General features: G+C 37.7%; 2 protein-coding genes across 3 annotated transcripts; both read left to right on the forward strand.

The window, feature by feature from the left end:
- The first annotated feature begins 512 nt into the window (after window positions 1–512).
- On the forward strand, window positions 513–36915 carry TOPAZ1 (testis and ovary specific TOPAZ 1). Its single transcript, XM_087739595.1, has 17 exons — window positions 513–1680; window positions 3207–5655; window positions 10795–10862; window positions 13260–13390; window positions 15417–15478; window positions 17819–17931; window positions 20197–20282; window positions 21006–21143; window positions 25553–25616; window positions 26762–26913; window positions 27124–27216; window positions 27417–27532; window positions 29013–29079; window positions 30102–30276; window positions 31547–31647; window positions 35721–35886; window positions 36743–36915. Exons 1-17 carry the CDS (start codon window positions 513–515, stop codon window positions 36913–36915), a joined length of 5322 nt encoding a protein of 1773 aa, XP_087595721.1.
- Window positions 36916–46509: 9594 nt separating this feature from the next.
- TCAIM (T cell activation inhibitor, mitochondrial) lies at window positions 46510–69728 on the forward strand. Of its 2 annotated transcripts, none has more exons than XM_087770634.1 (11): window positions 46510–46685; window positions 48935–49010; window positions 52290–52425; window positions 52992–53145; window positions 54348–54594; window positions 56260–56382; window positions 58758–58855; window positions 60582–60673; window positions 62936–63168; window positions 63694–63825; window positions 67274–69728. In XM_087770634.1, the coding sequence occupies exons 2-11, from the start codon at window positions 48982–48984 to the stop codon at window positions 67497–67499; spliced, it is 1470 nt and encodes a 489-aa protein (XP_087626760.1). In that variant the 5' UTR covers window positions 46510–46685; window positions 48935–48981; the 3' UTR covers window positions 67500–69728. The 2 variants fall into 2 exon arrangements, with proteins under 2 accessions (XP_087626760.1, XP_087626766.1); XM_087770640.1 differs by lacking the exon at window positions 46510–46685 and adding an exon at window positions 47186–47438.
- The last annotated feature ends 2138 nt before the right edge of the window (window positions 69729–71866 follow it).

A 71866-nucleotide genomic window follows, 5' to 3' on the forward strand; every position in this document is an offset into this window, starting at 1 on the left:
CCGCCATTACCGCCCGCGGAGGGTGCCCGCCTCTCCCTGCCAGCGGTGGCTTGCGGGCAGGCGGCGCTGGCGGGGCTGAGACGAAGCGTCGAGGGAGGGATCGGTGGACGACAGACGGGGCGAGGGGAGAGCGGGGGTGGCTTAGGCGGCTGCTGTGGTGGCGGGGGTGGCGCGGGAAGCGGCGGCCTGCGTGGCATGGGCGGCCGCGGAGCGGTCCTTGAGGCGGGGAAGGTGTGGGGCTCCTTCCTCCTCCCCCCTCCGCGGTGAGGGGCTGGTCCGGGCTGGGGGGGCGGTGGTGGGGGCTCGCTGGTGGCCGTGGGCTTTCCCCAGGCGGCCTGGGCTTGCTTCCCGTCAGGCTGGGCTCCCCCGGGGTGACCCCTGAGGCGGCAGCCTGAGGGAGGGTGTGCTCCCTTCCTGGTCGGGCCTGTGCCAGCCCTCCGTCTGCCTGGGGTGCTGTTAAAGGTGCACTGGTGAGTGGATTTGGTGGATTTTGTTGCTGTCTCCAGGCTCCTATGATGCCGCAGTTAAGGTCAGGGAAAGTGGTAACTGCCAGCGAGGTGAAGTCGGCTGACGGGATGGTCACCAGCCCAAGCTCTCTGGGGGTCGGGGTAGGACGTGAGCCAGGGAAAGGGTCAGTAGTCAAGCAGAGTCCTCACCTGGCATCAAAGAGAAAACCTGAGCAGCCCTTATCTTCTTGTCTGCAACCCACCGTGCTCCCCAGTGTTGCCTGTGAGGAATTTGCTCCTCTTGTGCCCATGCAGAAGGAGCAAGGTGAGAGTAGCCGGAGACTCCCAGGTAAAAAACAGTGCAGGAGGGCTGCCAGAAGCAACAAGGGTGTAGCTTTGCCAATTTCAGACACTGCTGTATGTGGAGATTGGCAGGCAGCGACCACGGCTGCAGCAGCGTGCGGGGAAGAGACTGTAAGGAGAAGGACAGGACAAGGTCAACAGCTATTTTTCTCAGGAACTACTTTGCAAAATACATTCTCAGCAGGGATTGAAAGGAAAGAACATAGCTCAGAACGACTGAACCTCTCAGGTTTCCAAGAGAGTTCAGGGAGCTCAGGAAAAAAAGGCAAATATTCCTTTATGGAAATAAAATTACAAATCCCATCCTCAGAGGAGGAAATTGAGAGCACAGAGAGACACGGTGTTTTGTGTTTGGCAGAACCAGAGGTGCTGCAACCCAGAAAGGGCACATGTAGTACTGAAATGAAAAGCACTGACTCTATAACAATACCGAAGATGCAAATTCCAGATCTTAAGAAGAATCTGGGGACTCGGGAATCCTTGTCTGAACCAAAACCTCAGGAAGAGGTAGATACACCAGGGAAGTTGGATGGGTGTTCTTTAATTGGATCAAGAAAGCCAGGGACACAGGAGAAAGGAAAGAGATGGTTGAGCAAGAAAGGCAGGACATCTTTGATGAAACCAAAACTACAAGGTCCCAGAGAGATGAGTAGATCTGCCTTGCTGGAGCTGCATACACAGTGTCCAGAGTCCAAGAAAGGAGCTGTGAGTCTGAGGAAGAGGGACAGAGACGCACTGGTGTCACAGCAGCTACAGGGTCTGCATAGCCAAGAACAGCCAACAGCCAGAGGAAAGATGCACAAGCATTGCATGGAAGAAGAGCAGCAGAGCTCAAAGCCTCAGAAAAGAGCACACAGCCTGGGGGAAAGTGGTAAGCACTCGTGCCCCATTGTAGAAGTACAGGTGCAGAATTTGGGTTCCCAGGACAAAGGACTGGTGCTGCAGTAAGATCCCATTAAAAAGTGAAAAAAATAGGGGATTATTTTTCTTTTGCAGATGTGTTTGTGTGGGACAAAGTCATGTGGGCAGGAGCAAGTGGCCTGTACCCTATCTCAAAGTGACTTAGTATGTGGCTGCTAACTTAGCTCAAGAAGTGTAGAGATAAGAGCTAGGGTCTGCTTTACAGTATTGTGAATACCAGTCTTAGAAGAAAACAGCTTTTTAGGAAGATGAAAGGCTTTTCTTGAAAGAGAAAAGCAGTTCTTTAGCACAGAGGAGACCAGATACTGTTGGGGGGGGAGGAAGGGGTATTGGCAGGAACAGGCCCTGAGTAAGAAATTTTTTTCTTTTTTTTCTCCTCAAAAGTGGTCAGTTCACTTATGCGTAGAAGGTCAGGCACAAGCGGGAAAGGAAGCAGTAGTTTCAGCAAAGCTGAAATAAAATATAGTCAATTCTTCATTCATTTGTATATTATTTGGTTATTTTTGAATATGTGCTATCTTGTTTTAGTGCTTGCCTTTATAGGGTGCTGGTTTTTGTTTTCAGAACTTTTTGCTTTTTAGTTGCTATTCTCTGCAAAATCCTAAAAGATGTAGAAGCAAAGATTGTATTTTGGTGCTTTAAGGGAGTGTTGTATCAAACTGGAACAATTTGGAAGAGGATTTTTTAAAGTCTCTTTCTTTCTTTCAGGACAATTGTATAAAAGACATTCCTTTTACTTTCAAAGTGGGTACATTCAAATGACAAATATTTGCTGTAGGTTATTATTAATAAATATTTTATCTAGAAACCATATTCTGAAAAACTGAGGTATTAAAATTGTATCTTTCTTACTTTGAAAACTAAGATCTAAAAAAAAAACCCAACATTCTACTAGTACATTCTTGAGTCCATTCTCCAGATGAAATTTTCAGATGTACAGTTTTTTACATAATCTGTATTTGCTTTTAAATAAAAAGTAGTACTTTATAAAAATGCAAGTCCTGCAGTGTTACTGGATCTTCTTGAACAGTCTGATGCATTTGGTTGGACTATATATCTGAAATAAACTACTATATTCTTGTGAACAAGCTTTCCTAGTACAGAGAATCTACAGCATAAACAAAAGATTTTAAGGCTGAGTGTGCAAACAGCATCTGCATTTTCTTGTGAGACTTGCTCTAATTTGGTTTCCACCTATGTTTTAAATACACAACTTCCAATGTCCTTATGACACCTTAAGGTTCTGTTCATCTTCATGTTTGTTTCTGAAGACAAAGGATTTGTTACTGTAAGTCTGCTAATACTGCTCATTTAAAAAAAAAATTGGTAAAACTTTACAGAAATGTTTTAGCCTTATACAGTGTCATGTTCGTTAGTAGCCTTGAATGTTTCTTGTTCTCTTTATAAAACATTGCAATAGGGTATTCTTTTTCCCTTAGCGTATTCTTTAATGACACTTCTTTGTTTTTTAATCAGCAAAGGAAAAATGGAAAGCAATTGAGCAAGACTCCAGTCCACAGGCTGTGAAGAAGCTTAAGACAAATCAAAACAGGTCAGAAGATTCCAAGGAAAAGGAACCTCACTACGCTAGATCTCCTGCTTTAGGTGGGACTCAAAGCAAGAACTTTCTATGCCATCCTGTAACAAAAAAGTCTGGTGTGCAGTATAAAAAAAGGAAACCCAGAATTGATCAAATCAAGTGCTTGCAAACTTGTAGTGTGTCTACAGCTGAAAAAGTGAGAAATGTACCTGCAAAATGCGATGCTGAACATTGTAGAAATGCCCTAAGCCATTATAACGGCTTGCTCTGTGCAACAGAAAAGAATCCATTTGTGAGATTAGAGGCCTGTAGTTACATCAATACATTTGTGAAGTCTTCAGCTAGTGGAACTACCAGCAGTTATAAATTAAGTGGATTCTTCCATGTAGCCCAGGATAAAAGAAAGCATGTTTTTCCTGATGGTACTGTAGAACAGGGTGATATGAATTGCAGCACTAGTAGAATGCAAAATGAGAGATCATCCATAAAAGGTGGTTTATTGTTTAATAAAGAAAAACCTCAAAATGGAGAACGGTGTTTTTCATGCTGTCAGAGTGAAAACAATAAGTGTTCAAGGGGAAAAAAGTGGAATATTGGTAGAAAGCCTAGAAAAAAGATGAAAATCACTGAGAAATCAGCAGTGCAGAATATTTTCACGGACATGGCTAATGAATGCAGTGAGTGTGAGTTACAAACAGAAGCGGCAGTTGCCATGTCAAGCTCCTTTGCAGTCTTAGGACTAAATCATAAAGAAGTTGCTCTGTCAGCTTCACATGATCATCTTCACATAGGAAAAAATACTCATGAAGCACAAAATATATCAGTCTGGAGAAAGAATAGTACCAAATTACTTGAATTTGAAGATGGCTTTAAGAAGACATCTAAGCCCTCTGTAATGGCTAAAGGAGAAAATTCAAACAGCGTGGCACATCATTCTGCTGCTTCAGGTAGCCTGAGAGTGCTAGCTCAGTTCCATGATGATTCCAATTGTCACAAAAGCAACACAGATGAAAAACTGAAGAAAGTTAATAAGAAAGCGCAGCAGTGTACCTGTCAAAGAACAGTACCTATGACTGGTAAAAATGCGTGGCCTTTGGAGTCTTGTGCCAGGACTTCTGAATGGGTGCATAAAAATCATGGGTCCATCTCAGAAGGAAAAAGACTTCTAAGGGCTGCCTTCAAGGAATGCTCTGATAAAGGCAGTGTTAAAGCTGTAGGAAACAGTGCTGTGACTGGGAATTTGAGACAGGTGGACTTGCATACGTCATCAGCAGAAATTAACAAAGAATCTACGCATAAAATAATGGATCCAAATACCAAATGTCTGGCTTCACTTGAAACACCAGAACCCTCTTCTGTGGATATTTATGAGACTTTGAGAATAAGCAATGAAAATGTGGAATCACCTTTTAATATGGATAGAAGTGCCGCAGCTTTTAGCCATGATGATGTGCAAGAAGTTAAAGCAACCTTGAATTTTACAACAAAACAAAAAGATAAAAATAAAGGAGCTGTGACAAAAAGAAACCTGTCAATGACAGTACAGAATGGTACACCTACAGGTAACACAAACAGAATAAACTTCAGCCGTAAAGCATCGGTAGTGAACCAGACATTTTATGATTTAAAGCTAATGAAAGTATTAAACACTGGAAACCTGACAAAATTCAAAATTCCTTTATGCAGAAACAAACCTGAATCCAGGAAATTGGAATCTGTCCGTTCATTTGAAAGAAAAACCTGTAGTCCACTAGAACTTCTTGACAGCACTAGTGTTTCAAGAAGGCGGAAAACAGGTGAAGAGACTTTTTTGGTAAATTCTGAACCACAGCCTCTTCCTATTGCAAGTGATACTACATCTGTAGCATCCATGAAGAAAAAAGCGGATGAGATCAGCAGTAAGGACTTTCGGCATGATGGCTCTGAAAACCTTTCAAATGAGATGTCTGCGCTCCCTGAACATTTTTCTTTATATCCGTATCCTTTTCTTGACAAACTAGAGTCATCTGTGCCTGATTTCCGTGGTACTGAATATGTACTAAAATCTAATTTTCCTGATCATTCTTGGAATGCAGTTGATCTCCCTGTTGCATTAGAAATAAATGATGATAGCAAATCAAGAGGGAATCTTTCACAACACAAAAGTCAAAATTTTCTAGATATTATTGAAGCTTACAAAGAAGATGTTCTTGTCATTGATGTGATTCAGGATGACCCTGACCTTTTTGGAACCAATAATGGAGAGGAGCTTGCACTTGCAGACTCTGAAAATTGTCCTGTGAAGGTGTCCTATACTAGCATCTGCATTAAAGACAAAAAGCAGGATCTTAAGCCTGAATATCCTGCTATCTCAGAAAACGGAGATTCAGTAGATGATAATTTTAGGTATGCATAGCATTCTTTTTATTACGATAATCCTAAGTACTTTGTTCTCATAACAGTATACTTTGGTTGTAGTGGTCAGGCTTCCTTACAGAATTTCACTAATTTCTGGGTTGATTTTAAGTGTCAAAATTTGATTGAGGTATGAAAGTATGCTGAATGCAAATCAATTAATTCGTTCTTCATAAGAACTAGGATAAACTCTGAGTCAAAGGAAAATGTAGTCCTAAAGAATTGGTTTAGACCAAGTGAAGTGAAATATGAAAGTAGAAACAAAGCTAATTAAAAGCGATATTCTTAATAAATAACTTAATATTTTTAAATATCTGACTTGAGATAGCAGATATCCCTTTGAGGGTAGGTTTTTAGTTGTAAAGCGGTATAATACTTAGAAATATTTTTTACTTTCTAGGTGTAGCTTATTCTTTTGCTGGGTCTGTATGAGTAAACGGTTGTCTCTACAGTAATATTCCATTCTGCCATTCTCCTTCCCTGCTTTTCTTCTATCCCCAGACATGGGAATATTTTTCAAATCTGTAATTTGGCTAACACATTTTAGATGTTTATGATCCTGCATCTTCATTCAGCAACTTCCTGGTGTAAATTATTAGGCATTAATGTTTTTCTGTGTTTTGACATGATCATAAAAGTCACTGAAGGGGGAAGAGAAGTTTAAAGTAGAAAAGAACTTTTGTAAAAGAGGTAGTAGTCCTTCGTGGGATAGATGAACTCGTCAAATGTCTAGTCTGTTTTCTCTCTAAGCTTTGATATTTCTGTTTAATAAATGAGTTTTAAGATTAAATTTTTCATCTTATGAAGAAAAACATAAAGCTTAGACAGAAATAGTACAAGATTTTCCTCTGAAGATTAGTTTTTTTATTGAGAGGGGTGTTTTAATTTTCTTCCTTTGCTCTTTCTGGGTGGCTTTATGTTATCCTTGTTTTAAATAATGTTTTAATTATTTTCAACATCGTACCATCTTATAACTGCATTCATATTTTTTTTAACTCTTTACTCTCCTTATCCTTTCCCCTTCATTAAACCCATGTGCAAAAGAGGAAGGGAATCTTCTTTGAGGTGCTGAACAGGTTTTTAGACATGAGAATATAAAACTTTCAGCTGTTAATAGAATAACACTTCTGCCAAAACAAGCCTCTGAAGAACAGGGCAAGTCTTCAGTAGGAGCATCCAACTTCTTAAGAAGCAGCTAGCCTGTATCATAGTAGATTTATTAGAATGAGTATTCATTTTGTGTACGGTGTATATTACATCTTATATACACTGTATAACGGAATGAGTATGCGCTGTGTATTACCCCAGGGTAATAATGGCTGTTCAGAGATGGTTTCCAACTGACTGTCCAGACAGCTGTTGCACAGAATGGAAGACCAGAACTTCTGAGCCCTTGACACTCATGTATTGGTTATCATAGTAAAGTTTTGCTATTTGTGTAAGTACTAACTGAAAATTTTATTGGATCTTATAAGTACTTTGTAGGGAGGAAGAATATTCCCTTTAATTAGTAATGACATTGAGTTAGAGTAACATCACAGCCATTAGACAGATGAAGTCTGAGCTTGTTTGAAGTCATATTTCAACTTTCTTCCTGGTATCTGCTGAATTTGCTTGCCATCAGCCAAGGAAAATAAAAATGCATGGTTCTTATTTCTTAGAATTTCCCATTAATTTGCTAAAGAAGCCAGCAAAATTGTCTATTTTTGCTTTTTACCTGCCATAATTTAATGCAAAGACCATTAGACGCTGACTAATCGTAGTTGGTAAGTCAGGAACATATTAATGAACTGAATATGAGAATATTAAAATAAGGCAATAGACCTTATCACAGTTTTATCAGGTAGCTTATGATATCACCAGATAATGGCCAGTTCCTACTGTTGTTTTTTATTTTGTTAGTATTTACCAGATACAACTGGGACTTCAACTTCGTTTGGCCCACCAAAAAAAGTGATTATGCTGGTAGAGTTATGCTCGCATCATACTACGTATTTTAAAGTAAAATATTGTTTCTGTTAATGTCCTTTTTTTTTTGTTACAGATATTCTAGAGTATTGTCTATGTTTTCTTGTTTGGCTTCTTTTTTTATGCATACTCGGTTTTGCTTCATTGCAATATTAGTTTGTAACGCCACTTCAATCTGTCCACGTAGAACAGCGAGTCAGAACTGCACTGTTGTAAACCATTGTATAAATATTAGTTTAGATGCATGTTTTGTTTAACATTTGGTTAATGTTAGCCATTACACTCTACATGAATGTAATCTAGGTGATTTTAAGTAGAAGAGCAATATAAGCACTTAATGGCTGCACATGGTGGTTGTTGCCGAATGTTTTCTTTAACTGCATCAATACGTAGCTTTTGTTATGGTTTCCCTTCAGATTAATAAGAGTAGGCAGATGATGATAGAAAGAATCTGAATCTTTGCTAAAACTGTTGTAGTGCATGTATGCGTGGGGATGGACTTCAGTACATTACTTCTTGGGTATTGATATTTTAGTCTGGCATTGGTAGACTAAAAGTTCTTACTGCCCTGTACTTCTGCTAGCAGCAAGTTATTCTGAAAAGTGTAGCTGGGTTCTTAAAAAGCTTTTTAAAATGTGTTGAGTGTTACTTATGAGTTTAATAGCAGTTAAATTGTAATTGTAAAGGAAACGATTGGTGCCTTAATTTGTGGTGTTCTTCCAGCTACAAAAATCTTAGATCTAGCAGCTTGTCAAAATGACAGTTGCTATAATGAAGTAATACTTTTTATTCAAGCTTCATTGTGAAACCAAAGCACTGAAACTGTGTGGAGGATGTATGAGATTGAGTCAGTAACTGACAAGTATTCAGTGGCAACTATTAGCCCCTGTGGATGTGTGACTATTACTGTGGATCCATTTTGTTTGAGCTTTGAATTTAAACACCAGGACATGTTTAGCCAATGACATTTTTCATCTTTGACTATGACCTTAAAAGCCAGAGGGGTATTTTTAGTTATGAAAATTCCAGGATAATAATTTTTGGCTTCCACATTTCAGATAATGAGAGGACATATCCTTCAAAAGCAGAACATACTGGTCACAACAGTGATTGAGGTCCAAAAATTCAAATAAGGCTTGTTTCTTTTTTTTTTTTTTTTTAAGCAAACTGACAAAGCACCCAACAATGAGAGGCACCTAACATCGCTACACATATCTGACTTAAAGTTTCCCAACTATTGTAATTGCGCTTGTGCACGTGCCCAGAACTGATGTCTCTGAATAAGTAGGTTTAAGTAGGACAAGGAGATCTTGTCTCTTAATCCAGGAAGATTCAGAAAAGGCTCTGTGTGTGTATGTCTTGAATGGTTTGATTCAGTTAGCATGCTCTGACCTTTAGGATAAGTAGGACTGGTTATTTCTCTGGTGGTTGCACTTTAAGAAGAGAAGAGGGAGTGCTGGTCACTTCCAGGCATTAGTTGCCACTCATCAAGGAGAGGATTGTGGACCTGCAGACTGAGTGGGGCAGCAAAACTCAGTTTTCACATATACTTCTGTTTGCCATTTTCTGTTGCCTGCCTCTGTGTGACTCCTGACAGTGCAGGTTCTTGAGTCAATCATCTGAGGTATTTATTTCCTCTCATGCAGGGAATCTAGACACTTAACTTTAAGTGGCATCCAGTATGTCTTTTCATCCCAACAAACTAGTACGTTCAGTGGATACCTTTGAAAGCACATCAGCAGCCATTCTTGCTCTTAGGAGACTTCTGCATTTTACTGTTTTCCTCTTGAATAAAAAGTCCAAACTTGAATCCATTTTTCATATGCAAAATAGCAAACTGAACACTGTGGTTTGTGTAACTTGTGCTGTAGAGAGAGGTTTGTTTAAACTTAATCAGCAGCAGCATGCAAGAGCATCCCACATTCTGACATGCTCTAGTCTGTCTCCATTTCTAGATCTCTAAAGTGTGTTGACTTCTGGTTCTGTCTGCGCTCCTAGATTTGTCAGGCTGGTGAGCAAATGCCAAGTACTGTAATAAATGTAGTTTTCTGTATGTGTTTTAGGCACCTTCTTTACAAGAACTTAGCTTCTGTAACTATTTCACACTACACAATTAGCAGAATCTGGTAAAGATTTGGAAGTGGCTTTTGACCTGAACATGAAGACTTCAGTCTCTTGATACTGTTAAATATTTTCAGTTTCAAGCGATGTTTATGGAGATGACAGCTTTCTGGAGCTGTCTGCACTGCAATTTTATGAAAAAGAAAGTCAATTGTTGTTGTAGGCAAAATCACTCAAACTTTGTATTTCACATAAAATGTGGGGGAGAGAGGCAATAAGCCTACAGAGAGCCTGCGTCTAATAAAAATCCCTCTTTTCTCTGCAAACTTGCTGTAACTTATTAAACCCTGCTTCTCAAAATATCTTGTGTATATACATGGATATCTGTGCCTGAATGTATAGTTCCAAGTTACTTCTTGGGGAACTTCTTCCTTTCCACTAGGTTGTTGCAAATGTTCATTGTTCCATTTTACTAGGCAGCTTGCTGTCATTATACTTGGTGTCGTTCACCAGGTACGAGCTTCCAGAAATCTGTGATGACAACATTGTTATTTTATATATTCTATATATAATACTTTAACATTTATTTTTACCTTCTGAGCTTTTCTAAGGAGAAATACTTATTTTTTTCCCAACTTATCTTTAAAATAGGTGAAGTAAGTATCTTTCTGTGAACAAATGTTTGTTACCGTCTTTGAAATTCATTGTTATGCAAATTGTGTTGAATATAAAATTACTATAAATCACATTTTGTAGGAACTGATGAATTGGCTCATTAGCACAGTATTTCCATTATTTGCTATACAGAGAAGATTTCCCTTCTCAGTATTTTAGGTAAAGGTGAAATGAGATAATGAGCTTTTAATGACAAATTTTGGGATTTGAAATGTCTTCATTTTACTTAATGTGTTTAGGTGTATATCTGTGGGGATGGACAAGAAGCCAAAAGAGAGATTTAAGAACAGTCTTAAAAGTGTTGTACGTAAGGATTCTGTCCATAGATAAAAGTATTACTGAGAACTTTAATTTTACGTAACTGGTTAGATTAATTCTGCTTTTGTGCAAAATGGAAATCTTAAATACACTTTTTGTTCAAAACAGACACATTACCATACAAGAATCTGGAATGTCAAATGCTACTGAAAATTCCTGTGATGGGGTGCTAAAAGGTAAGACTCTTTGGAGATTTTTGGAATGCATAATCAAGAGAAGAAAGTAACCACAAAGATGTTCAGTGGCAAAACCTAGGCTCTCTACTTTCTGCATAAAATGAGGACTTGTCAGTTCAGTAATACCTTTTTATTGTAACAGTGATTTGTTTCCTAATGCATATAAAATGGATGTCTTTTGAAATGGTACAGACCTGAGTCTTACAGGGAACATCTACTTCTCTGTAGTACTTGTCTGTTGGTAGTACTGGGTTGGTTGGGTTTTTTTTGGTTGTGCTTTTTTGACATCTCTCTGATACTTCAGGCAAGGAATTCTGTTAGTTGATGAGATGATAGTAAGACAGAGTACTGTGATAGTATTTTGGAGTCTGACTCATAATCTCACTTGGTTGTTCTCTTGTGTTTATCTGCAGACAGAATTTTATAATAGTTTTTTTTCCAGGTTGTACTTTTGTTTTTTGCAGATGCTATGCCCATTCCTCTGACAAACTGTTTTGTTTCTTAAGGATGCTTATTTTTTTCAGAGAAGGATACCTCTGACTTAATGGTTTTTTCTTCCTGTTTTAAGCAGAACAGTCCCAACTAGGCAGCATCTGAATGTGATTTTTTTTGTTTTCTACAGCTTGCATACAGACCTACAATGCGAGGTATGTCTGATGTGGAAGTTTCTCTTAGATAGGTTGGAGGAACAGGATTTGGGCTTTGAACAGAAGCCCATTACTGACACACGGGAGAAGGCACACAGTGCTGAGACTGTTTTGAAGGTTCTCGGTGTTTCCCGTTCTGGTGTCAGTTTGTCAGCTTGCTGTTAATCTGGCGCTCTGGCATTATGTATTGATTTTGCTGCAGGCTTGAAAAATGTCTGTGACAGTACCTCTTGTGCTGTTTTTTCATATTAATGTCTTACGTTCATGTAGAAAGAGTGAGTGGTTTGGGCAGATGTAGCCTCCTGGAGAAAAAGGAGTGAATAGTGACTGTTTGGGGGAGAGAAGGTTTCATGCTTCAGTGATTAGAAGGCAAATAAAAGGTAATGGGAGTTAAGAGCTCGGACACCAAGAAATAGACACAAGTTCCCTGAGGAGGAGTAGGGAGGAAGTACACAGTTAGGCTTCTGGTGATGTGAAGAGCCAGAGAGGCCTGTGCCATGGCATCTGCAGTACTGAGGTGATTGAAACCAAACCTGGGAGCGAGTCCTGTCCTGTTTAGTATCTTCTGCATATTCTTAGACCATTTGTTGTTTTACTTAATGTTCTAACGAAGTTTGAGGCTAGAAGTCTTTGCGTGTTTTTGTGGTGCTCAAAATAAAGAAAAAGGTTTAAGTAGGTCCTTCTTCCTAAATCGGAGAAACTTAGGATCACATCACACTCTTAGATGAATATGCACATGGTAGCTTATGTTTGATGTATGACTTCTTAAAAAGACCTGTACAGAACAAAAGAAAGGTACCTGGGTTTGGTAATTACTGACAATTTATGTATTTATTTTGAAATACATATCACTGCTTTGGTGTCTTATGTAGTGAGGTCATGGCTGCTTGTCTCAGTGGCTTCACAGTCTAAGGGCAACAAATACTACAGTTAAGGTATTCTGGATGACATCAATCCTCTTCATCTTTCAAGTGGAAGTCTTAACGTACATTGTCTTCAAGCAGATGTGTCTTGTACTAATGATCATACAGAGACCAGTGGCTATAAGATAAAAGCCTTTCTGATAATAATCTGATTCTTTCTTCCTGTATCTGGACAACGCAGTGCAGCTGAAATTCATTCATGTGATCCAATGAAATAGTGAATTTCTTTTCTATGCAGAGCTCTTTCTATTGTGCATAAACAGCTGCTTCAGAAAGCTGCAGTCAGGTGTTCTGTTCATTTCCTGTGGCATCTGCAAAAGGTGCTGAAATTTCCTGACACTGAATTCTCATTGAGTTTACTGTATTACAGGAATTTGGAGTTTCTCAGAGTTATCTATATTTAGTTCAGGGTTGCATCATGTCGTTCCGATTAACTTATCCCCTTCTCCAGCAAAGACTAGGTCTTTATTTGCTTAGCAAATTACCATACATATCTTTGGCTGTGTTTTAATAACAAAGCTTAACTGAATTTATTTCTAAAATGCTGAATTCAATGTTATATAAATAAACCTGTTGTACTGTTCTATAGGGACTATTACAGAACATACAGCTTGGATAGAATTTTAATTGCAGCTTCAGTTTAATAATTATTTGAAGTGGTTCGTGCTTTAAAGGTGAAATAATTTTACATATAAATTTCACATTTAGGAAGTCCTAGGAGTTCTTAAATGTCGTTAGTATTAAGGCTTTGTAATATTTAGGAAATAAAAGCTTTGTTGTCTTGTAGCATGGGAAACACATAAAGTAATGTGTTTATACATTTTCAGCTAAAGATATTAAAACCCACAACTCCTCCAGAGGAAGCAGTCCTTTGGGAGGTGTTACTGAGGACTTTCTTGAAGAAGGGCAACTGAGAGAACTAGATGAACTTTTAAAGAGTTTTGACGTGGATGAAAAGGTACTGAGAAATCATGCTTTCTGTCACTAAATAGTTTAAGAAATTATAGTCCATGTAATTGGATAATTTTAATTACTAATGCTGTTTTGTGAACAAAATTTTTAATTTGCTGTAATAAAGAGAATATTAGTGTTTCATAGATTACCGTGCCATTGACAATGTAAGTTTTGCTTGACAGAACTTGTTTTTTTTTACCTTGTCACTACTAATTCATCTTCAAATTTGAAATGAAACAAGATATTGTTATATCAGTTGTTACAGTAATTCTGTATTACCAATTGTATGAAAATTACTGTTCAGTGAACACCTAAGAGTGCTACTGTGCATATATGACATTTTTACATAACATACCTCGTTTTAAAAGTTGGTGTTAAATGCTTCTTAGCACACAGTCTCAGAAGGATGGGGTGGTGTTGGAAAGCTGGGGAGCTGCACAGCCATCATGCATCCAAGGATCATTCTGTGGCTCATTACTTGGGCAGAAGGGCTATTACATTAACATACAAACTTCCTGGCAATTCAGAGGGAATGTTAAGCCATTTTCATGCTCACTGACTTTATCTGACCCTTCTACCCTCTCTGTCCTCCTTCCTCTAGATAATAAGTTTAGGTCTTTTAAGACTTGCTGAAGTTTTTTTACTGTTTACTTCTTTGATAATGGACTGGAATTTACATCTCTGCCACTCAGACATAGCTGCTGATAGCATTTACTGTTTTCCACTACTTCAAGAGTGGATAATGGTTTTAACTGGATAAGTTAAACTGTAAAATTCACATGGCAACTGGTAAGTAATTGATAAGGTAATCAAAGAGTAGGGAATCAGTTTTCCTGGCAAAATCATTATTTAAAAGCAGAATAGAAACACTTTCTTCAGCAAATGGAATTGAGGCTGCTAATATCTGATTCACAAAGTGATCAGCACCATTTTGTTCCCTGACCTCTTAGAGAGGGTAAAAGAGTCTGTCATACAGTATAGGTTACTGGAGGTGTAGTACTTGTTGCAATATTGCCAGGTCAGTCCCAGTTGGGCTACTTCATTGTGTTATGGCTGTATAAAATCAGTGTCCTAATGTTTGCTTTTCTGTGCTGTGTTGGACAGTAAATAAGTACAACTAATTTCACCCAAACCTCAAACTTCACCAAACTTAAGCCACAAAATACATGCTACAGCCTTAAACCTATTCCTATTCCTGTATGTGGATGGAAAACTAGCTGTGCAGACCTGGGGAGGGAGTGGAATGGCAGAACACTTGTTGCAAGTATTCTACTGTTTGGGGTGATTTTGGGGTTTTGGTTTTTTGATGGCTTTTTCAACTAATAATGCTGTGAGAAGGACAAAAACTAACCATGGGGAAAACCCTAAAAATATTTGGGGAACTGGTAAAATGAAGTTTAGAAATCCGATGAGAGCATATCCATCTGTAATTCTTTGGCTATCATAAATTTGTGATATAATGTGAAGTTCAGGTTACTTCATGAATAATGGAAAAAACAAAGCCAGGATTCCCTGACTTTGTCTATATCAGTCCTTTCAGATTCTCACCCGCAAATATGTTAGGTACTGTCTTTTTTCTCCATATCTTTGGGGATTTTTTCCCTATACATGGTGGTGTACAGCTGAGCAAAAGCCTTAGATTTCTCCTCGATACAGCTTTAAATTTTCATTAAACTTGATGGAATGTCTTTTGTGGGTTTCTACAGGTCTGTCAGGTGCAGTTAAAATTGGGCAGTGGGCCTAAAAATTGCTGGGATTATCAGTGGGAGCAAAGAGAAGTGAAGACAATCATGTCACCTTTTTTCCAATTAAAAATGACTGTTTTAAAGATCACAGAGTATAATGGCAGTGTATCCATTTGAAAAGATAGTGTAAGAGTAACCCTACAGTCCAAATTACAGTTTTTACAGTCAAGACTGTATTATCACACCTTCCAATGATCACTAACAGTTTTAAGTCTGTAGTGTAAAGCGTAACAGGCTTAGTAGTGCTTTGCTGTATCTGAAAGTAGACTTTAAATATCTTCACAGTTCAGGTTTGCAGATGGAGTGCCTGATGTTAAACAAGAAAAAAAGGGCGAAGCTGAAAAAAGGTATATATACCATGTCCTTCATGTAACCTGTGATGTTCCCCAGTTACTGTACAAATGAAATGCGATGTTTTTACTGAAACACCATCAGCATTTTAATTCATTTTTTCTACGTTATTGTGACTATGCGATGAAGAAAATAAATATGTAAAATAATATAATTTCATGCAAAGTACAAGACAAGTATAGTCATAGCCTGACAGGACAACAGAGGTTGTTTTGTCCTCTGGCTGGTGACGAAATATATCCACTTTATGCCAGTGTCTCACCTTGGCATCTCAATGTGAGTATAGCATAAGATGCATTTCCAGCCACAATAGCGCTTACCAGAACTTTTAAAAAAAAAAAAAATCAATGAAACTTTCAGGTTTCTTTTGTGCCTCTTGGGACTTTAGAAATTGATGAAAGAATTGAAAGATCTCATTCAAATTCTGGCTGACAAATATTTGAACAGCAGTAGAAAAAGGCGCTTAGAAACATGGCATGTGGAGTTAAGCACGTGCTTTACTGTTCTGCTAGCTTCAAGCTGTGCTTACGGTGTTTATTGTACATATGACTTAAAGTGTCAGACTTAGAAACTTCCATTCAACATCAGCCCAAAAATGAAGGAGAATTAGACTTTGTAGAAAAAGTATATTTAACTGATGGAATACTTAAGTAATTAGAAGAGAAATAACAGATATCAGCGTCATTTTCACAATAATCAAGAAACCTTAGCTGGCATAGAAGAGGGTATTGCTTTTCTCCAGCACCAGTCACATTTCTGTGACAGACTTCAAGTGTACCAGAAGTCCGTTAAATGGAGAATATTGCCTCTTTTCATTAATTCACTAGAGAGCTCCAAGCTCCTCCTCCTGGTAAAACACCCATTTAAATTTACCTTAGTAGCATAAATAGTTTTTTATGCTATAGAATAAGTAGATTAAGCTGAATAAAATGTTTGTGCAAGTGATATTGCATTACTTCACTTCCTTAGTTGAAATGCAGCACTCTCTGCAGTTAGAGAAGAGGCATTTATTCCTTCATTTGGAGTCAAACTATTTTCTCTAGTTTTACTCAAAAATGTTACCATTGCAAAGTTTCATCTAGAAGAAAACATAGTTACTGTTCTTATTTAGCAAACTCCGCTTCTAGTGATGCTGTTACTTAAAAAAAGAAATTGACTGTAGAGCTATATAGTTTACAGTTCCTGGCAAAATTGTGTGTAGTTTCATGTCTAGATTAAAAAGAGAGCTGAGATTGTTACCCTGAAGGTAAGCTGCTATGAAAATCCTATTGTGTCAGATCTGAGGCTGGCATCACAAGGAAGCATAAAAAAAATTTTTACATAGTAACTTGAAAATTCTGAGTAACTAGATCTGTAGGTTTTTTTCCTCTGGAGACTAATAATCCATTGACTAAAATAAAAATAAAGATGGATACTGAAGAATTTGGGTTTATTAGATAGAATTTATTCTTCTCTGCCATAGCATTTTTATTTCAAACTGTATTAAAAACAGCGTGTAATTTAGGAAAGATTTGAATTATCCTGGCCATGAGAAGTATTAAATAGCTAGAATGGTCCCCTCATAGGGGATAGCAAGTCTATTTCTGTCTCCAAACAGCAAGCAGGCTGAAATGTCCTTTGTACGGAACCTAGATTCTTAATTGAAGGCGGGGAGGGGAAGAAGATCTCATGAAAGGGGATTAGTTTTTTCTGTGGCTTTATTTACAAATAAGAAAGAGATCACTAAGTATTTTGCTAGTAATATTTGTAGTTTATTTTGGAAAACATCACATTTTAGTAGTTTAATTATCTGGAATGTACATATATGGGAATAGTTAAGGCAGAACAGTCTTTAATTGGAGTTCTCTTTGAAATCACCTAAATCTTCTGTCAAGTAGAGTCGGTTATTAGGAAAGAACAGTTGGCTCTTCAAATTTAATTTCAAAAGCTTTGTGGATTACTTCCTTGGCAGATATTACATAACAGACTACTGAAAAATAGATGCTTCTTCAGAGGTGACAGAAATCATCTCAGTCTTCCTGTGAGCATAATGAAAAAAAATAGAAGTGGTTCACGGGTGCCTTTTCCACTTACTTATTGAATTTCATATAATTACACTTTAGGACAGAATAATCTCCGCTAAGGTCATAATCAGATTGGACCAGGCAGTGAGAGTAATGAAAGTAAAGTTGGGACTGCTAGCTATTTAAATTTACAGCAAGTTTTTAAGTGTTGTGTAAATTGTTGAAGAAATTCTCATCTTTTATGCCTTAATCCCCCTTTTTAGGTGTTTAGTATATGGGAGAAGCACCTGTTTAATTTGGTTAAACAAATTTTTATTTTTTAATACTCAACAGTGACTGTAAATACAAAGATCTTGTGAACTGTGAATTGCTATCAGGATTGCCATTGCATGCCCCCAAAGTAAATGTCCTCAGTGAAGCTACAGTGATGAAGCCCCGGACAAATGGTATCGTATGCTGTATTGGTAAACCCTCCAGAATTTATTTTTACATGTGTTTTGTTTACATATAAAATCTTAAGGAATTTCCTCGGTTCCTAAAGGCATTGGCTGGAATTTGTTTCAGTTTGCATACATAGAAGCAAAAATGCAAGCTCTCGTGATAGGTTAGTGAGGTTGGTTGGGTTGGGTTTTTTAGCAGAATCCTATTTGGTAGGGTCAAAGAGCAATCATTCTGTCTTGGTATTTATGGCTCTCAGATGATTTAATAGTACAGCAATGCCTGCATTCTTAGTATTTTGACACATTGTGTTTGAGCCATGTTATTGGCAAGTAACTTGTTTTTTTTTATTTGTGGTCAGAGAACGTGACTGCAGATTTTCTTGGTTGGTTATTATCTGTCAGCAAAACTTGGCTAAGGGATTTGCCCACCTTGCCGAAGGTCAGAACTTTGTTGTTTACGCCAATTCAAATGTTTGTGAGGCATTCACTAGACTGAATCAAGGAAATTATCTAGATTTAATAAGCAGCACTTCATTTTGATCTGGTGTATTTCACACCTGGGACAGGTACCTCTTCAGTGTCTCTGCTGCCAGAGAAATCATAATGTAATGGAACTGTAGTCAAAGTTTCCTTCTCTTTTTTCTCTGCACATAACAACTCTGACATTTAGCCTTACATAAATGCATAGTTTTATTTGGTGCACAAGATAGAGAAAAACAGGCATTGATTACTTATGGATAGATAGATAGTGCATTCTGTTTCTTTGCAACAGCTGTTTTGGGAATTAATGTTTTTAGATTTATTGGTTAATATGGATGTTTATAAGCATGGATTTCCTGAGTTGAGATCAGTGGCAGAGGTTCTTGCTTAGTTTCAAATTATACTGCCACTCTGAGCTTGTAGAACGATTTTATCATCGTGTCATTTCACAATATTTTCAGGAAGTGCAAGAAACGTAGATGCTATAAAAAGCAACTGTGAAATATGTCTCTAGACTACAGTAGTTTGAAATTTCTCATGTCTTTGGCCTTAAAAGTGTATACACCTTCTGAAGAGTTCTTCTAAATCTTCCATCTTAAAATCATTTGACATGGTTGCCAAAGCAAGAGTTTCTGTGCTAGGAGAGGGCAAAACAGCCTTTTTGTCCCCAGAACTGTGCAGGCGGGATTGGCTATTTCTCTTTAGTGCCTGCTCGGCAAGGAGAGTACCAACTGTTGAAAGGACCCGGTCAGAAACTCTATGCTGTGGGGACAGCAAGAATCTGGAAGAAAGACTTCTGAGCTCAAGTTCCCAGTGGCATTTTTCTGCAGCTAGTGGTTGACTGTTTTCTCAGTCTTTTTCCTGTCACTAAATTTATCCAATCCTGAATTTACCAAATTGCCCACCATCGCTGCACAAAATTATGCAGCTGTGACAGTACGTAACACTTAGATATTTAATTGTTCTACATTGTATTTCTCCTTCCTATCCTGCGATAGTCCTATTTGTTTAGAAAGACGTGCAGTTTAAGAACCATGTACCTAGTGCAGGTCTCTCGTAGAACATGCATCCTTATTGGACGCTCTTTAGTAACTATAGTTTGTCAGAAAGGGCTAAGCACCCTGCCTTTTGAATACCCCAGTTCTTTCAAGGGGCCAGATGGGAACCCTAGAAAGCAAGGCATTCAAAAGCTCTTATTTCTCTTTAGATATGGATTTGAAAATTTGAACTTTTATCTTCCATTAACATTATTCATTTTTCAGAGAAAGAAATCTGTTATCAATAATAATTAAAGTTCTGAAAACAAATTTCTTGGTTAAGAAACCAGTAACTTACATTGGACTTAAGCTTGATATTGCACTGCTTAAAACATAGAGTTTGAAAGGCTTTATTTCAATTCAGGAAAAATAGTTTAAATTTATGGCTAGTGATGTTGGAATGCAAAAATTACTGATAAAGTGGGTTTTTTTTCCCTTTTGAAATTAAAACTTCTGGATATTTTTATTCCATTTCTTTTCTTATCTCTGTAAGTTAGATTAGAAACCTTGGATAAAGTAGTGAAGTTTTTAATTTAAATGTGCTTACTCTTGAAGTTTGTGTAAAGTCTCACTTTTAGGATAATTAAGAAAACTAACTTAAATTACTGACTTTAGATTGTATTAATCAAATTTTCATTAATCATTGCTGTGACTTGAACTATAAAGCTAAAAGGAAAATAAGATAAATGAGAGTGGTTTCAGTAAGATTTGTTTTATTACATGATCCATTTATTGCCCTCATCCTGATTTTTAGATTACAGATTTTCAGGAAAAAGTCCTTTACTGCCATTGCAAAATTATGGAGATTTTGAGCCATGGAAGATGGAAAAAAATGCAATTGTGAGTTGTTAAATCCTTAATGGTTTCTAATCCTTTGGCACTAATTTCGTTATGGATATTCAGACAATTCTCCATATATCTAGTCAGAAATTATGAATCTATGAATGTTTATGTTTCTGCTCCTCTAAAGATGTTATCACTGAGTAAACGCAATTTCTGAGAACAAAATCAGTGATGAGGGGACAGCTATTCACAGCGGAGCTTTGTTGATTTTTATTTCCAGCTTAACCAAAATCAAATAATGCTTTTTGCTTTATTGTTTTTGTAGAACTGAAAAGCAGACAAGGTTTCACATGTTTTAAGACAGACTGCATTATCCATTATGCTGGGCACTGAAAAAGGGTAAAGGAAATTGATGCCCCGGAATTCTCAGACTGTTATCCAGAGCCATGCAGGAGTTTGTCACCTTTCCTCCTCCTCTCTACCCACTGGCTGTCTCATTTAGCAGCTCTTGCATTCTCTCTGTGGTCTTCAAGACAGAGTTTTGTTGTGTTAGACACTAGCACGACATGACAAGGGATTGATCTTGGTCTGCTTTGAAATGCTGCAAATACAGTATAGAGATGAGGGTTGTTTCAAAGGTTTAATTGTAGATCACATATTTTTTGCCTTTGTTTATAATTTGTAAATATTTTGAAATTCTCATAAAAATGAGGATGTTTGCTTTCAAAAAAATATTATCTGTCTTTTTTTTCTGCTTGTTTTAATTTTATTTTATTTTAGGCTTCTCATTCAGTCCAGCATATCCTCGAGATGATTGAATTGCCCCGTAAATATTGCAGATTTTACTTCATGACTTTACGTGGGTGTGAAAGAGCAAAATGTTGGTTTTGGCATGTTCCTGAGCAAGGGGATGAAAAGGTAAAGAGATTTATTGAAGAAAGGAACAGATTGTAAGTGTGAACACTTTTTAAATGCAAAATGACATCTCCTTTGTTCATTTATATATGGAAAGGGAGTAAATTTCAGAGATTGATGGATCAAAAAAAAGTTCAGAAATTCTTCTTCTCAGTGTCTTCTAAAGTTCTTTTTTAAAACAAGATGGTAGAATTTTGAACTAGTGGATGAAATCAGCAAATCAGAAATCAGCAAAAGAGCAAGAATTAGGCCATACAAATATATAGTAGTAGAATGGGGAGATTCTGAGACATTTCTATCCCAAGCATTGGAGACCTGTAAGCAAACCCAGACTTTGTATGTATTCTTAAAGTCAAAAGCCATCTATGGTATATTACTTTCTGCAACTTTTGTGCGAGAGGGGCATGTTTGTTTAAAGATGCTGTGATCTCCTTAAATGGAGCAACAATTCTCATAATATTTGCAAGGAAAAATACTTCTCCAGTGCTGGGCAAAGTAGATGTGTTTTCAAACCATTTAACAAAGGAAGTATGAGTCTGTAATATTTCCAAGAACTCTGCAAGGCAAACTAATTGTGCTGTCATGTAATAAGATTTTGGAATTGGCTGTATGAAACCAAGACTTAGGTGGTTCTGTAAATCACTTGGAAGCAAACAAAAACATTAAAACAACTAAATGAAGACAAATGCTTAAACTTGTTCTCATCAGGTCTTATAAGATTTATTTCTTATCTGCCATCTTATTGGTGTGAGTACAATTTTCTCTTTGATGTCAAGAAGTAAGAAATTACAGAATGAAAAGGTAAAAAATAACTTGTGGTGAACCTGTTAGACATAAATACTAAAAAAAAAAAAAGGTAGCATCTAAAGGAGCTTATTCATCTCCTTGATATCTTAAATATACTATGTCAGAATTTTTAAAATGCATCAGTGTAATTTGGTTTTATTTTTCTTAATGTTTTCTCTTTTCCTTTTTATGTCTCAAAAAGGAGCTGTTTTTTTTTTCTAATGCTTTGTAACCCCTTTGAAAATTTATATGACAGCTTAAAAATACTAAGATCATTTGAGAGTAATTTTGTATGGGATGTTTTCCCTTTTCCTCAATTGTGAAATGTCTTTGGCAGGCTGCAGTGAATATCAGTAATTTTCAGCTAGTTTGTATGAATTATCATGGTATGAATTATCATGGTTTATAGTGCTTCATTATATACAGGCTCATTAAAGAATTAAATTATTTGCCTAAAACTATTAAAAATCCATTCCATTTGATTTTACTTGTGGTGGAGCACTCCAGCACACTTAGTGTTCTGCCCACCAAATCTAGCCTAACTTTCTTGGTAGTCTGGAAGTATACTTTGGGTTTTGTTTGTTTGTTTATTTATTTATTTTTTAAGAACTGTCCATTTAAAAATTATAATAGGCCAAGCACCTCATGGTGGCACCAAAGTACATAAATGGAATACAGGTAAAGCAGCAACAAAGTCATCTAGGCAAATGCAGGGGAAATAAATCTCTTTAGGAACTGTTATGCAGGCTGGTAATCCACTTGCTTAGTACTGTTTTCAGTGATGATTGTTACCAGAATTTGAAGAGAAATACCTTCTCCCATAATGGATATTCCTTCCTTTTCATTAAGTAACTGGTTGATGCTTTAAGGCATGACATACTAGGATTTAACACTATTCACAGTTGTGGTTGATCACATAACACAGCAGTGATTTAATTCATAAAAACATCATATGTGTTGAAAATCAGCACGCTCGAGCTCAGCAACTTCTACAAGTGACCAGTTTTTATTTCTTTTAAAAGGTGCCTTTAATTTCAAACAGTGACATCTCTTTTGTATTAGGCAAAGTAAACAAAACTGTTAAGACTGTGTTTTAAATACTCCCCGAAGTATTTAAAGGGGGAGGATCTTAACAATGTGTATCAGTATCTGATGGGAGTGTAAAGAAGATGAAGCCGGACTCTTCTCAGTGGTACCCAGTGAAAGGACAAGAGACAGTGGGCATAAATTGAAATTACAGGAAATTCAGTTTGGCTTGAATGACACTTCAGACTGTAGCATAGATAATAATTCCACAGTTAAATAAGTGGTTTGAAAACATGTCTTTATGCAAACTGTATTTCTCTGATTTTATTTTAGCTTTGTGTACCTTGCTCATTAACTTTTTTTGGACTTGTATCTACTAAAGAAACACTTACTTTTTGTGACTTCTTACTCTCTTTTTCCTTGATCCTACGAACCTCTAACTGGAAACAAACAGGATATAAAATAGGAAGGTTTCTATCTTCATTAATGTCTTGCAACTTCAGTGTATGCTTCTGTTGTGTTTTTCTTTTTAATCTGGCTTCCTAAAGAAATGAGACTTAAAGTTGCACTGTCTTTTTATTACTGTCTCTAACCGCCTTTAAATAATTTTTTAACCTTTTGGTCAGTTTTAGCCACATTTAGTATGGAGTGTGTGTCTCAAAGATGCCACAGGGTTCATAAACAGAATCTCTTGTAAAAAGGATCCTGGTTTTGATCTCACTGAGTGAAGGGCTGCAGCATGGGGTTTTCCCCGAGTGCACGCTGACTGGGAGATGCTGAAGGATTTCATAAATTCTGGTGCTTGTTCTGATTCAAGCACCTCTGTTACTGTAGTAGAACTATGTTTTACTGGACAGTCGGTTGCTTGTATAAGATACGCAGCCCTTTGTTATGGTTTTTATTAAATGGTCATGTTAAATGAGTTGTGGAATCAACTGATAGGTGACAGAATAGTGTGATCTACCTTTTGAAAATGGGAATTGTCTCCTTCATGTACCTTCATTCAAAATGTATTATGGTTAACTCAAAATTTAGAGATTCTCACATTTTTACATGGTCTGTAGGTTCAGTTACACCTTTTAAAATTGAAACAACTAAATCAACTGAAGCCTCCTAGAAGGTGTAAATGGATGACACAGTTTCTTTTATGAATGTAATGTAACATGTCCCATGATTAAATACTACTACAACTGGATTTTCCAAGCAATTTCACTAATACTTGGAACAGTCAGAGCTCCAGATGCAATCTTGGCTTTTTTTGGGAGTCAGTCCAAAGCAGGAGGAAAACAGATTCCAAAAGAAAGCAAACTAATTTACATACTGTAAGCATGTGCTAAAGTTTATTTTGGAAATGCCCTCAGCCACCTGGGATTGTAGATTTGGATTGAATGAGTTAACCCATTGCCAAGTGACACGGCATATATATTAATGATCAAAGATTCTACATGATCTTCTGAAAGGTATATCTCAGACTATAGTTCAACAACAGTATGACACTGTTGCAAAATAAAAACAATAAGCTTTATTTATATTCAACATACTTACATGTACAATTTTTGTGTTCTTGAGTTGATTATCTGAACAGGTAATGGTTTTAAAAAAAGAAAGATGTCCTGGCCCCAAGCCAGTATCTTCTGCTTTGATGATAATTCGTTTGCTGTGTAATAAACTCCGTGAGTGGGTCGGTCTAATTTTGAAGTTGCATGTAAAAATAAACCCGACTCAATTCTGTAATAACATAACTACTAATTTAGGGCGTTTTCTGGGTTTTTTTATTTTTCATTATTTCACCAAATAATATTAAATATGACCCATTTACATTGTTGCGCAGGAAGACTGTAAACGTTCCAGAGGTGACAGAGGGTATCTGAAAGGGTGGGTGGTTTTTTTCCTAACTTTGAATTCTAGGATTTAATCTCAGTAGTCTTTATTTCTTCATCTTCAGAGATGGAGCAAAATGTGTAAGTATCACAAAGCTGACAGCTTAAGATGGTAAGACAGGAATGTTCCAATACCAAACAACATATTAAAATATCTAGGTGTGGATTTTTTTTTTTAGTCAAGTGGGTCTGAGGTGAAATGATTCATTAAGTCAAGTTAGTTCTGAGTTTTTTCTTCTGTGTCCTTGAGTGATTCTTCATGACAATCAGTGTTACCAACTTCATTTCTAGATGATTTTTTGACTTAGTTGGTACATTCATGTCATTTTTGTTTATCATGTTTTTGCTTTCACGTTTTTGCTTCCCTGTCTCTGTTTGCATACAGTCTGCCACATTTATACTAATTCCAAAGTAACTGTATTTTCGAATTCCTTTTTTTGTTTGCTATGAGTATATACATCACACATGCATGCAGCTGTGGTCCCAGCAGCTCCTTTCCCAAACATTTCATCTACATTATTATTCTATTGGATTTGCTGTCTTTTTGACCTTTGCCTACAGACCCAATTACCTTCTTATACCATTTGTCAGTATGTATGGGTTAAATAGAAGCAATGTAAAGCTTGTTTCCTTATAGAACTTACGTTTGTTGATAGTTCTTTTGTTTGGCATAAACTGAGGTAACATTTTACTATGGATTAATTTTTCCTCTTTTTCTAGATTTGCATGGAAATACTTAGGACATACATTAGTATCAAAGAATCAGGCCTTCTAAAACGTGCAGGTATGATATAGTAGTAGTTTTTTATGTATCTTTGATACCTCGTTTATTTAAAGTAAATTAAATAGGCTGTCAGGAGAGAAATGGGTGCCACTTCAACAGTGAATAAGAAGTTCTGATTTCGAAGGAATACATCCAATCCATGTGTTTTTTCATGTTCCAACTTCCCATTGAGGCTAGGTATTTAGATATGCAGTTATCTCAGGAGGTTGTTATAAATTTTACTTCCACGGAAAATTAACTTTGCCTGAATGAAACTAGACTTGAGAGTAGAAATGAGTTACTGGGGCAGGGGGTAGGTTTAATAGAACCAAAATTTTCTAAAGGCACTGCTGAACACCCTGGCCCAACATCACAAATCCAAAAACTTTAGAATTAAGGTCTTTAAATGAAGTGCTCTTACAGCACCCAAACAGCTTCAGTTTAGTCCTTTCACATTACCACTTATGCAAACAATCATGATTAACACATTTTAGGGACTGTAGTTGATTCAGATCCATCTGAGCTTTTGAGTTCAGTCAGAAAGGGCTAAATTTTACTCTGCACAGTCATTCCTTTTGTACCTGTCCTGAGCAGTCTTTTAAGTTTTTGAAAGCTTATTAGTGTAGCACAACGTGAACGTGGGATCCAGTTGCACCCTGTCTAGTAATGTTCGCATGCTGAAATACTGAGCGTTGTAATGCAGATAACACTGGGTACCAGCAGGCTACAGTACATGTCTATCAAGGCTAGCACTGGAACGGGTTGTAAGACCATCCACCATGATAACACTGCATGTCCTAGAGCTTCATGTCTGGAAAGGCCTTACTACCTTGATGCGCTTACCAAATCTAACCTGGGTTTGTGCATTTCTCTCATGCTGCACCAAATCAGCTAAGCTTTCTTGAAACCTACAGGGCTTATGGTGTTCGGCTCCATGACAGGAGATATTTCAGAATAGTCAGTCTGGGTCTAGTAAGGTTAGACTGTATTCAGGGTTAGACTGTATTCAGACTGGATCCTGTCACCCATTTTTCTCCATATCTCTGTCCCATAATATCCTGGATAATTAAGGGTTGTTACACTGCATTTAACATTTAAGGAAATAACTTCTTTAAATAGTTAGCATCAGTTCCCCCAAAGTGAAATGAATTTACTTGCTTTTTCAGTCCAAATATTTGTGAAATATTACAGAGAAGTTACTCCTGGTGTGGATTTTGCTTTTCAAGTGCTGAATGATCTTCTGATTTCTTTGCTCAAGAACTGTTTGTTGAGGGAAGTATTTCAGATATTGAATGTAACTGTACAAATCAATACACTGGTAGGTGACTTTGTAATATTTTTAAAATCTTTGATCCATAGTTTCTTAGTTTTTTGAGTACTATGCCATTTGTAGTAATAAGTTTGTTTTTAGTGTGCTACTCAAACCTTGGGGGGAAAAAAGAGCTATTCAAAAGTTCTGTTATAAAAACCCTAAGCTTTCTAATTGAACAGAGTTGCAAAACTGATTGTGCTTTTTTGTCTAAATTAGCCAGCTGTAGATGTTCTTCTGAAAGTTTTTGAGCATGTGGCTTCTTTGAATATAAGAGACGCTGTGCCTACATTAATCAGTACCTTTTGTAAGGTATGAGTTTGATTGTACTACTGCTTCTTGTTGGAATTTCTGAAATACCTTGCCTGTTTTAAAACGCAAACATATCACTTTAATATTATTTCAGTACTATTTTTTGAAAGTTATATTGTGACTAGCTGAATTTGTGGTACGGGTTTCCATTTATCCCTTTTTTTTTTTTTTTTTTTACTTCCCCCTCTTTGATATTACAGCTCATTGATGCTGGTATGTTCCTAGAGTTTGAACATTTTGACTGTATTATTAAGTTCCTTCACCAATTGCAAGTTTCCAGTCAGGAAATAAATATTGTTTTGAACATAAAATCCAGGTATGTCTTTAAGGAGCTGTTTTATAATTATATCTGTCTAGTTCCTTCTTCAGGTTCTGTTTTCATAAATTTATGTAGAAACTTCAAAAGGCAATTAGAAAATGCAAATTTAGTGTTTTGGGTGGAAATAATATCATATCATACCTAATTGTATTTTAAAGTGCTGTCAATCTACTGTGCTTCAAAGGTCAAGGATTGTTAAATCAAAACTTAGATTCTGACCGCAGTTATGATTAGTTTTTTCCATATTGATCATCATTGTACAGTCTGTTCCCAGCTGTGCTGTATAACTGTTGTCAAATTAGAAACATCATGGTTTAATATATCATTTAGGCCTGCATAAGCAAACAGTACTTCAGCAATAAACAACCCTTCTAGGCAATAAGAGGATTAGTTATAATCTGAAGTAGTTTTCTAGTTTCATTTACTGTGCGGCTGCATAAACACTTGTGCAAACACAACTAGGGAGGAGGGTCATTTTTTAAGGACTGCTGGATCATGCTGGGCAAAATGTGAAATCACAGCCCAAATCTGTTCGAAAAGTGTTGATATCTCCCTATCACTTGCACAAGATTGTGATCCTTTTTTTTTTTTTTTAATGTCGTCTGCATCATACACACACACGCAAGTTGAGAAACTAGATTTGCGATTCATAAAGCAACCTTTAATTCTTAGAGGAAACCAAATATGCAGCATCTACTGTGTGAAAACAAGCCATCACTGTTTCAAGTGAAAGCACTGTAGAAATTATTTGCTGCTTTTCATACTTTTCCCATAGAGCACCTTTTAGCCACGGCTCTCAGTGTTTTACCAGTGCAACCTACCACACATGTTGGAGGTAATTTTTATCACTTTTCAGATCAGGAATCTGATTCACAAAGGAATGACCCCTTCCAGGTTGCCTCAGTATGTATGTGTTTTCAGCACAAACTGAGAAACAGCCTGTATCTATGAAGACTGAGCAGCTGTGGTACTTCAACTACATGTGTTAGCTCAGTCATACGTAGGTTATGTATCACGATAGCATCGCGCTGGGTACGTGTATCCATTGTTTCAGTTGCAGCATCAGAATAAAGTGTTATGCTGCTAGGTATTTGAAGCTGAACAGCACTTTCATGTAATTAACTTTTTTCTTTTACCTTTATGTCACAAATACATACAATACAGTTCTGCATTTACTTAATGGATTGCAAGTCTTATTCATACCTTTTCAGTTACATTTCTACTGAGACAAGGAAATACGTTCTTTGAAAATAGCTCTGCTCAATTATTTGCTTGATACATGTACTGACTTCCCTTGGCATGATTGTAAATATCTGTTTTCAGTGTCCAGTGTGCATAGTGTGTAGTAAATAGGATCAAAAATCACATCAGTTTTTAGTTCATATGTGATAATTTGTTGATCACTTTCTGCTAGTGCACAGTTTAGTTCCATAGGCTGTGTTAAAATTAAGTATTAATATTCTTTTTCTTATGGAAGATTTCAGGAAAGACATTTTGAAAAGAATTGGCTTTTTGACTTCAATTTGGCAGTGGCTGAAATTCAGGTACAATATGTGCATTCTTCAAGCCTGTTGGAATACTTAAACCATGACTTCTTTTAAATCTACAAGAAATAGTAATTTCTCCATCATTTAAAATTAGTGGGCTTTATTATTAAGTATATTGAGATTATGATAAAATATTTTTATGCAAAGCCATGTTTGGGAAAGATTAACGTGCAGGGGGAAACTGTCTTTGGCTTTTCTGTGATGTCAGTAATTTAATTTACATACTTGTAGTTTTTATCTTGGTTTTGCATCTAATTCAAAGATTTTATAATTTTAAGCTATTATTTCCTATGCCTTACATTTGTTGTGCTTGTAATTGGTAGTGGTACATCATTCCTCATGAAAAAATTATTTAATATATTATTTAACAGATAGAATTCATCTCTACTATAAAAGGGCACAATTGTAAAAGGCTGTAATTGGCAACACTAAGCAGGTATTTTAAAGAGTAAGAAAATATTATAAAAAAATCTTTATTTGGACACTTGAATCTTTCATATTCAAGGGCAGATTACTTATTTGGCACAATTATAATATAGTTTACATATTACCACACTTACTGCACAGATCCTGAGACCAAAATTTAAGAAGTGAAGAACTAGGACTGATTTTTTTACTCCTTTAACACCAAAGTCATCAAGTGATCTGGCAAGCAAAAGACTAATTCGTATAGAAAATAACCATCAATTTGGCATGCATCATGCAAAAAAAAAAAAAAAGACAGTAAGATACTGGATGACTGCCAGTTCTTAAATAGGATGAATAAGTTATGAGCTTCCTCAGTTGGGGTCATGACATAAATGGAAAAAGGATTTTAATTTCTTGAGGGACAAAAGTTATTAGCAGTCCATGCAAGTTAGGCAACACATAACTGTGCCATACTGAACACAGACGTTCTTGGCAGTAGCATTTCATCTGCTTTAAGTCTATCCCAGGTGTATCTCTTGAATTTTAATGCACTTTCTGCTTGGTGTTCTGGAAGCAGGTTCACTTATATTTATCCCTTGCCTTCTTCACAGCATTGCAAGGAAAAAAGTGATTGGACCAAGCTGGGAGCTTTGTATGTTAATGCAAGAACTGGATGTGAACATTTTGATGATCTTCAGAAATTGTCTTTATGTATTGCTGAAATACTAACCAGAGATTCTGAGACAGACAGACCAGGAGTTCCTTTTTGTGATTTTGCTGATGCAGGTAAAATTAAGATGCAAGAAATGCTTTTAGTTCATCCCTATTCTTTTTAGAGTTTTTAAAAGAGGTAAAAAAACAAATTCGTGTACTGTTTTCTGAATATTGGTTAATTTTATGTGTTACAATATTCAGAATTTCTTGAGGTGCAAATACAATCAGGTAAAATGCTCAGTAGAAGCCATTTTTTATTAGAAGTAAAATCCACAGTGCTTATACTTAAAGTCAAAGAACGTTCTGAAAGAAGAACATTTGAGCTTTGTGAAATCAAGAAGAGAAACCAAAATTGGTGGTCTTTTAATAAGAATGTCCTATTCTCAGGACAAAGGCAAACGTATTTAAGTATTGTCATGTGAACTGTCACACTTTTTGTAGCATAAATGAACTTTAGAGCTGTAAATAGAGCTATATATATAATTGTATATTTCAGAATACATTGAACAATTGAACAGGGTTACATCATGTATATCATTTGTACTTTTTTTGTTGTTGGGGTTTTTGAGAACCAAGAATTTCTGCAAGACCTGGGTCCACAAAATGTCTTCAAGCTTTTTAATAGTTCTAGCAGGTTTTCTCACCCCTTTCCTCCCTGTGCTTTTTCATTTACATGTCTGTATCATTCTTCCTAATAAGCTTGCAGAAAACTGAGGCTCAGTGAAGTGTCACTGGGATATTAAAGCGTTTTATAATGGATGACTCAAATCTTTTTCAACCTGTATTAACTACTAAAACATGATGAATATTTATTCCAGATATGTGACATGACCTTTCTGACCACAGACTTTCATATTATAAAACAGCTATCACAGCTTCCAGTTGTGACACAGACAGATTTTGGTGGGGCTTGGAACTTAATCTGTCGTCCCGAGAGCAGTGGTCTCCAAACTGATAGGGACCTCTATCAGTAAAAAACTTTTTACTCACTCAAGTGGTTGTATAATATGGTTGGAAAAACTTGTCATTACTCAGTTCTGTAATTGCCAACATTTCTTCATGGTGCCAGAAAATGCAAAGCTTACTTTACAAATAATGATGTTACTAAATTATGCCATTACTTGGGCAAGCATCTTATGGATGAATTAGAGTACTATGAAATAGTGTCTGAATAAATTACAGTTATTTACCCTACTTCTGGTGTTAAGAAGTTACTACTTTTAATGGCAAATATTTCAGAAAGTATAGTTAATATTTTCACAATGACTGTTTTTCAAGTGTGTAATTTCTTTAAAACTGCATTTACATGTAAAATAAAGAAAAATTTTTTTTTTCTCTCTAGTAATAAAAAATTCACGACATAATGAAGCAGACAGAATTTTCATTGGAAGGATTGGCATAAGTGTAATGTATTCTTATCACAAAGTACTGCAGTGGATAAAGGTATACTGGACTATAGGAACCTGACTGGAAGAAAAGGAATGAGTCGTTTCTTTTCTAAATGTTAAACTGTTTTTCTCTAGTTGAATGTCTGGATCGGCCACCTGCCTCCCCACCATCTTTGTACTTCTTTATTGTCCAACTCAAAGCATTTTATTGTGCCTTTCTGAGCAGTAGTCTTCTGTGGAGCCTGTCATAACTTTCTCTTGCAACCTAGAAACTTGATTGTTCAGGTTCAGCTTTTGACTTTTCTGAGCTAAGGATGAATTTGGATTAGGAGACAGGTCTTCCTGAGATTCTGGGGCAAGGTGCTGATGGGATCGTTTCCCAGAAATGCCACTTTCTTCCATCTGGCAATACTGCTGTATTCTGAGACCTCTCAACTCAAGCAGTATTTCCAGAAGTTTGAGTGGGCCCTTTCCTGCACTGGTACTTCTGAACCTGACCTCAAATGGAATGGATAAGGCCAGGAAGACAGAAGAGAAGCATAGCAAGGCTGCTACTGCACTGGGTGAACTGCTCATTCCCCAGAACATTACTAGAAGTGCCTTTCTTCCATTGAATCTAGGGTTCTAAGTTCTATGAATCTTGCAAAGACTTGGACCTCACAAAGAAATACCCTTTACAATCTTTTCTTTGCTGTCAAATATTACAAAGGGACAGGGTTAAGAGACTAGACCTTTCACTGGATGTTTTATACTCTTTAGGCCTCATGCAATATTGATCATTAAGTTCACTGCAGCAAAATCCATTTCAATGTTAAATTCATCTTTTTCTTCCTGGAAGGGAGCAGTGTATACCAAGCTGGATCTTCTATATAATGCAACATGACCAGTGACAACATAAGAAATTATATAAACCACCAATGATTTTAGAGTGTATTTTGGTTAGTGATAACATTCTGAAGTTACCTTTGTGTCAATGGGCCTGATCCTTACACCTAATAATTATGCTGTACTGGGATGTTCCTCATCCCACACAAGATGATTTCCAGCATGTATTTTTATGAACAAAAGCACTCTTCTTGTCCCCTTTTGTCTCTTGGGTTTTTTTTGTGAATTACCATTGAGGAACCCTTTCTAGTTTTCATCAAAGGATTAAAATGTCTTTTGTACTATTGTCTCTAGGGGATAATGTTCAGGAATTCTGTTAGGTAAAACATGTGCACTGCTCAGTCTGTTTCCAGGGTCAACCCAAGTCCCAGGAGGTATTTGATAGAGGTGCTTAGTCTAGAGGCAATACACCTGTTCTGATGAATCATTAATTTTACAGCATCAGCTTGTTGAGTTGAATGGTCGTTAGGAGGTCCCTATCAAGCTGCAGCATAGTGTGGTACTGTTCAGGAGTAAAGGGAAGGAGAGAGGGTCTTTGCGTTAGCACTTTTGTTGTACTGCACTAGAACTTTTTGAAGTATTTTTGTTCCACAAAACTCAGCAGTTAGAACAGTTACGATATTCCTGGCGATAGAAGAGGTAGTCTAAATTTTTGGCATTGAGGAGTGGTCAGTGCTCACATGCCCATCAAAGAGCTTAGTTTGGCTTGGGTTTTGGCCATCTTCTTCAGCAGAGAGAGCATATATTCAGTGTTTGTAGGGAAATGCCTTCATACATTTTAGCTGTTTTCCAGATCCATCTTAGGGAGAACCTGATATTTGGGTTGCAGGACCTCTGATATTCCAAGGAGGTTCATCTTCATGTCCTAATTTCAGAGGTGCAAGGTGTCAAAAGCATGTGCAGTGTTTCTCTTGTATAACAGGAGTTACTAAAAGTAGACAGTTCTTATGATACTATGATTTTTTTTCATGTCTAGAGCAAAAGATCGTTGCTGCTTTGAGAATGTTGTGTTAGGTATCAAAACAACTCAACAGACTGCTCACCAAGATCCTCAAATAGCCTTGTAGACAACCTGTGTTGACCTTATGGGAGTGTGAATGAGGCTGTGCTCTGAATGATTTTTATCAGAACTGGCAGGTCCCAAATTGATCTCTGCTTCAGGGATGAACTAGAACTGTCATTCCTACCTCTCTCCAACCAGTTTCACTCCATTATATGGATCGGATAAGTCCCTAATCCTGTGGTTATAGGCTAGTATCTGCTTGATGCCATGTCTTGTTTCTTCCAAAAAGTGGTACAGAAAATAGGATAGTGATGTTCTTCCTGCTGTGGCCAAAGTAATTTTAGCTTTAGGACATGCCCTGTGCCATTTTATGAATATACTGGACTGCCTAAAGCTCTAGATGTGCTTTTCAGATCACTTTCCCTTCATGAACATTAAACCTCTTTATCATATAGCTTTGATGCTTGGTGGCTCTCAGGAGTAAAATATGTATGCTTCTTTGTCCTGAAGAGCCCATTCTTTGTAAGAGCTAAGGGAAGTTCATAAAACAGATGTACTTTGAAAAAACATGCAAATTTGAAACATATGAATAGGTCTTCCATGGAGACAGCTCTTCAAGCAACACTAGACTACTTTCTGGATATTTACTTGTAGAGGCTCCTGCAACATTAACGCTCTTTTGGCAACTATTTCATCCGCTCCCCATTTCAACTATTTCCTATCTTGAGGAACTTTGCTATGGTTTATTTTTACCTAACTTTTTATTACTTGAGAGGATTGGTCAGAGGTTCTTGTCCAATTAAGGATCTCATTCCACAACTGCATTTTAATTGGGTGCCCTTCCTTTATAGATCATTTGTGCTTATGGCTTCATGCTTTCCATCTTTCTATAAAGACCCACTTCTTAGTGGCCCTTCCTTTTGCTGGAAGGATGGAATAGATGCAGATCCTCCTTAATTTTGTATTTTGTTTCTGGTGTGCACTTAGATTTCAAGTTTCTATTTTGCTGTCAAAGTTTCACCTGAGTCTTTCTGATATGTAATTTTTCCCTTCAACCGTATACATCTATAGTTGAATGAGTCCTTTACACCTTAAATGTTAACTGTAATGATGTAGTTAGTATTCTCTTATGGGTTATGCTGAGATAAACCAGTGCAGATACCTGTAGGCCTTCAAAAGTCTCCAATTTTGAGAATATGTCAGTCCACAGTATGTACGTGCATATGCATAAAGCATTTTCAAAAAATGAGCTTCTTAATAAGTAAGTTTCATTTCTGTCAACTTCTCTGTTATCCTAAACCTCCCTTTCCCTCTACTTCCATGACCCTCATTCCACCACCACAATGTGTGCACACACATGACCACTATTTTTAGTAAGCCACCTCCTCATTGATGCACCTATTAAGCAAAAGCTGAAACATGTCTAGTGGGGAGTTTCGTTTGTGTTGCTTGACAAGCAAGGTGCAGCCAGACAGGACAAGTGCTGAATCCTGCCTGTCCTTGTCTTGCTGGGGGCATTAATTTGATATCCCACCTTGACTCGATCCATCATCTTTTTTAGATTGGTCAGATCTTAACTATCTTGAGACTGCTACCTTCCATCTTTGACTGAACAGGCCAACCAAAAAGTTATTAAGAGGAAGCTTCTGTAGGAAACCAGTCTAAACATCAACCTGATGATAAAGTTGGTTGTTACACTGTTGGCCAGACAGGCCCAACTTTTTCCAGCTTATTGTCCTGCTGGGTACAACTATCAGTGTTTTTCTTGGCTTATGCTGGAGTAATTATTTCAATTTAACAATTATGCCTCTGCTGCAAAATGAAAACTCTCTGTATGATCTTTTTAGAATTTTATAGGTTGTATAGTGCCGAATGGAATCAAAAGAGTAAAAATATTAATATACTAAAGTAAGCAAATACAAGTTAATTACAAAGTATATTAAAAATACTATATAGGAACATTATATAGCAGAAATAATGTTATGGGGAATAGTTTGCTGGGAACTGTTCAACAATGGGTTGGTGGGGGTTTTTTGCCTACACAGTCAAAAAAACCTTACTATTCTTTAGAAATTTTACTATACTTTTTTTTCCCTGACTCAGTTTGGATAACTAAACTGATGCCTATAAATCTGTATCACTGAATTAAATCTGCTGTATTTTGTGTAAATATACTCTGTGTTCACTGATACCATTGCTTTCTCTGACCTTCCCCCTTTCCCTTCTCCCTCTTGCGCTAGGGAAGGAAGGTTTTGGATAAATTGCATGAGCTACAGATACGTTTTACAGTCTTGAAAGGACTTACAGGTGCAGAGAGGTTAGCATCAAGATGTCAAATTGTTAATAAAGCTGCAGAAATTTTTCTTAAAACTGGAAGTTTGGATGGAGCAATATGGGTATTGAGAGGTAAGCTTGTCTTATGAAAAACTGAGTTTTGACTTAAATTTGAACAGTCCCCTTCTATAACAGATTTCAGGTAAAAGTTACAAGCTGGTCTGTGTTAGTAAATAAAGCTAATAATACTGGGACAACAAAAATAAAATGTGATCCATCTTACTGGTTAGTAGTATTCTTGATATGTATAAGAAATATTATGACTAATACCAAATTATTTTCAGAAAAGGTTTCACAGTAGCCTGCCATCAATACCACTCTACTCAAAAGCCTACCATAATAAGGGAGAGGTGCAGCTTGGAAAGTGACCCTGCCCCATGTAGATTGCCTTTGAGCCAGGTGACATTCAGTGTCAAAAAATTTTCAGGCTTGGGTCAATGCAGTGTTTCTTTACCCCTCACAGTATCCACATCTAGTAAAATAGCTTTAGAATAGTACCATATTTCTGCAATTAAATAACACATAATTACTGGCTTTTTGGAATTCTGATCTGTTGAAAAGAGAAGAAACTCAGAAGTATAAACAAGAATAGAAGGTGTTCTATAAAGTAATATTGAGGATCTAAAATTTGCTATTCAATTTTATATATGTATACATATTTATATACACACATCTATATGCCACCAACAGTCCATTTTACTACCCTGATATTTAATAAAAGGGGTTATTTACAACATAAAGGTTCAGAGAATCCATCTGAGAAGTACTGGTGATAAGGAACAAATTATTAATAACTAGAACAGCATTTTCTGTGAAATTCTGAAATTTGTTTTCTGCTACGGTTTACAGTATATTCTTAATGGCCAAAAGTCTCAGCGCCCAGCAGTGTCAGTTCATAGAAATAACACTGCACTGTTGTTTGCCGCAGAGTCAGAGTGGACCACAAATGTGCCATTGTGGCCCTGTGATAAAATGGACATCCTCAATCGACATAATCTGTTATGTATACTAGTGCACGAATACTTGAAGAGGAGTTTATACAGGCAGGCATTTGAAGTTCTGCAGAACTTGCCAGGTTTTCAAAATCATTCTGGTAAGTAAAGAAAAAGGTACTGTGTTAAGAGCTAAAAATGGAAGAGATGATTCTGTACTGTTCTTTTTGTTTGTTTCCCAGCTAAAATTTGTTGAAGAAGTAAGATGGTTTTAGACAAGCCCATTTTTTTTTCCAGAGAGCGTAGTGTCAGTTAAAATGTCTTGTATTCTGCAGCTCTTGCCGCACATGCGCACACACAAAGGCACGAACACGCACACGCACAGAGTTTATACACCTGTCCTCTTTTTCCAGTTGGCTCAGTTACACAGGGCAACAGGAAAGACCCACTAAATTTTTAAGGATCATACACAGTCTATACGATAAGATAAAATAGGGATATCATTGGGGCGATTCATTTTATCTTAACTTCGGATGAATGCATTGTTTTTTTCTATAACTGAGCTAGCTAACTTAGGCTGCTTTTACATACCATATTAAGAACTGAGTGTTCTTTTGGGCTCAATTTATCTGACAAATTTTGGATGTGTACTTCAAGATGAGATGCATAGTTACTTAGGCTCCACTGAGGAAACCTCAGCCGATTCCTGGGCATAGGTCTCAGTCCTACCGCCAGTGTGTGCTTTTAGGTGTGTTAGGAGAACTTAGTTGTAAGACCATCTACTTAGAGAATCCTAAAAGGATCTAGTCCTTTGAGGCACGAGGTGGATACAAGGCTGCTCAGTCCTGCCAGGAAGGGGACAGTTGAGAGGAAGTGGACAGTTCAGGGTAAGAGTAGAAGCAGAATTTCAAGCACCAAGGTGATTTTTATTGGTGCAAATTTTAAGTCTGAGAGATCAGGTGAAGATTTTATTTATAGGCTTGGGCAACTGAATATATTTTTATCTGATCCTGTTGTTTTTGGCAGCAAATTATTACTTGGACCTTAACACTTCTCTTTCACAACGTGAATGAGCTAACTGTATGAAAAGACTTTTGATGAATAAAGCATTACTGTAAGTTATCTCAACCTTGTTCCATTTTGCTGATAGAAGCAAGAGTCCTGACTTAGGTACTGACTGAGAAGTGATTCTTCAATTAGATTTGCATTTGACTTAATTCAGTAGTTAATATTCTTCATTTCGTTTCAGATGCTGTAGATGTTTCTCAGTACAGCTGCCTTTTTAACAAGCTGATAAATGCCTGTTTTGAGAGCAAGAACCTTGGGGTCTCATCTTCTGCAGTAGACTTCATGCTTTCAAAAAACATAGCTATTGATTTTTTTTTACTTAGAGGATTAATCACAGCTTTGGGAAGAAGTTCTTTGTGGTCTAAAGCTAGGACCTATTACAAAAGTAAGTTGCCTCTTAAACAATATCCTTCCCTTATGTTCTTTGGATAACATATGCTCATAACAACTCAGTGTGTTGGGGAGAAATGGGTAAGAGTATACTTTGTAAGAAGAAAACAGTACTTTCTGTGTCACTATCAGGAATTTATTTGTAACCAAAATGTTTTTTGGGAAATAGTGACATTTGAAAATACGAATCAGTGCATACTACCTGGCATGAAATAAATGTAATTCTGATAAAATTAATTTTTTATGTTCAATTTCAGAATTTCAAAAACGTAAACCCTGAAATGGTTAAAAAGTGCATCATCTTTGTTTAGAGCTGTGGTGGTAAAATTATTAATATTTAAGATTTGAGAGGTCTGGCTAAGAGTTTATCTTAACTAAAAGAAAATTCCTTTCAAATAAAAGCTAACAGTCTGTGATTGTTTTCAACTCCCCACTTCTGAGCTAAGATAATACTGGGTGTGCCAGTCCGACAGGGTCTACCAAGAGCCATCTCTCCATATTGGCACATTATTTACTGTTTGATTCCATCTTAGAATTGTGGTGGTTAGCAAGCTACTTAAGGAGTCCATCCCTCCCAGGATGGATACTTGGCCTTGTTAACATTGAAATGATTGGTTTTCCTCGCCTCTTTCTTTTTCTCTGAAATGCTATATAGGTTTGGGTCGCTGGGATCCCTTGGCAGAGGACAAGGGAGCAAAGGGGCAGATGCTGTTCAAATGTCCTCCCACTGTGATCATAGTTAATAAAGCTTCTGTCTGACCTGTCCTAAATTGTACTTGCGTTATTAGGCACTTGGAATCCCTGGATTTCTGACAGAGCTTTTTAATCATTGCTGATAATATTCACTGATAAAAATAACATATTACAACAGTGAATATTATGAGTGAGTACTGTTTGCTGTGTTCTCAAATCAGGCCATTTCACAGCTGAAATAGTAAAATCCATTACGAGTTTGGGTTTTTTTTTTCCCACATTCTTAGTCACATACCGAAGAAAACAGAGCTATGTTCAGTATTGGTAATCCTAATTCTTTACATTTCTGCATTTACTCTCAGGTGCTTTATCATTGGGTTGTTACCCACCACTGCAGGGAAATTTATATCACAAACTTTTGATGATTCCGTCTTACCTGTCTGAGGTTGAGATGCTGTTGGCCATTGAAATATTTCTTGTTTCAAATGCCAGTGATATTCAAAATCCAATGGCTACTAGTCAGACTCTTCAAATAATACTGAAAAGGTTTGTTGTCAGATGTGCACCATTTTGATTGTATTTATCCATGTGATCATGTAATTAATGAGAGGTCTTATTTTCCATTGGCTGGGAAAGAGAATGCTTGGTTTTCAACTCATTTTTAATCCTTGTTTCTAAACTGGTTATAGAACAGTAAATGTTTGGGGGTTTTTTTTGTTATTATTTTTACATGTGTGTAGCAGAACAGTAATTCTTCCAGAGTGATATTGGCCTGTGTTCCCTAACTGAATGTGTCTACTGCACTAAGAGCATCCCCTATTTTCAAAAACAGGACGGCTTGATATCTTGGTGTATAGTTTCTTGTGTTATGGTTAAGCAGTGGAGTAGAAGGGCACAGTCAAAATGTTACTCCTTTCAAAAAACAATTCTAACATTTCTTGGCTGTGTTTTGGAAAGTGCATGAAGCCATTTTACGTGATTCTCTTTACAGGGGGTATCTCAATATTAGATTTGTTAGATTTTTTCCCCCTTTCTGTGAGGCTTAATACCTTCAGATAAAAATGTGATTTGTTGCTTTTTCCTTTTGTCCATAAACCACCAACCACTGTCACTCGATTATACCTATAATTTATTTTTCAAGACACCATTTTCTCTGAGATTGACTGGCTCAGCATCAAAATGTGAAACTGCATAGAAAAGCTATATTTGTTAACAAGGATGAACAGGGGCATCTCAAACTTGAGTACTCTGTCTTCCTTCCCCTCCGCCCTTCCCAAGGAAGACATCTCTTAGTTTTGTTCTTTTGATAAATGAGAAAATTTTTATCTTGTTTTCATGTGTATGCTATTGTACCTCTGCTTGTTTGCTTAAAGAGTAAGTTCTGCTCTTGCAAAAATGTAGGCATGTCACTTAGGCACATCCTTATTCCAAAACGGATTACGGGCCAAAAATGAGTAATCCTTTTGGATTCAAGCATGTACATGAATTCTTGCTATATCCAGTTCATAAAATGGTTTACATTCCTTTACTGAATTTTCCAGCCCAGAGTTGAACATTTTTTCATGAAACATGTTGTGAATATTGCAGACCTACTTAGCACTGGCATTAAATCCTATTACTTTTCATTACCATAAAAAATGTTAAAAATATACTTTTTCTAACTTTTTAGTTCTTCAGAATAGTCAGCTAAAATTTATCTAGAAATTAACATAATCTCTTGTAAGTTAAGTGAACACAAGGCATTATTTTAATGTTTTTGTAATATTGTTGCCAGTATAAAGCATCAGGCAAGTGACACAGGGCCTGTATGGTACCTAATTTTGTATTGGTGAAAATTCACTTACAGATGTGAAGATCAGACAGTTCAGAATAACAGTGACTATCAAGCGGCAGTGGAGAGACTGATCCTGGCTGCTCGTGTATCTGATCCAAAGCTTTTTCTTAAGCATATGACAATGAATGTTAATATGGAAGAAGTTTACAGCTTGGAGCTTACATCTGCTCTAAAATGGCTTCAGGAGAATATGAAATGGGCTGGGAAGGTCTGGCTGTTTCAGTAGTCATTAAATACTAAAGACTTTTGGTTTTCAATGGTTAAAGCAATCATTGCTGAAAATAATACAAATTAATAAAGACAGTTCCCACTGTGTTCAGACTGTGCCTTACTGATTTACAGCAAGGCTTCAATTTCAAGTTGCGTTTTTAAATACTTATATTGATGATAATGCAGATAGTAGCACAGAAAGAGTTAATTTTTTCCCTAACTATATAGATTGTCACACTGACTTACATAGATGTTTTGTAATGGCATCATTAGATAATGAGGAAGCTGCAGCCTCAGAACCTACATTCTACTTTTTTATGGAGAAACTAGCACTGTTACTCTTCTTCCAGCAAGTCATGGTATATATGTGCATTGATTGAGTGTATCTACTGTTCTTGAGTGAGCCGTTCTCAACATTGCTTCATAGTCTGTAGAAGTAATACATGTTTCCTTTTGTCTTCCTCACGGTAACTTGTGAGGATATTGTCCCATCTGTGTGCCCCTTAGATCTTAATTTCCTTACTCCAAAAACCCAGCAAAAAGCACTGAGAATAAAATAACTTCAAAATCACTCGAGACTTGCCTGACTTAGGATAACTTCCTTCACAGAACTGAGAGAGTCTACGCAAGTTGTTCGCAGCTGAAGGTTTAGTTTTGTCTTGATAATAACTTGTATATGGCCTCACATTTCTATAAATGCATACTTCCACTGAAAAGGAAAACTTGCTTTCTACGTTGATTGTGCTCTTAGAGGGAAGTGGTTTTGCCCGTTTTTTAGTTTCTGCCAACTGCATGATGAGACGGAGGCTTCTAGCAAGCTTGTTCTAGCATTCCTGGTTCTTCAGGAATTCTTCTTTTTTCCACCTGAAAATCCTGAATCAGATTCAGAGCATGAATTCCTTAAGTCACACTTCATCTACTGATCTGCAGCCTGAGTAAGAAGAACCAAACATTTCATATCAGAAAACACTTGTGGCAAATCCATGGGACTTCTGTCAAAGTTGATACTTGCTTGAACTCCCCACTTCTGTAGTGTTAGTTCAGATCTCCAGTACCAGCCTTCACAAACATGCCAATAATACAGCACTTTTGGTCGTGCTCTCCATCCTCTGTAGAGCTTTTTGTGCTGAAAATTTCTGCTCTCTTGGGTATAGAAGTTAATTTTTTTTTTAAGCCTGTTCCATCATAAGTGAGATCAAGATGGTGGCCTAAGCCCTCAATCTTTGAAAAATCTTGCCCGCCTTTGGGGTAGCATGAGTCTCTTCCCAGTTCCAGCAACATTATTGCAGGTGTGCTTTGTGCCTCTGAATCATGAAAGCCATCAAGGCGCTGGATGGTTGTGGAGGGTTTTGGAAGGGTGTCGGTGTTTTTTTGTTTGGGGATGTTGCCACTCCAGTCTTGAGGTTTATGCTATTAGTCTGATGTCATTAATCTGATCAACAGTTGTTAGATTCCTGACCCTTTTTGATACCACTGCTCATCCCATCTGTCTGGGAGTTGCTACTGGAAGAGAGAGGATTGAATCCGATGACCGCCAAGATCACTGCCTTCCTCCTGTGCCACCTCTGCAGAAAAATGCAAGGATAGAGGCTCTTGTGTTTTCACAGGGTATCATTCTTCTGTAGGGATCTCATCTCCTTTCCTTCTAAAAAATAGTAGATTCAGTACTAACAATCAAATGGCATTTCTCTAAAAGCCCCTTACCTCAAAATTTCTCTTGAGGAACAGTTGGCACTAGTTCAAACAGACTTTGGGTTCCACCACTGGGTATTCACCAAGATGGCGCTGCCATTCGTAAGGCGATCCACCTGGTCAAATCCAGTAGCATTCTGCTGCTTTCATTTCCCAGTAGCTTAAAGACTGGATAAGAAGTGATAGGGTTTCAGGTGAGGGATCTAAACTGATGTTCTTCCAGCCACTCCAGCATTAGTGGCAAGAGCAATTTTGGAAGGTTTTAGCAAACTAAAACTTGGCAGTGAGAAACTAAGTCATTTTTGCTAATTACTTTTTGTAAGATCCTTTGTAGCTTAATCTTCCTTGGAATTAGACAGAGGCTATCTGAACCTCAGCTAAATCCCACATTTCTGTAAGCAGTACCAGATGTGACTAATACTTTGTTTGAGAGACGCAGAAGGACAAAATTCTCTTAGTAATCTGTATGGCTTCAAAGCGTGGGATGCTAGAGACAGCATTATTTTTTCCATTATCAGCAACCTTCAATTTTCGCTTAGATCATCTGCAGAAAAAAATTCCAAATGTTGCTTTATTTTTCAGACAGAGGTTAATCATTGACCTTCTAGCTTAACTTGGAACTGTGTAAAATCTGTCCCATGTTTTGGTTCCATCTCCTGAGTATCATCTTCAGCTGATAGGATGAAATCTCAGTCATGTTTCGTATTAACAAGCAAAGCAAGCTCCCCACATGGTTGCTCAGAAGTTTTGTTACAACAGGTGCCTCTGGTGTTTCTGTCAATATAGTGTTTCTCCCTATCAGCATGATAAACCAGTAGGCAATTTAAACAACTTCACTGTTAAGTCCCGTATTTCACGTTTTTGTACTGTCTGGGTCCACTTGAAATACCACACAAATCTGGTCATTTTGATGTGTATCAAAATGCCAGAAAGGTTTCTTGAGCAACATTCTCGGTACCATTTTGGTGACAGAAATTCCATGTGCTGAACAGGACAAAACTCCAATGTGGAATGGAAACGAGTCTGGAAAGATGAAAAAATGTTCCAAAGAATAAAGTTAATTACAACAGAGACAATGCAGTTTTGCAGAGCCAGCCACGCAGTAGACAATATCCATATTTTTGCTTTTCCCCAGGTATAAGTTGCTGTTTCTTAGTAGCTGAAAGAACTTCTGTGTTTGAGATTACGCAACTCGTTTGATATATTTGATTTTTCATATAGGAAATAATAAAAGGTATGCTGACCTGTTTCCAGACAAAGACAGAAAAATGTGCAAAAAAACCTTTCCTGTGCTGCGCTCAGTAGCTAGGTCTAGACAATGCTCTGCTCCTTCAGTATGCTGTTAGATGCACGAGAAATTCCCTTTGTGAAAGTCTTTCTTCAGTTTTCACTGATTACAAGGAAGGCTCTTGGGAAGATTACTTTTGTTAGGAAGGGAGAGTTTCTTGTAAGTAAAACAGAATAATGTTGTTTGGAAGACTTACCACAATTTTATTTCAAAGCATTGATAGTTTTGAGAGATTCTTAACCCACATCGGGGATGGAGGTGAGAAGCTGGAAACAGAAGCTTGATAGTTTTACGCTGTTTTATAAAGAGCAGTTGGGGGGATCATTTTGGAGGAGCTGTTAAGATGTTAATAAACGTTTTTTATTTATATGAAGTATCCAAAATATCTGTGAGTCAGTATTGTCATTAAACTATTTAATTCTGTTCAGATCCCTGTAATTAATATTCTTAGGTATGCAGGAGGATAGGCAAATGGCAAAGTAGACGTGGAGAGTTTAATATCTCATAACTACTACAAGAATCTAGAGTATGATACGCTGTATGAGGAGGTTAAGAACGTGTGAAATCAGTCAGACTACGCAGTTTTTCACCACGCCATAATGCATAATGTAGCAAATGCTCATGAATAAATTGGGCTGAAACTCCCAGCTGTGGACGTGGCCAGCTTCCAGTTCTAACTACAGACTCGAGTGGAGGCTACGGCTAGGCCTACGGGCTGTGCTCAGTTCGCCAAAGAATCCTCATGGATGTTAGCGAGAGTTTCACATGAGCAGAAATTGTAAAATGAAATGTCCCTGGTGTAGTAATCGAACTTTAAATTGCCAAAATCTTAATGCCATACTCCTCAGCTTAGTAAAATACGGCCACGTTAAGAGCAATTACTAGTTCACATTTTTGTCCTTTCACATTCTCCGGATGCATCTTCCATCTTTGCGGGTTTTTTTTTTTTTTTTGGCAAATCCGAGGTCTACATTTTTCAGTCCTAACCCCTTCTGCGTAACTCTTTTCTAGAATGACTAGTATGATGACTAGTATAAAAAATTAACGCTGACGTTATTGGCCTCAGAGCTTCTGTGCCATTGCATGGGATGGGACTGGAGAAACCGATGCCACTTTTTGACCATCTGCAGACCGAGGACCAGAACAGAAACAAAGGAGCGAGGAGAAAATGGCTCAGTTGCCGCTTGTAGCAACTTTATGGTAATGCTTAAAATTCTCCTTCTGTTAGGGAACAAGAGGTAGTCAAAATACAAACTTCTTCAGATGTTAATTTTATCTGGTACAAAACAAGCTTTGCATTCGGAAATGCCTATGCCGCTCTTGCTGAGCCAGTGGGATGTATCCTGGGAACTGATAAGAGAATAATGAGCCCAGATAAAGCCACAGTACTACTGCCACGAAATACTGTGCTGTTACTTATAAGCAATAAGCATTGAGACCTTTAGCTAAAAAGCAGGAATTCATTCCTGTGTTCGGGGGGGGGGGCGGGTTGCTCCGGCTCTGTTGGAAAATGGGTCCCCTACGCAATGGACCCGGTATCTGGCAGTGTCACCTGCTGATTACCTCTCCCAATTTACTTTATTCCTCACTGAGCTAAAAGAAATCCCGGGTGAAATGAACAGCACGCTTTTCTGTTGAAGCAATTAAATTTATTTTCCCATCTGCATAATTATGCAACCAATTTGCTTACATAACTGATGGCTTCTATCAGGAGGCAGAAAACACGCTGCACGTTATGGAAATTATGCAAATCCCCCAGGGGTTGTGAGAGTGTTAACTTGATTTAAAGCTTCACTGAACTACGGACAGTTCCTAAACCTCACCAGTCCTCTTTTTAACCTTTTCCACCTGGAAATGCAATAGATTGTACGCAGACCACTCCAGTCCCCAACAGTTAACCTCTCTTTGTTCTGAAACCCGTCAGCAATAGGCGTCTTTGCTCTGAGGTTGCGCGTCTCTCCGTCAGCTGCTGCTTGGCACCAACTGCCTTGGAAGAGAGAGATGTATAACTGTGCGTATACATTGAGCGTTAGGAACTGCAGGAAAACAGCTTTTGCTTTTCCCCTTGGGACCGCGGGGCTCACGGTTGGCTCTTTGCCCGTTCGGCCTTTTCTTTCTGCAGAACGAAGGACGCGTGTAGCGCACGTGAGCGCCTGGATAACCCCTTCCCGCCTCCTTGCAAAAATCTCTTCGCTCGGGTTTCCCTTCTGCGTCCCCGGGCGACAACCGTGGAGACGCTCCACTGTCAGAAGCGGCAGTCGCTGAAACGCGAAGGGGCCGCAGGTCTGCGTCCGGCGTCGCGGCTCCTGGAGGAAGGGCTGCGATGCCACCGGTCCGGTTTGCCAGACGGGCTGCAGCTTGTAAGCCAAGGGCATTACCAACACCTAAAGCACGACATCAGCGGCTATCGAGTGTTCGCTCCACCCAACGCTCCGGCCCCGACGCGTGGCGGTTTGCGAAAGCCGTTGTCGGCCCGGGGGCGGTGGAGCCCTCGGCGGCCCTGAGGCGCGGCCCTGAGGGGCGGCCGACGGCGCCTGCGCGGGGGCGGGCACGCGGCCGCCACGTGAGCGCCGGGGGCGGGGCGACGGCGGCGGAGCGGCCGCTCGCGAAGAAGCTGCCGGGGTCGGGAGCGCAGGCGCGCGCTGCCCCCGGGAGTTCCCTCGCCCGCCGCGGCGCTGCCCCGCCCCCTCCCGGGGCCGTCGGCGGGGGTGGCTGCGCCGGGCGATGGGGGCCGAGCCCCGGCGGGCGCTGTCCGGCCGCGGCGGTAAGGGGAGGCCGAGCCGGGGGCCGCGGGCTCCTCCGTGAGGGGGGACACCGGGGGGAGGCCGCGCGACCCTGCGTCGGCGGCCGGAGGAGGGTGCGAGGCCGAGCCCGCTCGGGTGGGGGCTGCGCTGAAACGGGGCCGCGCTCTGCCGCTGCCCCCCGCCCCCCACCTTCCGGCGGGTCCGTGCGCGCGGGGCGGCCGTTGGCGGCGGCGCGGGCCCGGCTGGTGGGCGGTGAGGCCGGGCGGCGGGGCCGCCTCGCTCGGCTCCTCCGGCGGCGGGGTCTCCGGCGGCTGCCTTGGGAAAGCGGCGCGGCAGGCGCCAGCTCCTGCGGCCGCGCCTCGGTGCCACCGTTCTCCGGTAGCCGAGTCCCGAGGCACCTGCCTGCGCGCAGCGTGCGGCCCGGGGCGGTCAGCATCGGCGGGCCCGGCGGCTGCTGCCCTCCGCGAGATTGCTCGTTACTCCCTGCCTTTTTAATTGGGGGGGGGGGGGGGAAGGCCCGCGACACCCATCGCCAACAGTTGTGCCGTCAGGTAGCTGCAGGAAAGACCGGCGTCCTTGCCGTCAGTGCATTTTAAACTGAATTCTATTAGGGCTCTGCTTTAAATAGTTAGAACTATTAGTTAGTGGCTGGATCACTAGAGCTTATTTTCTTTCAAGCAGTGCATCAATCACTTTCACCCAAGCTCATTTTCACTGTTATCTTGCTTATGTTCATACTGTTTTCTTCATGCTGCCTGAAGGGTCAAGCGCAGGTAAACAGCTGAAATAGATAATCTCGGTGTGCGAGGTGAGGCCGTAGCATGCAATGTCCTGTTTCCAAAGGCTTTTGCAAAATGACTGCAACATAATTAATGTTTTGTGTTAGCAAGCACATCTTTGAGGTGAGGTGCAGGTGAAACTTACTCAAACCCAGGAGATTTTGTTTCTTAACTAAGCAATGTAACAATTTCTAAATGGTTAATAGAGCATTTAAAACAAGCAACAATGATACTTTTGTCTAGTTATATAAAGCATCACCACAGATTAGTGAGACTCTTGGATTTTTTCCATCCTCTGTCCAAATCCCTGAAGCTAAAATTACAGGGAGAAAAAACTGTTTTATTACCAGGGAGCTTGTTAATGTATTTAAGTTAGTTTATGATTAAGACTGTTGTTAGGGACACTAAAAATGAAATTATTGTTGTCTTGCCCACCTAGCTGAAAATCAGAAGACAATAATTATAAAGTATTTTGGGGATATTTTAGCTCAGCCTATTTTTTTCTCATTCTGTTCACCTCTAGTAAAATATTTGGTAGACAATTTATATTGTTAGTTATGTATATTTGTATTAGTAAGATGCACTTCTAAAACTTAGTGTTTTGCAAAATAGTCATAGGAACTATCATGTTCCAGTACTAGCTGTATTGGAAGAGGGTTTGGTATTTCTCTTGTAACTGCTCATCCCAGGTGCTTTAAAATAGCATGCTTACTGGGAACGTGTTATTTTGAAAAGTGCGAAGAAAAGTATATTTAAAAAAAAAAAGGTGCATGAAAACACATGAGAAAATATTGCCAATAGGGAGCTTCCCTCATAATCCCTAATAATTAGGTATGTGTTTGCACTCTGACATGCTAAGTGGTTTATCTCCTGTTGGAAAATCCTCAATTACAGTTGCAAAGTGCAGAAGTTACTGGTGAAAATTGCTGATTTGTTTTTATGAATGCCAGCAAACTTTTGATAAAGATTTCCAGGCATTGTTGTATGACAGTGTCTTTCCCTTTGGTTTTATATTGTGTCCCCATAAAATAGTTGGCATGTAAATTTTCAAGTAGGATCATTTGTTTGAAAGTTTGGGACTCATCAGAATAAAAATTTATGTGGAATTCCACGAGCTGGTATGTGTTAGTGCTTAAGGAAAGCTTCTGGTTTTTTTGTTTCTATACTTAAGACAAAAACTGAACATCAGGAAGAGTAGAAACATTTTAAACAAATAATTGTTTAGGTTTCTTTTCCTAACTGGAACATCTTTAAATACTCATCTTCAAATCAAAATATGGTAACAACTCTTAATATTTGTAAGACTCGATGTTTGTAGAAGAAACTGAAAACATACTTATGCAAAACTTTAGGGTTTATGTGTGATTTCTCCATTTTGTATTACTATTAAAAGTTATCACCTAGGATTTGGAGAATGCACTGGTAAGTAACAGGAGGAAATAATCATGTCCGTTACTAAACAGGATTTTTTTTCTTTTTTTTTTTTTAAGTGAGTTAGTGGATGGCTGAAAGTTAGCTTGACCATTGAGTTGCTGAAATGTTTTGCTGCTTGAGAGCCGTGAGAAGGTATGGCATGTTGCTGACCTCATTTACCTTTAGCATATATTTAAGTGTTTGCTTATGACTTGCATATATGTAAAACTGGTTTGATGTTTTTGTTTAATGCTTATTTCTTTGGCTTTCTCATCTTTACAGCTTGAAGCTTTCAACAGAGCATCCACAGTTGAAAATCCCCAAAAGCCATATGCTTGTCCTCAAGTGAGATATTAAAAAGGCACTCAACAAAACAAGGGTTTTAAAATAGCTTAATTATGAGAATGTGGTAGTTTAAATCTGAATATGATATCCAATGTATTACTGCATTATTGAGTTATTAAAGCTCAGTGTTTCAAAATGAGTGAATATATGTGTAATAATGAGCTTAATTTAACAAAGCTTTTCAGTGCCAAAGCTATAAGCCAAAAAGTTAAACTTCAGAGAGATGTGAAGAAAAAGTAAAAAGAAAGCTGGAGGGAATTATTCAATCAATAAATTAAATCTGTGCTAGAGTACAATTGCATAATGTGTTCTAGTGGAGATTGTGTTTCATATCTTTCATGAAGTGGAGACGGCTGTCCTCAAAGTGGTTATGACCTTGATTTTAACACTAAACCTTTCTCTGCTCTTCAAATCTGGATGAACTTCTTGGGACAATCCTTGCTCCTTGTGAGCGAAGCCATAAGCATCTTTCTTGCATTTTCTCTCTCTAAATTCATTTTAATTCATTTATTTTGTCCCTTCACTTGAAGGATGCCTCAGAGTTCTGTCTTTCACCTTCAGTGAACGAATTCTTCCTTCTGTCACGCAGACTAATTTTGGCCTTTGAGCGTTTCTCTTTTAAGCAAGTTCAAAATAGACTTTTGGCTGGAATCCTGAGCCTTCCTACTAGCATGACAGTGTTGTTTAGATACAAAACAAGGGAACTGAAGTTAACCATACTTGGCCATTTTTCTTGTAGAATACCAGATGGAAGTTTATGATTAATAAACTTGGAAGTATGATTAATAGTTTCCAGGTATGTGGGAACTTTTTTCCTAACTACTGGAAACAGCATGCAGCGTAGCTCAAGAGTGGATGGGGGAAATGGTGTACGAATAAGGTGAAGAGAGAACTGAGCTCCTTACTTCCTCCTAGCAGCTGGATCTGGGAGGATGTGGGTTTCTTGCATGGCTGTTTTTATCAAAACTGCTATCAGATAGGGAGCTGGTTAATTTACTATTTTTTTTCCTTTGCTGGAATGAATTTTTTTCCTTTTTACCGCTTTGTGTCCACTTGCTACCCAAAAAAAAAAACAACGAGAGAGAAAATTTCTGCTGTTTTTTTTCCTCAGCAAGATGACTGTTTTGGTGTTTCTGGATACAAAATGGTAAAGCATATGACCAAGTGGACTTTTATCCAGTGTGCTTTGCTTCCTTTCTTGCCAGGTCAGGTAAAGGTTTTTTTCCTGCATCATTGAGCAGCTCTGGCATGTTCTTGTCATTGAGAGCTTTCGCTCTCCATAAAAATGTGACATTGCTGTGGTACTTCACCATCTCCTGCTGTTTTGAGTATGATCATGGGCTATAGTGATGACTAGTCTTGGAGTCTTTCTCAGGTGCAGCCAGTAAGGAGGTAGAAGTGTTTGCCAGTAATACATTTTGACTTTTTTAATTTTCCATTTAATCTACCCGCATGAAAATTGGTTTTAGTCATAACAGTTTGAAATTCCATCAGTCATCTTAAATTACAAATTTTCTATTCGACTTTTCTACAAAAATGTCTTCTGTTTTCAGCAAGCTGACTTTTAAGACCTACTAATTAAATATTTGCCTGCCTCTTAGGCAGAAAACATTAGCTTTAACCGCTTCCATGTTTCTAAAAGAAGAGCTGGAAAGGTTTACAAAAAAAGGTAAAGTAAGGGTTATTGCATCTGCTTGACAACTCAACTGTTGTCATTTACTCTGCCATTTGCAAAAATGAAAAATACTGCTTATTGTCTGAGCACAAATCTGGGGACTTTGGAATTTTTTTAATTAGTGAAAGCAGTCAGGAAAAAGTCTCACATGTTTCTGTGTCCTAGACCTGTGACCAATTATTTGGTCTAGGATGCTGAACAAATAGCTCTTTGTAAAACAGTCTTGCTTACTATTATTAATAAAGTTAATAGTTTTATGTGAATTGGAAGCAGCTTTGCCTCCAATCTGCCATGTATTTTCCTATTTGGGGCTTGCAGTTTGGATGAATGATACTGTGAGGAGTGAAGCAGCATTGTATTGCTTAACAGAGCAGAATCCCTACCCTTCTGAGTTGCAAACTAAAATGAACATTAATCGGAGAAGATGGTTGGCCCATTGAATTTGTGAGCCTGTGAAATCAGCTAAAGGAGAAATCTGTTATTAAATATTTACCAATTCACGTTTTCTTGCTGCTTTTATATAGACTGTCTCTTGGCAATTAGTTTGCTGAGTATCAGCTTTGAGCTATGGCAGGAAATTTTGGTGGTCTTTAATTCAGAGCTTGTTTTTCCTTCCATTTCAGTCTTCTGTTACACAAGGGTGCTCTTTGCAGAACTGTTGTTTAATTTATGCATAATAGGAGGTATTCAGTCTTTTATACTTTCTGAACTTCTTCAACTCAACTTTGCCTTCTGGTCTTAGGTGAAACAGTCGTCTTTTCCTACCACTGAAATTTCTTTTAGTCCTTGTTTTCTTCTCTTTCAGTGAAGATCAAAGGGCAAAAAAGTACCGTCTTTTTACTTGATGTCTTCTATAAAAGAGTATGTTTGGAAACGTAGATTCTTTTTTTTTTTTAAATGGGCACAAGTATGTGCACCTCAGAAACTAATGCAGAACTTCTTTTGATTGAATTGTGATTATTACTCCTGGGTAAAATTTCATATTCTTTTGGCACTGCTTGAAAAATATTGGGCTTTAATTTGGAGGTTCAAAAGTATTTAAGGGTTGGCTTTTAAGAGCAGCTTCAGCAATAGCTACAAAAAATACTACTAAAGCTAGTCTCTATCATTCGAACTACTTGACTGGGGAATTTTTATTTGAGCCTGCTTTGAGAGAGTATGTAAATAAAATGTATTTATTTACATGTCTTCAGCCATTAGCATCCACCATCTCTTGAACCTGTTGGATTTGCTCCATATAAATACAGCTTTGTGAGTCCCAAGTCCCAGCGCTCAGACTTCTAATACCAATTTTAGATTATTATGTTTGCAACTGTGAATGTTTACTCCTTTCTGTCATATTCCAATGCAATTTATATTAGTTTGTCACTTGATTGGTTGCATCACTCATAAACATTTTATTACTTTATTAGGTTATGTCTGGAGAAGATACTGCTACAATGCATTCTTCAGTCAAGAACTTTGTCAGGAGCTGATGCCATCAATGCTCTCAGACCTTTCTATTTTGCTGTGCATCCAGATTTCTTTGGCCAGCATCCCAAAGAGAGGGTAAAAATCTTCTCGTGTGCTTTCTTTGTAAACGTGTCATGTATCAAGGATGGAAATTTTCTGGTTTTCCTGCTGTCAGAGAAACAAAAGTAGTATTAGAATTTAATATGGTTGTTACCAGAGAACAAAAAGATGCACTTTCTTTATTTTTAACAAAGATAGATCCCTTAAACATCCATTATTTATTAGTCATATTTTCTGTTTAATTGTTATAAAGAAAATACTGTATCCTTACAGTCTAATTTATAGTACATATTACTTGCTTTATCATTTTGAAATGCTGTGCGTTATATTTGAATTAATAGATTTCTTTAAGCCTGAAAGCCTTGAAAGTGGTGTTTTGGAATGTACAAGAATGTACAAGTATGTGCATCATACAATTTATTCATGCAAGATAATTATTCATTTATGCTGAGAATATGACCTATATCACTACTTGTTAAGAGCAGCTGGCAGTTTGTAAAAACTAGTTCTACATGTAAGATTTAAAAGGTATAGATGAAAAATAGCCAAATTCATCATCTATAATGTGGGTTTTATTTTATTTCTTTTTTTTTTTTAAACAGGAAGTAAATGAAAACTCTCTGAAGAGGTTAAATGGCTACTTGGAGAATCTACAGAAACCAGGGTTTCGCTCCTTTAAGCCAACTCAGCTTACTTTTTATGTAAGAGAGAGAGAACCAAACTCTTCTAATGTTCAAGAATCCTTCAGCGCTTCAGGTGGTTTTATATCGTGCAGAATATATCTTCCTGTATTTAAATTCTTTCAGACCATTAGTTAGCCTTGTGCAGTCATAATGACTTTTCAACTGAATAAAATGCTGTCAAACCATGAAAATATGTGTTAGATCAGACAGCTAGGACCATCCCAAGTAATTAAACATCTTAAGCTTTAAAAAGCATTGAAAGAACGAGAAATTACAAAGTTGAGGTCAAGTTACAGTATGAGGAAGTAAAAAACATAAGTTGATGTAAATGATAATTTTTCTGCTTTTAATACTGTCATCATGTTTAACTGGAACAACAGTTGAGTCCTTGTTTCCATTGCAGATAATGTGTAGTACACAATGTCAGGGTGGTTGTAGGATCAGTAGGAATGTATTCTGTAAACAGAAGCTGTATAATGTCTGAAGGTTCTATTTACCACATTGTCTCTTAGCTTTGAGACTACAGAAGGTATTGCTGAGTTTGGAATATTGGTTTTGATTAATTTGATTCTATGTACTTGTCTCTGATGTACCAATATGCCTTATCTAACAGATGGGTTTTATGTTCTGTATCCTGCTAGTCAAAACACTTGAGCAACTTGTGAGGAACCCTCGTACTAGAAAACAAATTCATAGTTTTTTTACAAAGAAAATAGTAGTGTTCTGTCCAGTCTACTTAAAATAACAGTTGAACCAGCAGCTGTGGTCTGCAGTCTGATACTTGCTTGCTTTCTAATTGGGCAGTTAGGCCCAGTAGCTAAGTGATGGGACTTAGTTTTAGCCAGTGTGCAAGTGTAATATTTTGTTCTGAAGCTTCTGTTCATAGCCTGTGAAGAGCTGTTGTAATACTGCATTTCTACAGTAAATGATATCCAAAGTGATGATCAGTAGTAACATGAATTGTGTAGATCTGTTGGACAAAACTGCCACTGCTAAAGCAAAAGCATCCTTTTTTGGGTTATGCTGCATCTGTAACTAGGTTTCCTATTTGTCCAATGAGTCAGATAGTTAAAACAGCTCTATTTATATTTTTGCACACATAACAGTTTTAAAGGTTAAACTGCACGTGAATTTTGCAGTATTGAAATAACAATGTCATAATAATTTCCAACTATGTATGCCTTGTTTGGGTTCTTGTAAGATGAGAAAAATGTGAATGCATTTTAAATAATTCTAATTGAATAATACTGATTTTGTGGGACTTATATTTTATAGGGTTTCGAGCAGTCAGTTTTACATTACATACTAGGGATCTCCTGAGCACAGTGTTAGATATTCTCAACTCCTGCAGTTTATCTACGGAGCATATTCAAAGTTTGAATGTGAACTCTCAGCCTGACAAGGATGCAAAAAGCACAGTGAACAGACCTATCAAATGGGATAAGACTTACTATTCATTTACTGGATTCAAAGATCCTGAGGAGGAACTAGAACAAGCCCAGAGAGTGGAAACAACTTTAATGTATGTAAGGCTTTTATTTAACTGATATTCTGTACCTAAAGTGGTCTTATTCTAATGCTGAGGTTTTTTTAAAGGCAATCAATAAACATTCTGAACAATACAAAACTTTATTGTCCAACATGTAATTCTGTCACGCTTTTCATAATTAAAGAGAGTTCAAATGAGCTCCTGGGATAACTATAGCACCAGCTAAGCTGAGGCATTCTTGTCTTTTTGCCCAGCATTCATGTTTGGTCAATCTAGTTTTGGTTGATCTAGTTTTTCAGTTTTGTGGAATATTGGGGGCGATTCAGAAAGAGGCAGAGGTTCCACTTGCTCCAAATAGCTCCTTACCTGTTACAGGACTTCTGTAACATAAAACTATATGGTTATTAACTTTGTTGTTAGTATTTCACTGTCATGTTCTGTTGGGGATGGGGTGGGAGATAATACATGAAAACTAAGGTTATTTTAATTTGCCAGATATCTTAGTGTTGTGCTTCTGATTTGTTGTTCAGCATACCAACCTTAATATTTAAATTGAGGCAATTATAAATACTGAACCTGCATTAAATGCAGCATGTTATGTTTTAGGAGTTGGTTGTTCATAAAATCTGTATGTGCTCGTTTTGGGGAAGAGTGAAAAATACTGCCTTGAAAAACTTTTTGTAACAATGAGGCTTAGGTGCCATTTGAAATAAATGCAGAACTGTGATTGTAGTATCTTCAGAGCAAAGAATACCCTTCATCCTGCCTAGCACCTTGCAAATTAAACTACTATAATATATGCTACTGTAAAACACTTCTCTAATATGTTAAATCTCAGTTAATATTTTTACTTATTTTTATATGTTTACAAGAAATGCCACGAACAGTTACATATTAACAGTCTGGGTTTAATACCTAGCCATTTGGCATTGGGCCTCTCTTTTTGCTTCCACGTTTGAATTTTTTCACTTAGAATACAGTATAAGAATGGGAAGTATTTGTTTGTAAAAATAAGAGTGTGAAAAGAAGTTTATGCTATGAACAAAGGCTAAATCTCTTAGAGTAGCTTTTTCCTAGAAACAGAATGATCTATTTATTGAAAGTTTTAGATGTACTCCAGGAGTCACATTTGCCTGGTTGTGATTATTGACAAAAGAACTAAAAACTTGACCTGCTTAATCTATGTTCATCCCAGCTTTGTAAGAGTTACCTAACTTAGCCCTTTAGTACCACCTCCCTTATTTGATAGTCTACTATGAGATCACTGTGGTGGTGTTTTGGTTTTGTTGGTTTTGTTTTTTTGTTTTTTTGTTTTTTTTTTTTAAAAGGCAGATGTGTGGGAATTCCTTTCATTAAAGCACCAAGTTCTGAAGCTGCCCCCCTAAATCACGCTAATCTGCTGCTCTGCACCTTTCACACCTCCAAGTCTTAGGATTATAACACTGTCAGTGTCTTGGTTCAATGTGATTTCTTTGCCCTCCCCCCCCCAAGACATTAAGCGCCAGGTTTTCCTTTGTAGATACCTTAAGGTAAAGAATTCAACAATTTCAGTTTCTGTCCTCTACTTTTAAAAAATTACCTTGTAACTTGAAATAAAACGTTGAAGTTAACGGTAAGAATTCAGTTAGTTGTACTGTTTGCATGAAAGATAGTACAGCATACCTCCACTGTTGGGTTTTTTTCCTCCTCTTCTTTCAGATCCTGGCTAGATGATAATGAAGCAAGTGCAATAAAAAAGCTGAAAAAGAGTTTGCCACTTAGAAAAGAACTAGAACGTTTAAAATTTGAACTCTCTCATCAACTCCAGCTCTCAGACATCAGGTAATAAATTAGATCAGTTGGACTTGCATTAAGACAGTTAAAGCAAGGAAGTATTGTGTAATGCTATGCTATGAGCTTTAAAGGCTTATTCCAGCAAAACAGCTATATTTCATATATGTAAAAGTGTTATTGCACTGAGTAATATTTTTCTAGAAGAATTCTATTGGGACAAAAGTTTCCTATTACAATCTGGTCAAAAAGACATAGTATTTGTGACTAATAATGTAGGCTCCAGTTGAGGCAAACACATAAGCACTTGAAATAGGACCTGTGTGTATGCATTAGTTTGGGTGTTTTGCTGGATAAAATTGCTCTTCCTGAATTCAAGTGAATATCTAAAAGGTAACTAGATTGGCAGTGAAATGCCACTTTGCACGTGGTACATACTGACATCCCATGAAGGCTTAATAAAAATGTTGTTCTTTCTAGTGTCTTGTTTCCCACACTCCAGAGGAGGAGGAGGAGATTTGTTTTCTTGAAAAGGCTGAGTACAGTTGGTGATCTTAATTCTTCATAATGTTTTCCAGAAAATAATTTATGATCCTTTTTTAAATTTTGTGCCTTCAAATGAGGATGTTCTGAAGTGGGATATTCAGGATGGGAAAATGGCAGTGAGGGTATTCAACAATGGAAAAATAAACTTTGGGGGATTATTTCAAGGGCTGTTAAGTTCTTCTTTAACCAGGAAAGAGAGAGAGCTTCTGAAATCATGCTTTTTTTCCTTTCACCCTGTAAAAGACCCTGGCTTCCTTTAAGCTAGTGTTCACAGAGGTTTGAAAAAATAACGGGGTCATTGGCTTTATTCCATGTATAAGTTTAGGACAGCTGAAGAGAAGGTAGGATCTATAAGTCACCTTTTTACATTCCTGCCTGGTGCTACTGAAGGCAAAGTGATATTGCTAGGTAACAGTAAATAGTTATTAGAATGACTTGCATTATAATAGATTGAATTGCCTCATAAGTGCTGTGGCATAGTGCCATTCTTTGCATCCCAAAGAGTGTTTTTTTGCCAGTTAGGTTTCCCTAAATGAGGTGATGTAGGTTGACCCTAGCCAGCAGCTAAGCACCCGCGCAGCCACTTGCTCATATACGCCCAGCGGGATGGGAGGAAGAGAATAGGAAGAGCAAAAGCAAGAGAACTCGTGGATCAAGGTAGAAGTTTAATAGGTGAAATGAAGCAAAACTCTGCCTTCAAGCAAAGCAAAAGGAGGAATTCATTCACTGCTCCCCATTGGCATGCAGGTGTTTAGCCCCTTCTGGAAAACAGGGCCTCAGCATGTGTGATGCTTGCTTGGGAGGACACACACCATAACCACAAGGTCCCCCCTTCCTCCTCCTTTCCCTGAGCATTTATTGCTGAGCACGACATCCTGCAGTCTAGAATATCCCTTTGATCAGCTGGAGTCACCTGTCCTGGCTGTGTCCCCTCCTGGCTTCTTGCCTACCCCAGCCTACTCGCTGATGGAGGGGGGCAGAGTGGGCAGAAAAAGCGAAAACCTGGATGCTGTGCCAGCACTGCACACACTAACAGGGGTGTGTTACCAACACTGTTTTAGTAAAAAATACAGTGGTACTATGAAGAAAACTAACTTCATCCCAGACAGACCCAGTACAGTAAGGGAATGGTCATTTCCCATTTTGAGACAGTTTTATATCAGCTAGAGGTTTATAAAAGGCTGTAATTTTTCAATACACTGGGACAACTTTACAATTTAAATGCTTTTTGAAATTTAGTTAGGAGTTTTTTCTGATGTGTCTGTGATGGAAGAGATATCAAAACTATGTATATTAAAGTCACCAATGTAACACCTGGCTCCTGTATGGTTTAATAAAAATTATTCCACTGTAAAATATGAATATATATAGCAACTTACCACTGGAATCATAGTAACGTTTTGGGCTAGGAACTCAAAGGGAAAAAAAAAGAGACAATGTCCTTATATACAGTATTTGCTCCTCTAGACAGACATTACACAGTGTACAAACAGAAACTGCATGCCACATGACTGAAACAAATACTGGGTTGTCTGTTGCTATTTGCTTACTAACCCCCTTCTTATTGAGGGAGAGATTTGCAAGTTGTTCTGTCTACCAGGTTTTATATTTATTTTTCCTGTATCTGGTTTTATTCCCCCCCCTTTTTTTTTTTGGCACTCATTTTAAGAAAGACTGAAATTTTATTTAGGCTTTTTATCTGTTCAAATAGCATATGGCACAGACAGCTTTTCAGTAGGCCTTTGCTTTTATTACTGTTGGAGTGCTATTTTGTTTGAGTTGTTTGTGTTATAAAGCTTTCAGCTGCATCTGAATTTCTGTGATTTTTTTTTTTTTAATAATGTTGAGAATGAAATGCTTTCAATTATGTTTTTATTTAGGTGGCAGAGAAGCTGGGGTATTGCTCACCGCTGTAGCCAACTACACAGTCTAGGTCGCTTAGTCCAACAGAGACCTGAAATATTAAAGAATGTTAAAGGTATTTCTGTTCCTTGTTTCATATATCCTAATATAGTATTGATTCAAAGATGCGCGTGAGTCTTCTGCGACAAGGGAGCTCTAGTTCTTTTCGTGAATGCATTTGATAACTGCAAAAACAAACCTGCCAGCCAGGCTTACTGAAAAGCTGGTGAGAACTTACATTTTAAGCTACTGGGTATTTTTTAAAGTGACCTTTCCTTATAGTGTATTCGCTACACTCAGCTTCTATGTTACTTCTTAATAAATGCAAACTGGGTGAGTTGAAGGCACTAGGCTTAGTATTAACCATGAAAGTAAAAAATCCAGACTGAACCTCTGAAAGGGTGGAGGTAGCAATAGATTTGTTACCCATGGTAGATTCAAGACAAAAATGAGAGTAGCTCTCTAAAGAATCAATATAAGGAGGACTTACTAGAATACCTTTAAAATTATATTGGCTTCTCTTATCATGCATGTTCCAGAAAATACTTAAATTAAATTCTGAATTTTCTCAAGAAAAAGTAAAATATTCTGTAAACCTGACCTACCATTCTTCTCATACAGCTGTTTGACCTGTGGCAGGAGGTGTTTCCTCTAATCGTAACTGCACATTTTATACCTGTCTGCAGATACTCAGTTTTGAGTGGCTTTCATTTGAGCGTTCACCTAATCCTTTGTCAAAAGGCAGAGCGGGTAGGACAATAAGTAGTAGTTTTAAATTGTATCAGGTTTCAAATTAGTTTCTTTACCTAAGCATGCTAAGGATTTAAAGTGCTAGAGAAGTCTGTCTTGTGAACCTGTTGTAGTCTCCATCTTTGAAGATCTTTAATAATATACTGGACAAATACCTGTCAGTAATTATACAGGTACAGTTGATCTTGCCTTGGGGTACAAGGATGGACTAGATGCCTTAAAGTCAGTGTTGCTTTTTCTTAAGGATTTTGGAAAAACTGATTTCTGAGAGCAAAAGCTTCTATTTAAGCCTTGTCTTGTAGATTAATACATCACACTGAAGATTGTTGTGGAAGCTTATTTTGATAAATAGTTGCCTGTGCTTTTACCATAAAGAATTCTTGAGGATCTTTGTACTTTACTTAAAAAACCGTACGCGGACTCAAAACTGATTTGTTTTCCCCAAAGTAAACCTAGTATTATCCTTTTATGTTGTCTCTATTCTTGCTTTTAAAAAAGAGCAAAAACCTAATGTGAAAGCATTTCTTACAGCTTGTGTGTTGCAGAGAGTTCTGTGGAAGTAGTGTTGAATGGCTGTGCTAATAGTTCTTTGACCTACCTTTACCTTATTTATATATACACTTTAAGTATATAGCATATTATAGTATATAGGTTGGACCTGATGATCTTTTCCAACCTAAACGATTCTATGATTCTATATGTTTCCTACTGTATACATGATTTGTACAGATTCTTTGAATATGCTGTCTGCTGAGATTTTTCTCTTATTTTAAAAGTAATCTTTGTAAGAAAAAAGTCCAGTTAAGAAAAATCTGTCAAGTTTAAACAGAGAGAAGGCAAATGCTAGGTCAGGTTTGTATGAAAAAAATTCTTGAACTGGAGTTTTCAAGAATCACTTTCAAATTTTGAGAATAATGAAAGCACCTACTCGTGTGTGTTTGTGCTGCAGAAATCTGTTGCTTGTGACATGTTAGTAGCATAGTTAAGCCTTAAATAATTGTGGGAATAATTGCAATAACCCAAATTAGTCAAGAGCTTTGTTCAATCTTTAGGACGCACGGTGGTATTTACAGACCGTTCGGGTATGAGTGCAGCAGGCCATATAATGCTCGGGACCATGGATGTTCACCATCACTGGACCAAAGTAAGAAGATTTCAAAGTAAATGATAATGCCTCTTGTTATGACATCCTTTTTTAAACTATAACCAAAATATTAATTGGTGCAGATAACTGATGAGTAATTTAAAGCAAACACATAGCTACTATGTTTAGCATAACTGTGTACATTGCATTCTAAATTTAATCCTGTGATATACTAACACCAGTCTTTATCAGATCTTTTACTGCTGCTTTCACTAACAAATCAGTCCTACCCCTGATTAGATACAAAGAAAACTAATTTGTTATGCAGTGTTCTAGTCTATGCAGTGAGCACTGGCAGAATATTTCATGATCCATAAAGAGCTCATTCCCATTTTTTTTAGTAAAAATGGGACTTAGAGGGAGTTGTGAAGTTATCATTTCAGTGAATGGCTGCTAACCAACTTGTGACTCCACTTTATTCTTTTAGGCAGATAATGTGAATGTTGCAGAAATTTATATTTACTGACTAGGCGAATTCTGCTGCTGCTTGTGTAAAGTTCAGAGTTGACAAGCTTTCTGGCATCCTAAATGATAAAGTGTTATATGCAAAGGACCGCAAATAAAATATGTAGTGTTATCAGTATGTCACTTAAGGAATTCTTCTTGAATCTTGGTTGCTGAAATATTATTGATAGTTCTATCAAAAAATATTTCTTTGTAGAGGAGATAATTGGTGGCATTTAATAGTTGGGAATTTCACACAGCTAAAATATCAGAATATTCTATTTCTGTGTTCCAGTCAATGAATAATAGGAAAATTTAGCACTCAATCCAAAGCTTTCTCTGGTGGTTGTTTGAATTTTTGCCTATATATGTTTCACTGAGGGAGAAAACAAACCATGATTTGTTAATGTGAATGGTTTACAAAGAACTTAAACAGAGAAACTAGAATTTAATGCAAAACTTTCTACTCTGAGATTTGAGAGTGTTGATAGCCATTGGAATAAAAGTGTTCTTCTGATTAACACAGTCTTCCTTGAAAAGGGAAATGCTTCCTCTTTCTAACCTTTGCCGAGGGGTTTTCTGAAGAGGTCATATATCTGCACAAAGTATTGTGCAGATGGGACAATGTGTGTAGTTAGTTGTGGTGATGGTATTTGCTTTGGAAGACAAAGGAGAGGTATGTATTTGAACCTGAAATCAAAGGCTTTTTATTTTAAAATGCACTGAAGATCATGTTAAATGATACACAGAAAAAGTCAAGTGAAAATCTTCATGAGGTTGGTTAGCCGCTTGGTTTTTAGAGAGCAGAATTTTTTGTCTAATTCTAACCCATTTTAGAAAGCAGTCCTAAGTGCTATTACTTTTGTTACTAATTATTAGAAAAAGGAAGCAGTAGAATAGTGTCCAACTCAGTCTGTAGAATGCTTGGTCAGAGGTACGCTATTTAGAGGATTTTTGCAGTTTTTCTCTGTAACAAATGCAAATTCTGAACCAAAGGATTTTATTGTGCCAAAAGCTGTTCCGATTCTACTACTCTCTTGGGTTTCGAAAGAGATTATTCTGAAATCACTTGACTTGTTCCAGCAGCAGTATTTTTTTTTTTTTGTATGGAAAACTATGTTATAGTAATAACTGGGTAGATGATAAATAGTGACTACTACTACAGACTTTCCCTTTTCACTTGTTACCCTGTTCCAGCCTTCTCCCTGTCACACCCTCTATGTCTCAACTCACAAGTCTGATCGCTTCTTAACCTTTTCTGGTATGTTTTGTAGATTAGAGATCTGGTACCTTCCTCCTTTCTTCTCTCCCTTCAGACTCAAGACGAGCTAGGTTATCATCCAAAACCTTGGAAAGAACTAGTTCCAGCAACAGACTTCTCTTTTTTGAGAATTGGTATAAATTAGGCTGGCAAAACCACTTTTGACTGTTCGTGGAATAGCTCTACCACTACAACTGGGGCAATAAACATTTTATGCAGGCCTCAGATTATGATTTTTTTTTTTTAAATCTGGAACTATTAATTTCTGTATATATAGAGAAAAAGGACATCCATCAATCTTGTTATGGCTTATTGGTGCCTTTGTAGTATAAAAACTGAAAATACTTACAAGCTTATTCCATTGTGTCTTGCCTGAAATGTATATACTTGATATTTCTGATTTTTTGTATTCTTTGATTTCCCCCCCGCTTTGGGTTCCATGTTTGCATTGTTAAGTGTCTCTTCTCTTATAGTTTCTTGTTATTTTATTTCATTTCTTAAAGTTAAGTTTTATGCTTTGTAACATAGGAAATGTTTGTTTGTGTGTGTGCGCACAGATTTTTGAGAGATTGCCAAATTATTATAAACTTCAAAAAAGGCTGCTGTTCTTGGAAGATCGGATAAGCCAACTTCTGGGAGGCATACAAGTAATATATATTGAAGAACTGCAACCCCTGTTGACTCTAGAAGAGTACTATGAGGCTCTGGACTCTTTCTATAATAAATTACGTGACAGTAGACTACCTTTTCATCCTCGCAGCCTGCGAGGCTTGCAAATGATTCTGGAGAGGTAGGTATTTGCAGGAAAGATTTGTTTGTTTCCTTTTGTTACGCTGATTATTGCTCTCACTAAGAAGAAAACTAATATAATCTCAGATTTTCATTATGTTGAAGTCTTTTTGTTTCTAGAGGTTTTAAGTGCCTTTTTGTGGGTTAAGAAGGAATCAGATTGACTAACTTGAATGAAGAAAATCCTGCTTAATTTCAAAGTTCTGTCTTTATCTTACAGTGTTGTGCTGGGTTAAATCAAAGGTTTTGTGCTGTCAGGTCAACACTCAACTGTGTATGATGGTGCTGCTGTTTATATTTTTTTAGTATTGTTAACAGTTGCTTTTGAAACGTAATTTTAAAAAAGCTTTATGGATGACACTTCTGTATTCTCATGAACCAAACTTGATTAATTTTTTACCAATTATTCTGATTGTGATTAATTGATATTCTTTTATATTCAGAATTCATTCTGAAAGTAATTCATGTAAATACTTGCATTAAAAAAAATGATACCTTGTTTTTTACTTTCATCATATTTCATTAGTGACAGATACGCACCAAGCTTACATGAATCTGGACACTTTACGATCCCAACAGTCTGTGATCCAGCAACCCTTCAATGGTTTATTTTTGCCAAAGCACAGGAAGCAAGAGAGAATCTGAAAAGAAAGGAAGAGTAAGTGTTCGTGTGACTCAATACATTTGGCTCATGAAAATTTTTTGCGTGTCATGTGTTTTATTTGGAGGAGGAGGAGAACTTTGAAGAATGTATTTGTGCTCTTTTGGTGGGGAAAAAAAACCCTTCTGTTTATAAAATAGAACTTCACCCATCAGCTTTACTAAGTCAACAATTTCAGTGTTCAGTGAACATAAACAGTTGTTAGAAAATACCCATCCTTCACCTTGTAGAAACAGTCGTACTTTACTCAGAAATAAAAGATCTTTGCTTACAAGACATAACAATTTTTTTTACAATTACTTCCTCAAAGGAGAGGTGTGGGTTTTTTAAGGAAGAGACCTTTTTATTGAATAAGAAAAGCAACAAACTTCTATTAATGTTACTTACATTGTGACAAGAAAGCAGTAAAATCTAAACTAAAATAACGGAAACCGACTAGAGAATTATTATTTCTAGTTGTTTGTCAGTTAGTTGTGGAAAAGATTAGTTAGCACCTAACAAGGGGAAGAAAAAAAATTGGGATAGAATGATGAGAGAAATACCTCCTTGGTACTCTTTCACAGATGTGAGTGAGATAAGAGAGATGACAACAGTGAGTCATAGTACCATGCTTAATATTAAGTCCATGACTTGTAATATCTATCAGAACTGTAAATCTTGTTCTTGACCTTGGATGTTTGTGTCTTCAAGGATTAAGAGCATGAAGTAGAGATACTGGTTTTATTTTGAATAGAATACTGTGATAGGTAACTGTGGGTTACTGTCCTTTTAGAGGTTGTTACTGCAAGCTTATTTTTCTGCTTTGGAAAGCTTTTAATGAGTTATCAAAATATCACACTGTCATGAGTGTATACATGATGTATAGATCCAGGTATTTTTTTGTGAAGGTTATTTTAGGCATGAGTCTTACTGAAGGCTTTCTGGTTTTAGCTCTGTTAAGACCTGATTACTTGGGAGGATATATTTTGGAGATGGACTTTGGTAAAACATGGAGGTTTGTTGGAATTTTTCCATAACCCTAGTCCAGCTTTGAAGTTAGATTATTTTTGCCGTATAAGTTATAACTGCTGAATAGCTCTCTATGTAGCTGTCCATATGTGGCAGCTGGGAAAGTATTGTCTGTAGAGGTTGGGAGGAATGTTGTAGCAAATGTATGCATTTGCCTGTGGGTAACTCATTCTCCAAAAAAACCTCACACTAGCCCACATTATAAAGACGCTAATCCAGGAAAAATGTGGGGCTTCCCTCAGAGTATAAACAGCTGTGTTGTAAGATGTAACTATGTAAGAATGTACATATCTTCAGTTTTTCTGTTGTGTGTTGGATGGTTGCTGGTTTGTATAAAATAGTAAAGAACTATACTGGATCATATTGAAGGTCTGTCTCCATCATCCATTAGCTTGCAGAAAGGCTGTATGAATGGGGCAAAAAATACGGTGGTGTTTTTATTCTGTATTCCTTCCCAGTTTCTGACTGACTGCACTTGAGAAAATACTTGAAGCTGGAAACATTATCTCGTGTTAAGAGCATTCAGTAGATCATCTCCCCCCCTCCCCCTTAATTGTCTAATTATTATTGGAGCCAATTTACACTTTGTGGCTCCAAAATATCCTGTGGCAGCAAATTGCACAGTTGAATTATGTATAGCATGTGTATATGAAGGAGGGAAGAGGTGTTCTTTGTTTTTTAGACCCATGGCCCAATGATTTCATTTGTCATTCTCTTGTTCTTGTGCTGTAGGAAATACAAAACAGTCATTCTGTATTTATCACCTCTACTTTTTTTTTTGTGGGTGTGTCATATTTCCCCTTAGTTGTCTCTTTATTGAAGCTGAAAACTCCTTTTCCATGTAATGCTCCCTTGAACAGAGCCCATTCTGATTTTCCTTATCCTTCCGTGGTTGTTAAAGGGGCCCCGAGATAAAGAAAAATATTTTGAGACGTAGTGGATTTACTTTGTACATGCAGATCAACGTTTTACATGCAGTAAATAGCATAGTGTAGCTGCAATTCTATATGACCTGATGCACTGGGGAGTTCAAATGCTGCTGTTCTAAAAAATTGTCATATCTGTGTGGATAATGTCAGTCTTCTAGTAATGCAGGATTTAGTGTCAATCTACTTCTTCCCTTGCTTTTGTAAAGTATCGGTTTTGTATTCTGATAGAGGTGTAAACCTCCTTGTGGAAGTGACTAAAAATAAGCCTGCAGTTCTCCCTATGTGCAGCTAACTTTATGTCCTTTAAGGGACCCTGAGGTTTCAGAATAGGAAAGCTTGGTGCTCAGGTGTTAGAGAACGTGTTCAGGACGGTGGCGCGGATACGGTCAGCAGAGAAGGCAGGCTTGCTCCAGGTTAACTCACCGGCTCAGTCCATCCCTGACTGCTGGGCTGGGCGCTCGCACAGCGATCTGAGTGCCTCAGCAGGGCGTAGTGTCATGCAAGTACACGGAGATGCTATACTGAGCTCTGAAAAGAGTGGTGTTCAGCCCCTACAGTAATGTGTTCATGTGAGTCAAATAGTCTCAGTAGCTCTGCCCATGCTTAGCTTGGGCTGATTCACATCCCAGTGGCCCTGCAGATGCGCTGCTGCTTTGTAGCTCCTCCCCTGTTTAGCACAGGGTCCGTGTTGTAGGCAGCAACGGGGCTGTTTCTATAAGCAAGCTGGCTCTGGAAGTATAGCCATGTTAATGTGGCACAGTGCCTGAGCTAGTAAGGCTTGCTGAACCTGAATTGTCTCTGCATTAGATGATCAATCACAGTTCCAGTGACTCTTAATTAATTCTGCACGTTAACTTTATTTCTGAGTAGCTTGAGCTTGCCATGTGGTGTCTTGTCAGTCTTTGGAGTGAATGGAAAAAATAATCTGTGAGCTATGAATTCAATATTCATAGAATCATTTAGGTTGGAAAATACCTTTAAGATCATAGAGTCCAACCGAATCCATATAGTTCTGTGATTACTAAGTTATTAACACATTTAGTGTGCATCAGGTGACTGTACCTGTCATCCATTGTTTTTGATGACATGCAGAGTACTGGTCTTAGTTAAGAAGACAGAGTAGTTACTAACATGATTTTATTCTTAAAGCTTACACTTTCAAGGTTATTTAAGTACTTTAATCCCTTATATTAAAAATGGAGCCTCATAGGATTTTTATTTTGGTATTTTTTCCCAATTACCTGGTGAGCAAAAAAAAGTTGTGGTGCAGGCTTTCAAATCTGACTCTGTAGGCATGCTGTTGCCCATAGTCATGGAAGCATGTTCAGTCTAGCCTCTGAGGTAGACAGCGGTATCAACCTGCGCAAACATCTCACCTGTACCATAGCTGTACATGAAGTGACACCTTTGTTTACATGCATATAACCTACAAATATACTTATTTCAAGGGGTTTTTTTTAAGAGATTAAGTTCTAATTTTGTCACTGTATGTTGTCTTCATTTGCTAGGAGGATGATTACAGAAAAAGAGCTAATCGATACTTCCACTGAAAAATTTTCTTTGGATCGGCTGTATAAGGAACCCAGTGTTTCCAGTGCACAGATGATAGATTGTTGTAAGCGACTGCTAGAAGAATCGTTGCCGTACCTACAAGGCATGCACCTTTGCATTTCGCATTTCTACTCTGTGCTGCAGGATGGAGACCTGTGTATACCTTGGAACTGGAAAAACTGAGGACATATCTGATAATCAGATGAATTGTTTATTTTCTGTAAGAGGCTATGAATATGAATGTTTTTAAGAGTAAATTATTTAAATCTGTATTTTGATATCGGTGTTCAACCCACAAATTTTCTTCTAACTGCTGCTGAAAAAGGATTGGAGTCCTAGACAATTTGCACAATGCGCAGTATTGCCAGTTCTGGGAAAGACATCTGTACATTCTCCATACTACTGCAGGAGTCCCAGTGTATGGTAGCAGTTGTGAATTTTTGTAGCGAATTACGAAAATACATTAAATTGCAAGTCTGCAAAAATGTGCATGTGTATTTTTAATATACATGAATATTGCCAGATAGATCATCTTAAATCAAGAGTGTACTACTCAAACCAGACATTACGTGTTATCGTAAGGGATTCATTGAATGCAGAAGTTGAGCACATAACTTACCCGGTGACAATATTGGCATTTCATGTTGCTACCTATTACTGAATTAAAAAAAAGACAAGGGAAAAAACATCAGAGTGTTTCTACTTCGCAGAAGAAAGCAGTACCTTGACTTGGTCTCTACAGCAGAGTTTCCTATGCTGGTCCAGTATTGTTGCCTTAGAATTTCGAAATATGCCAGTTGTACTGTCTGCAGTTACTTTAAAGGAGATGTCATTCTCTTTTTGTTTTCCGGCATTTGCTCCATAAATACAGACAATCCTCTTCACGTACACTATAACAGATTGCAAATCCCATTCACAGCACTTAAAACCTGAGTAGTTTAATGTGATGTCTAAGGAAAGGAAGCCTTGATTTGTGTGGGATTGTCTGCAAGAGTAAGTACTTCTCAGTGAGAGCAAGGAGTTTGCAGTAAGGCAGACGCATGGGTCTCTACTGGTACTTTAGTCCTTGAAAAAAATGAAATAAAGTGTGAATGTATGTCAACACTTTTTCATTGTAATACATGCCAAGATGCATTTTGTATTTGAGTTACTACTTTGCAAAATATCTTTTGAGAAGAATCAACTGCTTAACGTTTCTGGACTTGAATTCACTTAGTTGTTCTTTTTTGTTGTTGTTGCTGGCAAAAAAAGAAAAGGAATTGTCAAATGTTTACTTGCCTTGTATTTATATTTGTATTGAGCAGGGAAATTGTTGTGGTTCTCGTTTTCTCCTGTTAAAAGGCTCGGTGTCAAGTTGTTTATTATGTTGCCAAACTTAAAACAAAAACCCCCACTGTGATCTCAGGCATGTCCATTTTAAAACATTGAGACAGAAGCTGTGACTTTCTCAAGCCTTTAATTCAGCTGAATTACTAGCAGTTCCTGTACAGGTTCTGAAGATCAGCTGATGGACTAAGCAGTTAACTTCCATTGCATGTTACTTCCCCTGGCTCCATCTAGCATTGGTGATACTGTCCCTGTCCCAGTTGTACTAAGTAAGCGAGCCAGTCCCGTCAGCTGTAGCCCGGCAATATTCCCTGTAACGGCTCTTGGAAAGCAGGGTGTCTTCAGGAATAAAAGCTGAGCGTAGTAATTGTTTTTTCTTGCTTGAATTGAATGGCTCCTTACAGGTCTTCGGGCAAGAAGCAGCTGTCCAGTTTGACTGTAGAGGAGATTAAAAAAAAAGTCTGAAGGAAGGTGAGTAGGCTCAATCAGGAGCCTGATGCAATTCTGTGAGGGCTGACGCTCATGTCGCAGAAAGCAGTGACTAGACCTAGGGAGCTTCTCTTTGTGGCATAGAGAAGACGACCAGAACTGGCTGGAGGAGGAGATGTAAGCTGCAAAGAGCCTTTGCGCAATAGAGCACGCGATGTTTCTGCAAGTAAAATGGGGCAGTGGAGACCCTGACCTGGAATGGGGATCGGAGTAGGCAAGGGCAGGCAAGAGGGAACGGCGCCGAGTTTAAACGTGGAAGCAGTGAAAATATTTGCTGTTAAGCATTTCCAGTCTGGGATAGATCTGAAGAGTCTCACCAAAGTAGCCAAAATCCTCTGGCAAAATGCGTCGGCCCTCAAAGGGTGGCACAGCAGCCTGCGTTTCTGGTGGTTACCTCCAGGCTGGGGTCTTGGGTCTGTGCGGTAAGGAAAAGACTTCCAGTCCTGCTGCTGTCCCAACAGAGAGGTGGTCAGCTCAGGTGCCGTGGGGGCGGTCCTGCCCTTTTCTGTTAAGTTTTGTTTCCCTGACCTAATCTCTAAAACTGCTCACAAGTTGAGCAGTATAAAATTTAAGGTTGTGTATAGGTCAGTAATTCAGCATGGTCAGGTCTGGGTCTTAACAGTTATTTTGTAGTGCACTTTCTGTAAATCGGTGTTACTGCAGAATGGTCGAGTTGACTTTACAAACATATGGGCCTCCCAACATTTTTTAACATATTTAGAAAAGCAGTGGAAAAAACTAAAAGGATAATCTTAATGTGTGTGTTGTAGGTATTTATTTTAACAAGTTTGACTTATTTTGAAGACTGTCCCAAAAGTAACAGCGAATTGTCCATTTAGGTAGATGTCTATGGGTTAAATCTGTTAAATATTTTGCTTTCTGACATTTTAATGAGGTGGGAAAAAAAAAAAGTTTAGAGCTCTGAAAAGCCTTTTATCACAATGGCAGAGTGGAAAGGGACAAGGATTTGAAACTTTTGTCTGGTTTTAAACTGCGCAGAACACCTCCGGTTCTGTTCAACAGACTGTGCTATCAGCTCATTGTGGAAAGAGATTTGAATGAATATTAACGTCCACTGTGGTTTTATTCAGTGCAGAACTCCTGCTTGCTCTGTGGCCACCAACCAAAAACATGCTTGGTATGAAGTTTCAAAAAGTGTTCTCTTTAAAAACGAATCCTAATATTAAATTAGGTGGAGTTGATGTCTTGCTGTTTTAATCATTATTGTTTGGCTTGGATTTGAGGTTTTCTCCTCCTGTTTAGAAATTTGCAGCAAACGTTTGAAAGATGAGTAAGAATCTCTACCGGTGATCAAAGGCTTGAAACGTGTGCTGGTCATCCGTCATGAGTCAATAAACCGTGGTGCCCAGATCGTGTCATTCAGCCTCTGAGGATGGTTTAGTATTCTAGTGCAGCTGCCAGAAGGAAATTCAATGCTAGATTCAATGCTAGAATGAAAGAGATGGGGACTTAGGACAAAATTTATCACCTTAACGAGTTATTTTGATGCTGTTTAATACTGTGACCTTGAGATGCACGCACTGGCAAACAGCAGTTTTCATTTTGTCGGGTGTCTGCGTAACGTTTTACCGCATCGGTTCCGTATGAATTCCAGTGTTACGGGCTCCTGCCTGTGTTTTGACAGCTTGATACGCGACTTTTATTCTTAGAGCTGTATATGAAAATTGTATGAAATTGTGTGAAATAATGCCCATTTTGTGATTGTTCCTTTGGCTATTAACTGCTGTGAGGCAGTCTCAGGGACTAATAGGCTCGTATTCATGTTTTGTAAGACATTCAAAACGTTGGTAATGAATCTTGAGAAAGACTTAAAAAGGGAAAATCTTCCAGAAGATTAGAGCTGATGTATCAAAGCATATCCAAAATTTGTCAGAATTTTTCATGGAGCATGTAAATCTCATCTAGTTTGTGTACATTACAGCTAAAAAAAAAAAAAAACTTTCTGAGGAAACTGAATTTTAAAGCTTGTTAATTTAAAGTTGTCTTTCTGAGAATATATAGTATTTGTCTGAACACGGTTATCTCTGTGATTCCTTGGACATATGCATGTACTATATGTGTGTAGTACGCGTATCCAAAGATGAGACTTTCCTCATATTTCCTTATAAGCTTAGTATACAGATTTGAAACAGAGCAGGGCACTTTTTTTTTTAAAAAAAAAGGCAGCCTAACTGAGAAGGAGAAAACATAGCTGTAAATACAGTAAAAATGTTAATTTTAAAAGTTCAGAGATGGAGATCGTGCGTTTCTGTTGCATATAAATACTAGAATAATTTGACTTTAAAATATGAGATTAAAAGCTGGGATCTCGATTCTGTGCATGGAAAAAATGTTTAGATATCTCCCTGGAAGGCCCTGTTAACACGACAGTATATACTGAAGTAACAGAAAAATAATCTTGTTTTGCAGTTTGTCCTTTTCAGCTACATATTCCTTACACGACTGCTTAAATGCTGAATAATTTAGTACTTCATTTTTGCTAAATCCTCCGATGGGGCGCTGTGTGTCTAAGTAGCCAGACTGATTGATTATGATCTCAGTGATGTCTTTAAAACAAAAAAGCTTTTGAAGATATTTTATTTAGTAGAGCTGAAATTTAATATTTTCTTGCCGGCTTTTATATTCTGAAAGTGTCTTTTCTGTGATCTTCTATTTCCATAGCTTTTGGCTATTGTGCGGCTCCATATTTTAGCAAGTTTAAATATTTTTTAAGC

The sequence above is a fragment of the Nipponia nippon genome, unplaced genomic scaffold (genome assembly GCF_047370975.1).
Source record: "Nipponia nippon isolate SJK-2023a ecotype South Korea unplaced genomic scaffold, ASM4737097v1 scaffold_1, whole genome shotgun sequence".
NCBI classification, from domain to species: Eukaryota; Metazoa; Chordata; class Aves; order Pelecaniformes; family Threskiornithidae; genus Nipponia; species Nipponia nippon.

Coding starts and splice junctions, on each gene's coding strand:
- TOPAZ1 (XM_087739595.1), top strand. CDS start 513: ATGATGCCGCAGTTAAGGTCAGGGAAAGTGGTAACTGCCAGCGAGGTG. Junction 10,863..13,259: donor CTGTGATGGGGTGCTAAAAG/GTAAGACTCTTT, acceptor ATACATTTTCAG/CTAAAGATATTAAAACCCAC. Junction 25,617..26,761: donor AGGCCTTCTAAAACGTGCAG/GTATGATATAGT, acceptor TTGCTTTTTCAG/TCCAAATATTTGTGAAATAT.
- TCAIM (XM_087770634.1), top strand. CDS start 48,982: ATGTTTTGCTGCTTGAGAGCCGTGAGAAG. Junction 49,011..52,289: donor TGCTTGAGAGCCGTGAGAAG/GTATGGCATGTT, acceptor TTACTTTATTAG/GTTATGTCTGGAGAAGATAC. Junction 58,856..60,581: donor AATATTAAAGAATGTTAAAG/GTATTTCTGTTC, acceptor TTCAATCTTTAG/GACGCACGGTGGTATTTACA.